At 38.4% G+C, this 65,178-nt stretch overlaps 1 protein-coding gene across 2 annotated transcripts; it reads right to left on the bottom strand.

The window, feature by feature from the left end:
* Positions 1–22,962: 22,962 nt before the first annotated feature.
* Positions 22,963–60,694, bottom strand: RDX (radixin). 2 transcript variants are annotated; one of them, XM_062567256.1, is made up of 14 exons: positions 60,610–60,694; positions 52,947–53,018; positions 43,685–43,768; positions 39,434–39,529; positions 37,349–37,623; positions 35,532–35,615; positions 34,896–35,042; positions 33,305–33,401; positions 32,490–32,653; positions 31,708–31,838; positions 28,367–28,527; positions 27,318–27,410; positions 26,222–26,464; positions 22,963–25,284 (listed from the first exon to the last, which is right to left on the bottom strand). In XM_062567256.1, the coding sequence occupies exons 2-14, from the start codon at positions 52,956–52,958 to the stop codon at positions 25,120–25,122; spliced, it is 1,752 nt and encodes a 583-aa protein (XP_062423240.1). In that variant the 5' UTR covers positions 52,959–53,018; positions 60,610–60,694; the 3' UTR covers positions 22,963–25,119. The 2 variants fall into 2 exon arrangements, with proteins under 2 accessions (XP_062423240.1, XP_062423241.1); XM_062567257.1 differs by lacking the exons at positions 37,349–37,623; positions 39,434–39,529; positions 52,947–53,018; positions 60,610–60,694 and having other exon boundaries at positions 43,685–43,743.
* Positions 60,695–65,178: the final 4,484 nt, after the last annotated feature.

The raw sequence follows: 65,178 nt of genomic DNA, 5'->3' as shown, positions 1-65,178 counted from the left end.
TTACACATTGTTGGGATTTTGGGTTGTTTTTTTTAACTTGCTGGATGTTTGTCCTTGGGCTGTGTGGCATTAAAACAACCTGCAGAAAAAGGATTTTGCTACTTCTGACAGACAATTTTCAAGCCAATTTTTTGAACTTTTTACAACAGCATAAATATGTTTTTTGTTTATTTGTTTTGTGGACTTTTTTGTGCTATAATCATCTATTTATAGAAAACAAAGATTTACTACAGCACTGACTTTATTTTTTAAACAAATTAAGTTACCAGTTAATGGTGAAATGGGTAACAATATATTAGTAATTTATAGTATGGCACTTTTCATTGCTCGTTTTGTTTTGTTTGGATAGTTACATGTTTTGTTATGCAGTTGATTAGTAAGATCAGATGCAATCAGAGGAAAAAAAAAATCTTTTTTGCTAATTTATGGATAAGGTGAGAGCCTTATTGCCTGATTTTCAAAGGTGCTGAGAATTTGCAGCTCCCATTGAACATAACAAACTGCAAGTGCTCAGAGCTTCCTAAAAAGCAGGCTACCTTGTTTCAATTCCCGTATGTTGTTATTCAGCTGCGTGTATTTCTGGTCAGTAGAAATGGGCCTGAAAGCTTAGGCTGCCATTTAGTTGTTTATGTCTTTTTCTTTGTATTGCTGCACAAGTATACTGGATAAAATATGCTTTTCATAAAATATTTACCTGTTTTTAAATAATTTAATTATCTCAATGCAAGTTTTGTATTTAAGATACTGTTCGATTTTCTTGCTATTTATCAAGGCTGGCCTGAAAAGGTTGTGTGTGTTGAGGATATGCAACATTTATTAACTGCACTATGGTAATGATATTGTAGCTGAAAATAATAACTTAAACCTTTTTTTTTCTTTCTGTTTTGGTTGGGGATGGGGGAGGAAGGGATTGGGGGGGAGATAAAATATTGTATATGTTCCTGAAGTTAGTTTTTGGCCTGTTGTATTAAGTAGGCCTAATTCTTGCCACAAATATTGTAGTTTTAGAAACAGACAAACCAGTCTGTTTTAGTACTAGTAAGGGATATTTCTGGTTTTAAGTCATGGGTTCTACTAGCACCTCGTAAGCTTTTTTTATATAATAGAAATAGATTTTGCTATTGATGACAGATGTATTTATGTGACATAGTCAGTTGCCTACAGTTTTAGGTTTCCATGCATTGTAATGTTGTTCAGTGTTAAAAATCACTAGTTTACAATGTTACTGCTGATAATTTTGGTACACTTGCTGGAATTTAAAGTAAGGCCCTGAAGAACCAGAAAGTACCTTTTACTGTTGATACAAATTGTATCTTTTAAACTGAGAACTATTTGATTTGTAGATCTAGTAGAAACACAAATGTATAACTACAATTAGTCTTTTGGGCAACATTTTATCCCTTATTTAAAAATTATAGAATTCAGACATAGAATAAGAGTTAGGAAATTAAAAGTAGTTATTTATTTAGGTGTCTGTCTCAATTTTACATGCTAAAAAGAAAAAGGAACTATTGGCATCTTCTTCCATCTAAAATCTTTGTAGTATAAACTCACTAAAATAAAGGTAAAATGCTGCCTGAAAATTATGTCCAAGCACCTTTGAATAGGAAAACATTTTCACTACTTGTGCGACACCATGTGTTGCAACAAGTAGGATTTGGGTATACAGTAAATGCTTCTAAAAAGCATTGTGCTTATAGACATATCCAATAATCTGAACCATGTTCAGCAAACTAATTCAGGAAGTAGTGTTCTATACAGCTTTTACTGTTGAGTTGATGTGGGATCTGCATTCATCTGTCCCTGTGACAATACAGGAGGTGCTGTGAATAATCTGTCTTGCGTCCTCTGGTTAGGGAGAGGACCTGTTCACTTGTGACAATAGTTTTCCCTTGATTTGGTTGGTCACTATCTGTAGAGCTTATTTTAATGTAGAGGCTGATACAGCACTGACGCTGAGGCTTTGAATGATAAATGGATCTCATCTGAGTTGTATGCGAAGACTTTTTTTGATTGAATTACACTTAAGTACTACACCATAGTGTAGATGCAGCTGTTTTGATAATGCAATTATGTTTGTGTTTTTAAAAGATGAGTTTCTACATTTATTTTTTATGTAGGAATTTACTTCTGCCAAAAGTTGAATTCCTTTAAACCTGAACAGAAATATATGTATGTAGTAGAGGCATTTTATTTTTTTCCCTATCACATTAGCATCAGAATGCTTCCTACTATATACATGTAGCAGTGTGGCTTAGAGTGTTCAATCAGCAGGCCTAGCTGATGCTGTTACAACTGTGAGAGGAGACGCGTGGGACTGCGCGCCGAAGTGCCCCGTTCTGAGTAATCGGTATTGGTTGTCTCCCTGTACGTTTCGTGCAGTATTGAATCCCTGCAAGTGTGTCGATGGCTAGAGGATTCTTAAAATACATTGAAGTTCCGTGCTTTGTACTAGAGCACTAAAAATGCTTTAGAAGTACCAGAACAGGAGTTATTTGGTGGTTTTAAATGTTGTGCAATGATGTGTTAGTTCCCCTTAAAATATGTTAGGTTGGGTAAAGCAAATTTACTGTGGACAAAATACTGATATTTCCTTTGTTGTTGTGAGTGATAGAGAGGATGATCAGTTGTTTGTGAGCTCTTCCAGGATGAAGAGACCAGTCTATGTATTTAACAGCCTATAAAGCAGACACCAGTAATGAACACAAAAGTGATAATACTGGTCAAATGTTAATTTGTTTTATGTAATTACATTGATGCAAATAACAGAACTATAACATTTTTCCTAAACAGAAGGTAATTCATTGATCTTGCCTTCACTCTAATCGAGTGCCAGAATTCCAGTTAAGAGTAAAGTACCTTAAAGCACTTTCCCCTGTCTTTGGTACTTGAGAATTGTTTTGATACTTACCAGAAACTCCATATTTTCAAATACAAACCCAAGCTATGATTAGCTACGTGAGTAATAGTATGTAGATATACAGTATTTTGAATGCACATTTGTATTAGGCATCTACTCACACTGTTCTGTATAACAGTGTGTTACCAATATTTAGAGTTATTAAATATGCCCAATGAATAGTTACTTTAATGAGCTAAATGTGCCCAGGCAACCTTTTTTCCCTAATGATTTCATTCTTTTGAACTGAATTACCCAGAACTAAACTCTTATTTTAGAGCAAAGCTGTGACAGTGTTAATCACTATAGTTTATATATATATAAAAATATGTATGTGTGTGTATGTATGTATATATACATACACACACCATGAACAAGCAACTTGCCAACTACTACTGATAGTCTAAGGTAAGATCATATCTTTTCAGATATCCTGTTTTATTTGGTATGTCTGAATTGTAACTCAGTCCTCCACTGCCAAATAGGTTTTGGGAGAGCCAAAAGTCTGATATATTTGTGTAATACTCCCAAGAGAAGTAGTGTCAATCTGGAGAAGCCTTTGATGGGGTCTTTTGCAGCCTTTGAGCAGTGGACTGTTGTTGAGTCATTGACGCTCTTCTGCTGTGAAGGTAATAGTGAATGGTAAATACTTTTCTAAAAAAGGCAAACCTGTTAGTATAAACCAGAGTACCTCACTTGGAACGGAAAGCTGGTGGCTTTTGCCCCAGCAAGGTGACAGATGGAGGAGTAAATGTCTTGCGTGAGAGATACCATAGTATCTTGCCACAGTAAGAGACTACCAAAACATGTATCAGTTTTATCAGTTGAAGGTTTAACCAAGATATTTTTGATGTGTAAAGCTTGAAAAAATGAGACACAATGCTTTCATGTTATCATCTAGAGCATTTAGAATGATACCCAACTGACTTTGCATTGCTACTGAAAAATAAAATACTGTGCAATTAAAGAGACCATTTTAATAAATATAATTTAGAAATTATTTATTTTGACTTACAATGTGACTCTTGCTTATTTATTCCTTCCATCATTAGGGTGTGGTGGAGTGTCATTTATATTTTTATTTAGTATAGGAATGAAAACCATCAATATAAAAAAACAATAGACTAAAGCTTAAAACAAAACAAAACCCTATGACCTTGTTTTGTTTTTTATATAAGGGCTATGATTTTATAAATGTCAAATCATGCATTTTATATGCTTTGTAAATTATAGATAAGTTCAGAAGCTAGAGTGTAGTTTAAGAAATTTGTTTGGATTAAAAATATATGTGCACATTGTTTAGATTGAACATATAACTAATCCTGAAATCATCTGTGTTAAATGATTGTTCCAGCTAACCTTTGGCTAGATAACACAGGGTATATTCAGATTTCATGTTTAGATGTTCTAAAATAATTTCATATATTTCATGTATCTCTTAAGAGTTCATCAGAAACTGGTGATCTAATCATCTAATCACACGTAATATGTCTGTACACATGTGAATTATACTACTGTATGTTTGGTTTTCTTTGCAGTGCATTTCAAGATAATACACGGGTATATGTGAAATATATAGTAGATATTTATAAAGGCACTATCAAATACAGTGTGTTAATAGTTGTAAGTATGCTTTAAATCATCTTCTAACTTCCATTTTCAGTTTTTAAGGGGTTGTCGTAATTTTTGTTTGAATTATTTAACCTCTCGAGTTTAAATCACTGTAATAGTCTCTTTGCCCTGTGAGTTCAACCTTGAGACATTTGGTTCCTCTCTTAGGTTTAGAGATAGCCATCTGAGGGCCCCATCGCTCAAGTGCTTATACTTATGTCTGACTTTAGCACAAGTACTTAGTTTGACTGATTTTAGTGGAATTAGAGAAAACATGAAAAAGTAGGCACATGTGTAAGTATTAGAGGAATCAGGGCCTTGAGTCTGCCTATATTTGCAGCACAACGGGGTAACAGTCTGTCTCCATAGAGGGGTAACATTTCAGTGGTGCTGACAAATCGTTTGGCACAGATTGCAACTTGTGATCGTTTGGAAACAGTTTAGAAACCGTATTTATTTAGGACTTCAAGCACATTGGTGTTCAGTGTTTCAAAAGTGTGATAATCTACCCTTCATCTGGTGAGACAAAAACCTCCTTTGTAAGACAATGTTCTTTTGGGTGCGTCTCAGATGAAGTCTAATTTAACAAGTTAGGTTGGTTGGTTGATTATTTTTTACTTATCTGAATGCCAATCTTAACAGAATTGATATATGAAAGATGTTTTACCAACGTATTACAGAACATCACGCAAGGAAATAGAAGTGCAGATACAGTAGCAATAATTGTGTTTTGTAGTTTTTCCCTTCATTACCTCTGTACCTTGTATTAAGTAGGTGAGATTTTAATGCTGTCCTGAAGTCCACTCTGGCAAAAACAATATTTAAAAATCATGTTTGGACTCCTTGATGAAGTAATTGTCAAACTCGCTCTTGATTCCTTCACTGGTCGTTCTGTATGATTTCTGTGATGTGACTATTCACATCTTAAAACCGCCTCTTAAACCATACAAAAAACTTGTACATGGATTCTGCTTTTAGAGAAAAGAAAATAAAGATTCATTTTCCTCATTGATGGGCTGGTTTTGTTTCATCAAAAAAAAAAAAACAATCTTGAGAGCAGCACAGTAGTTAGCCGCGATTTTATAGATAGCTTTGTGTTCGTGCCTGTGCAACGAAACTCACTGAGTCAATTTTATCAGCAGTACCAGAACCAAGGGCTTCAAATGTATGAAATTATTATAAACTATCAGTTCACTTTTAAATGCAGTAATTTGGCATTAACTTGCTGCAGGATCTTTTTGGAGACCCACAAGTCTCATGGCTTTCTCCTGGCTCTCTGAAGGGCGCGTTTAGCCTGTGCTTATACGCTGCTTGCAGAGAGGCTGCAGCCCATCCTCGCGTTTGCTGCAGAGAGGCCAGGAGCTTCATGGCAGCCGGATTTTTTTTCTTCCTGTAAGCGTAGATGTAAAAGAATTGAAGTAACTCAGAGCAGAGGCGCAGCAGGCTCAAGCTGAGAGGGCTCGAGCCTCCCCGGCAAGAACTCTGCTAAGGAAAAAAGGCTGAAATTTCCGAATGTTTCTTTCATTTCACACCAAAATAAAGGAGATCTTTTGACAGTTACGTTCTGGTGTAACTAGTACTGCAATGAAAAAGCCTGTAACAGAATGTTTCCTCCAGAGTTTCTCTCTTCTGCACATCCCAGGCTCACAGCCCTAGGACTAGCTGCGGTCAGGTCACCCGTCAAAGCACCCACCAGCTTGAAATCATAGCACAGACCAAGAGTTAATGCCTAGTTGAGGTGAGATAAGCCCTTGCCCTGCTGCAGAGTTGATGCTTTTTTTTTACCTCTTCTCCACAGTGTTTATTCAAAAAAAGAATGAAAGTTGATAGTTTTTTTCCTGTCTGCAGTTTTAATGCCGAAATTCTGTTTCGCAGAGGAGGGGAAATGACCTTTGTGGATGTCCTAACTTGCCAGCAACCTTCCCAAGGCTTTTGGGTTTTGCCCCCACACATACAAAAAATCCCACCTTCAGCTGGAATGGGGAAATTCCTACTTCACTGAGAACAGGGCCTAGAGGAAAGTTATTCCTGTTCTTCGGTGATTTCATTTCATGTATATGCACTAATAGTGTTTTTGTGGGACTGAGATGAGTCAGACTTGATTCTCACACTGCTTTTGGGATGCACTTTCTCATTCTGCAGTTTCTCTCTCATACATACATGAAATCTTTAACCATTCGGGGGTTTTCGCTTTCATTTCATTTTTCTGATCTGCTGCTGGACTCTGTGAATGCCTTTCTTTAACAACTGTCTGAAAAGCCTGGGATATGCTTGCACTATTGCTAGCCAGGGAATATATGTCACCTCTGAGCAAGAGTTAATCATCTACTGTTCTTTGCCAGTCACAGCTAAAATGTGAGACTTTGCACTGATTGCAGTTAATAAGTCATTTTTTCTGAAGCGCTATTTGAATTGACATAGCTACTTTTCTCTAAATTAATGCTAGCAGCTTGAGCAAAGTGTGTGTATTTGAACAGCTGGATTGGGGTTGAATGATCATGTCTGCAGTGGGAAGAGATCAATTTATGACCTGCAGTAAGGTTTGACAGTTATCTTGATTTATTTGGTCAGTTGTTTAAAGTTTTTCTCCAAAGCATTTGCCCTGTGTATCCAAGATAGATCCAGAAATGTGTTTATTTGCAGTAGATGAGATAGTATCCTCTAGACACTTTCCCTTACGCTTTTTGAAATAGTACTTCTACTGTATTTATCAGGCTGAACAAGACTTGTCTAAAAATAGGACAAACTTCTCCAAGGCCCTCATCCTGCTCTGTTCAACTTACAGCCCAAGGTGATTGCTATTTCCAACAAAACATTGCTCAATGAAGGCATTGCTTAAGTAAGGAAAAGCACGCTTCACTGCTTTCAGATGAAGAAACAAAGCAGAAGTGGGAGATGATACACTGGAGCTGAGCTGCTCTGAACTCGAGAGCCATAAAACTTGAGAGAGGAGTTGCAGAGGGCAGGGGGTGGCTTTGCCCTGCGCAGCGCCCAGGCACTGCTTTGCCAGCCCTGCTGTGGTGATGAGCTAGAGGTGATGCAGGTGATGATGAAGCCTGGAGCATGTCCTCGGTGGTTACCAGCCTTGGGCATTAAGAACAGTGCAAGGTCTGATTAGCAGCTTTTCACCGTTACACAGGCATTTATCCCACTGAGATGATTTTCATAAAATATTTGCAACCCTTGCTGCATTGCTCTCGTCTCTCCGTGGTGTAATTTTCCAGATCTTGCTCAGGAGCTGTGAGCAATGGTACCTGTCTAGGAGGACGGGCGCTACAGGGGGCTGGTGCACAAATATCACAGCTGTTCTCTTCCATGAGGTTGCCAACCACACCAAGAGTGCAGTTTCCAGCCAACTGGCACGTGCTTAGAGAGCTGCTTAATTACTGAAGATGGGCATCTTCCAGGAATTTATTATGTATGCTTATGGCTGTAATCCTGTATTTAGCACACAGCAAAGATCCATCCGGTCTGTTATATTATGCTCATCAGTGATAGTTTCCAGACACCGAGGAAATTGTAGTAGAAGTGCTGCAGCTGATCTTAACCAATGTACTGCTTTAAAAATCAATTTTCAAAGAATTAAGTAACTTTCAATAATTTCTGTTCCCAGATGTAACTCTTCTCTTCAGTGAGCCCTGACAGCCCCTACCAGAATCATGCCTCATTTTTATTTTGAGGTCACATACCTGGTTTATACTGGATAATTCAGAAGAGCTGCAAAGTCATGAGCTATCATTTGGCGTGTCATTGAACATGCTGGTTTCCTCACAGCTGCTGTACTGAGACATGCTGGATTTTGTTATACACGACCATGCAGAGAATGCCAAATCTAGGCTTTCTGGCTTGAGCCTGGTGCTGGTGGAGTTTGGTGTCTTAGGATGGTGGTTGCAGCCCTCCTGAGGGCTCCTCTGCCGCTCTGAAACCTTCGCTGTGTGATCCAGGGAAAGTGAGTTGGTTTCCAGAGCTCGGGTGGGTCTTTGTTACATTCCCCAGTGCCACCAGGATCTGCTCATCTGCATCAGTCAAGGCAGGCTTGGAAAGCCTGAGGTGGGGCTGTGTTATCGAGGCAATGTATCCGGTGGCAGCTTTAGAAAGAGCGCGCTTGAGCTGGACAGACCTCAGGGCAGCTTTGATACAGGTTGAAGTGTTGGAGATGAAGGGGATCTGCCACTCACCCTGAAGCTGAAATCCAAACTAGGCAGCCTGAGTGACTGTCAGTGGAGAGGCTGCTGTGGGATGACCCAGGGATCCTCTTCATGAGGCTGTCTAAGCAAGAGAAATTGATTTTGCAGCTGTGGAGAAGAACCCCTCCAGCCTCACAGGACTTTTGAGCTCATTTACCTCTGAAGAAATCAGTGCAATCTCTGTATCGTTTGCAGTTTGCTGTTACTGCAGAGAAAGACTTACAAGCAATTGGGCATGCCAGGACCTCCCGTTAAATGCCACCATCATCCTACTTCCTAGCATAACAGCAGTGAGAGAGCCCTCTTCATGAGGCTGTGTCTAAGTACGGCTGGGGTGCCAGGCTTTGTGCCCAAAACCCAGAATTGTATACAAACCCCAGAGGCTTCTCCAAGGAGAGCTTGGGAAAATCTCCAAGCCAGCCTGTGGGAAACAGACAAAGCTCGGTACAGCTCTACCCTCCACATCACGAGCCTTTCTGGAGCTCCGGAGGGCAGGACTAACAGTTTAGCTCAGGAGCAGGGAATGCCCATCGCTCACGGTGGCCAACACAGTGGTTTCATGCTAGGCAAATAAGTGTGAGCACCCAGTGACATCTGTGCAGACCATTTTCCCAGCAGCCAGCCATTTGTGGTGTGGAGGGCTTCCTGGAGAAAGGTGGGAGAGGTGGTAGCTCTATATTTAATAGCCTCCACAGACAGGTGAGTACCTTCCCCCTGCCCCCCCCCCCCCCCCCGGATGAATTTGTCAGGAGCAGCAGGTAGCTAGGAAGGAAATTAAACGCCACTATTAATTTACATGAGCTGGGTGAAGCATAAGCAACTGGAGAGTCAGGGATAAGAAGATGGTGATAGGCATTAGCCAAACAGGTTTCTTATGCCAGCCAGTTTCACATTACCAAGATCCCTCGATTGTGCTGCTGCAACCAGAACTGCTGCTGTATATTAAGTGACCTGGTAACTTGGATGTGAGTCACCTGAAAAAGTTAAAAATGCACCATGTTCTTGCCAGCAATGCTCGGGTTGTAGGGAGAGGAAAGTGCTGGGCTCCATTTTTTTCTGCAGCCTGTATCAAGTTTTTAGGCATGCAAACCCTGATTTAGTTTGTATTTTGTTAACTTCAAAAGTAAAAAATGATCTTTTTCTCAGAAAAAGAACAGAGTCAAAGCAGCAAACCTCCCCTTCCAGAGTTATGGTGTGTATTTTTATGTCTCCTAACCACGCTTCAAATGCCTTTGAAACCATTTCAGGAGCTCTTGCTGCTCTGACAGTTGTCAACCACTCTGCGAGGATCCACATGTTCCCAGATGGATTGTAAGGGTTAAACGGCTAGGACTTGGCCACAGTTAAATTTGGAGGGATGGACAAAGACTACCAACAGCTGTAATCAGCCCCAGGCGTTTCTCAGATTTTAGGATACCTCTTCCTGCATGTTTTTTTTTTCCACCAGCACTGACAGGGGCCCGTTTACCTTCCTTCTCTTGCCACTGTCTTTGCCTTGTTGCCTGGGGAGGACCTTGGTATCATCCGACCAGGTCAGCTCCCAGCTTCTATGGATGATCTTTGCCAGTCAGTTCACTCTATTTCTCTGCAAAACACATTTTATAAAGTGTTTCTGGAGGCTGATGAAAAGCCCCAGGCAAGAGGCTGTTGTCAGTACCATACTCTGGTGATCCTGCTCGCCCTGACCAATGGCCAAGACACGTCAGCTCCTGCTGCACAAGGGCGACACGCCAGTCCCATGCCACGGTCCACCTTGCACGGTCCTTGCACGGGAAGAACGAGTGACATGACAACTTGTCCACCTCTACCTGCTTGCTTTGGCTGTGGGTTATGGCCACATGACTGCAGCAAGCTTCATTTGGGGACAGCAAACTGGAAGAGCCAGCCCGTTGCTTGCGGTTTGGCCAACGTTGTGCTCGGCAGGATATGACCTGAGGAGAGGGATCACAAGACGTGGCAAAGAAAAGGCAGCCTGTGCAGCTGGACAGCCAGCGCAACGTGCATTAGTTAGTTAACCACGCAGTCATGCGCTGTGTTCACACTGGCCAAGCCCCTGCGTTTGACTCTTCACGCTCATTTTGTCTCAGCAGAGCCGGGTGCTCCGAGTCATGGAGCCGTGGCTGAGGGGTTTGCTTAACGGGAGGAAATGAGTTCCCCTTGGCGCTTAGCTGTAATGACATGATTTAATTAATGCTCAAACTTTCTGTCTACAGGACTGGCCAGAGCTGCTGTTGGTTGGCATTGGCTACATTTTTAGAAATGCTTTGGAGAAAGGAAAATATCAGCCTGGTAAAAATGGAAAGTATTAGTGAGTCACATGGTACAAGGAAATCGGATTGTTACCATATTCTAAACATGGATCAGGCTTTTAATGAAATTGGTCTTGTTCACTCCACCCTTTTCTTTTGACATTTAAAACCAGTTTGGTGGAATAACACTGCCCTGCTAGCTACTAGAAAGTGCTGTGGCAGGAATCTGGAGGGCAGGGGGGATACACAACGGCTTTCATTCAGTAATTTGCCAACACACAGTAAGTGTAGAAAGCAAAGCAGCACTGGAACTTCAGTTGTATCAATCAGAGAAGCTGAAAAAAAAAAGAAAAGAAAAAAAGTGTGTAGGTTTATGCTACCATCCTTCACATTTGGTGCCATGAAGCAGTGAGGCAACTGAGCTCTGAAATAACCTGCTGCCAAGAGCAGTCACCTCATCTCTGTGCTGGTCACTGGTCACCAGCCACCAGCATGGCCCTGGCCAGTTTCAGCCTGGCTGCTTTGCAATCCAGCCCCTGCTGCGGCCACATGCAAAGGCTGCTGGTGAAACAAGTGAGAAGACCCCTGCTGAACTGCCACGAGGACCAGGAGAAGACACTGAATTTGGGAGTCTGCTCCAGGCTTGCCACCCAGTGTGGGAATAGCCTGAAGTTGAGAGATGGGGAATACAGTGAAGCTAAATACCACTTCTGATAAAAGGTTGTTTTAAACCTTGTTGATCAGGCATTGTTGTTTCATGATAGTTAAGCATGTGTGTGATTGAATTTGTGGTTTCCCTGCAGGACAGCATTTTTATTATACAGCTCTCCAAAATTCCTCTACAAAGATACTTCAGCCAGACCTTTACTTATGAATAAGTCCTAATCTGCTATTTCAACAGTAATACAAACCTCACCAGAGTAAAATCCTGACCCTGCTGGAGTGACTGACAAACCCTCACTACAGGCAGGACTTTTTACCTCCATGGAAGAATATTTTTCAGCCAAAAGGGTTTACAAAATCATAGAATCACAGAATGGTTGAGGTTGGAAGGGACCTCTGGAGATCATCTAGTCCAACCTCCCTGCTCAAGCAGGGTCACCTAGAGCATGGTAGACAGGGTTGCATCCAGGCGGGCCTTGAAGATCTCCAGAGAAGGAGACTCCACAACCTCTCTGGGCAACCTGGTCCAGGGCTCCGTCACTCTCACAGGGAAGAAATTCCCCCTCACGGTCAGGTGGAACTTCTTGTGCTTCAGTTACTGCCCATTGCCTCTTGTCCTGTCACATGGGACAACTGAAAAGAGTTTGTCCCCATCCCCTTGACACCCTCCCTTCAGGTACTTGTACACATTGATCAGATCCCCCCTCAGTCTTCTCTTCCCCAGGCTGAAGAGGCCCAGCTCTCACAGCCGTTCCTCACAGGGCAGATGCTCCAGCACTCTGATCATCCTCGTAGCCCTACGCCGGACTCTCTGCAGTAGCTCCATGTCTCTTTCGTAGTGGGGAGCCCAGAGCTGGACACAGGACTCAAGATGAGGCCTCACCAGGGCTGAGGAGAGGGGCAGCATCACCTCCCTCCACCTGCTGGCAACACTTTTGCCAATGCACCTAAGGAGACCATTGGCCTTCTTGGCCACAAGGGCACATTGCTGGCTCATGGTCAACTTGTCATCCACCAGCACTCCCAGGTCCTTCTCTGCAGAGCCGCTCTCCAGAAGGTCAGCCCCCAGCTTGTACTGCTGCCTAGGGTTATTCCTCCCTAGGTGCAGGATTCTGCACTTGCACTTGTTGAACCTCAGGAGGTTCCTCTCCTCCCAACTCTCCAGCCTGTCCAGGTCTCTCTGAAAGGCAGCTCAGCCCTCAGGTGTGTCAGCCACTCCTCCCAGCTTGGGATCATCGGTAAACTTGCTGAGGAGGCGCTCTGTCCCCTCATGCAGGTCATTGATGAATAATTTGAACAGGATGGGACCCAGGACTGCACCCTGGGGGACGCCACCAGCCACAGACCTCCACCTAGACTCCACACTACTGAAGATGACCCTCTGGGCTCTGCCTTTCAGCCAGTTCTCAATCCACCTCACTGTCCACTCGTCTAACCCACACTTCCTGAGCTTCTCCAGGAGGCTGTTATGGGAGACAGTGTCAAAAGCCTTGTTGACGTCAAGGTGCACAACGTCCACTGCTCTCCCCTCATCTACCCAGCCATTCATTCCATCCTAGAAGGCTATCAGATTGGTTAAGCAACCAGCTACTGGCAGGAAGGAGGTGATTTTCCAGGGACAGACTCCCAACAACCTGCTGACATCTCTACACCTTTCCAGTCTACCGGTGGCCATCAGCAGTAGATGTGAACACACTCACTCTAGCCGCTGATCTGATCCATTATAGCTACTTCCGAGCTACTGCATTTTAAACAAAGCTATGATCAGCAGTAAGAAGCTTTCATTATGTTGAAATCTCTTTTGTTCAAGTTTCTTTTTTAAATAGGGTTGTTTTAAAATGTATTGTACTTCACTTTTAGTTCAGTTCCCACCCTGCATCTCAACTACCAGAGAACCTGAATACTGACAACAGAAGCCAAAAACCATTGGGGGCCCACATCAGCAGAGGCAACGTAACAGTAAATAAAATCCTTGGGAACATTTTACAGTTGTACTGAAGATATATTTGCATGAAAGTATCCTATCACCTTTTACTGCTTGAAGTTTGAAGTCAACAACTTCTTAGTGAAGGATACTTCAAGCCCCAGCTGTTGAAGAAATGCTGTGAACTCTGGTGAGAGATTCACAGGGAACAGAAAGCAGAGGTTCAACAAGAACCACCCACCACACCATGCCATGCATGTGCATTACCCCCCCCCCACACACACACATGTGCACCCTTCACTCCTTGCACACGCCTGTTGCTGGGGATCACATGCAGGAAAGAGAGCAGCAGCGGCCCAGAGTTGAGAAAATCAGGTACCACAGCAAATAAAAATTCAGACGTTACTGTGGATAGCACGGACTCAGCCTACGAGTGTAAAAGGGAAGGCCTGGAGAAACGAAGCTCTTCTAGTGGCAGAGCACTATGGAGGGCTGCAGCGGAGCAGCCGGGGGTAGCAGCCCTGAGCTCGGTTAGTGACACAAGAGTTGTTACACCTGGTTGCACTGTTGAGCAGTGCTCGCTCACGCAACACATTACCAGCTACGCACAAACACGCTACTGCTCTAGTACAGGTTTCACTGTCAAAGTGCCTCCCACCTTCTGGCCACCCCTTCCGACACAACCTGGGGATTGCACCTAGTCCCATGAGGCCTTTTGCCTTGGGCCCCACAAGAGTCCCTAAAACACAGGCATGGGGAAGGGGGGGGCTTCTCTTCAGGAAGAGAAACAAAACTCAAAACAACTTTCAGTTCTGAGCAAGGAAGGTCGCGAGCCCCTGTGCTGGCCTAACCCGAACCCCTGATTTCCCATTGCCCCAAGGTCCAGGGCCCGACCCACGTCCTCCCAGGGCTGAGCAGGGTCCTGCCGAAGCGGCCCCTGGGGCCCGAGCGCGGGTGGCCGCTGCCCGGAGCGGGGCTCCCTCTGCCCTGTAACCCCCAGGAACGCCACCTCGGCGGGGCAGCACTCCGGGTGTCCGTGTGTCTGTCCCCTCCGCTTCCAGCTCCATCCTTCCCTTCAAGAGCTATTTACCCTTCTCAGTTCCAGTCCCGTACTGCTTAGCTGATCACGGCGTAAGACACGGACATGGAAACACCACTTTTGTTTGGTACCACACAATGAATTGAAACTGTCAGAGAAACAGGAAAAAAAAATGGTACAGTCTAATGCTTGTCATCAAATAAACAGTGATTCTTTGGATTAACATTAAAATTGATTTATTTAGGCTTTTGTGCTTGGTGCACAATTCAATGCAATTATGTATACACAGTATGCACATTCTAATAGCATACAAAAAGGCAAGTAGCAATGGTTTCTTACACTGCAAATATCTATACAGACATATTAAACTGGTGGTTTTACATAGAAAAATTATCTGATACCATTCATATATCATCAAGGCTATTAGAAATTGTATATAAAACCAATAAAACTTGGAAAGTATGTTTTCTTATTTCCTCTAACCCAGGCTGGATATAGAGCCAAGCTTCCCAAAGAACAGCAGTTGCAGATAGAGCCTCAAAGATCCCTAAATATTTTGAAGGATCATGTTCATTCTAATACATTCCATTATACATTTTAAATTAAAATTAGGAATTCCTGGTTTTGGAAGGAGAACAGCAGCTTAAATAGTTCTAAAAGCTAATTTTCTCCTGGGAAAAGACAACAAAGAAAAGCTTTAGAGAGACCACAAGAGAACCAAACATTAAGGAAAAGAAATGTTCTAACAGCACTTTGATCCAGAAAGTTCTTGATGGACCAAGAAGCCCCTAGTTTAAAGCGCTGTAAACTGTCCAGACTGACAGAAGCACAAAAGCAGGCCTTGGTAGACCTCAGGTCTTCTGCTGATCTTTACCGTGTTTCTATCCTAAGGGCTGCAAGAGATCGTATTTTTGTAACCTGCACAAAAAGACACAGAAAAACCAAGGAGATTTAGCAAAAGATACTAAACAAACACAGTAATCAGAACTATGAAGCAAAGCCATACACAGAGCCGTAGTTCACTCCCTGTGGCTATTCTGAGGCATCAAACTCCCGAACGTGTTTTTTGATTGAACTGTTTCTAAAATGCCATCAGAGTGAGGTAGAGTCAGAAAAGAGCGTTTTAAAAAACAAGTGATTCTTGGAGCCAAGGATCCGACAGACGGCGGGAACTCGCCTTCCTCGAGCTTCAGCCAGGCTCGAAAACCAGGTCTAAAGCTGTGCAACAGCTCTTCTGGGCTCGAGGCAGATCATTTTTTCCACATACCAGTAGAGTTTTGATGGCAGATTTTAGCCTTGTAAAGTATCTAAAACCCACCTCGGGAATACTTTTAAAAGACCAATTTGCTAATGCAAATTCCACAAACCACGGCTGAGTGCAGCATAGATAAGATTGTGTTAAAAGTGCTTTCAAAGGTGGCTGAAATAGGACATATTGTGCATAAACACACTAAATATAGGACATATTTGAAGAACATTCAATCACAGCCAGTATTATTCCAGATGACTCTCCCTTTTAACTTAGCACGTGTGCTGTTTGCTGTACAAGCTCTTTGAGTTTTTTTCATTTCATTGCCCTGCACAAGCCCTTTGGAGAAAATTTTTAGTATTATTAAGGACAGCGTAACAGAATCTCTCTCAAAGTTACTTCTCTCCAAAACTTTTAAGTTCTCTGATGGAAATCTTTACAATGAGTCAAAATTTATTGTTTTCTGTTGCATTTTTGGAGGAAAGATATATTTGATTTAAAAATATATATCTTTAATTTTTAATTTTGTGAAAGTTCTTTGTTGAAACTGCTTTAAATTTGTTTTTTTTTCTTCTTTGTCAACATTGGTTTTCTTAAATATCTTATATACTGAATATGCAAAGAATAGGACTGCTGAATTTAAAATATTGATTAGAATGCTAACCTCTCATTCTGATAGTTATTAAGAAATGGTTCATCAGTAAGTATTAATAGAGCTTTAATAGATAATAGATTAATAGATTTTTAATAGATTTAATAGATTAATTTTTATTCGAAAGGAACCAGGAATAAGGCTATTTCAATTAACAAATTCTCTTCATCATTCAATAAATGTGGAGAAAAGGTTATTATTTAAATGTATGAAACCCTCAGTAGCACTTTTTCACATTTACTAGTACAGCCATAGGTTACAGCATGTAGGAATGTCGCATCAAAGTTTATACATCAGCCTGTTTTCCACGTAGATCATTCTTTGGCATAGAAAGTAAGTGGGAACTTCCAGGACTGGAGCGTAAGGAAATAAAAAGCAACAGTGCTGCTTTTATTCCAAATGATACAATGCTAATTCACACGAATTCTAAATGAAGGACTTAACACAAATCTGGTCAGGAAAAACACTGTCAAAATAAAATTCTGACTAGAAATGGAAGAAGCGTGAACTCTGTTCCCGGAATCGAGTCAGAAATGGGTGATTAAGACTTAGAAGTACTAAAACCACCGAAAAGAAAAGAAAAGAAAAGAAAAGAAAAGAAAAGAAAAGAAAAGAAAAGAAAAGAAAAGAAAAGAAAAGAAAAGAAAAGAAAAGAAACTTACAGGAATTCCTGGCAGGGAGGGGGAAGAAATTTCTGGCACTATTCCTCTGGAGCCAAGCGAGTGACACTGTAGATTATTAAGGTACTGCTGAAACCAGTAAAAAGTTTCCTGGCAGTAATAGATGCTCAGAAACAACTGAGTTTTGCAGAAGGGTTGGGGTGGGGAAGAGCAAAAAAATCTGAGGTAGACACATGTCATTTTGATATCGAGAATAAAATACACACTCTGCACGCTGCAATGTTTTTTAAAATATGAGGTAAGCATAGTTAGGAATAGCTCTAAAGAGCTCGACTTCTACTGCATATAATACTAAACTTATTGAAGACCAAAATTCATATAAAAAAGTAGCAACTTTTTTGTTTATCTCATCTTAATGCAGTCATTATAAGGCCTGATGCCCCATACTGTATTAGAAATCTCCACTTTATCCATGCCATGTATATTTGTATATATATAATGTGTGCATGTATATGTATATACACATACATATACATATATATACACACACATATATAAAAAATCAAGTTCAGCTAAACGTAAAGCAAATTACAATACATTCCCCTCAGAAAATACTTTCCTTTCATCCATTAGGCTCCAGACTACAAAACTAGTTTTTGTGTCATCAACAAATATAATTTTACAAAACCACTGGAGAAGGAAAAGATGTTTTTATCCTTAAATTGACTAAATAAGCCACATAACTAACGAAAGTAAGTATGATTAAATAAACAGAAAAACATGGTATTTTTTCCAATGCTCTTTAAGTAACCTAGTAAGTGACAAATAGAAAAAAAAAGAAAGAAAAAAAGACTGTTTAATTTTTTATTTTAATTTTATTTTAATTATATTTTAAATTTAGTTTGAGAAAACAAGGTCTGCCTTGCCATATGTAGCTGCTTGTCTCCAGTTATTTCGCATTAGCTGACAAAAACTACAACATATTTCTTCAAATCAGTCTTAAGGCTTAAACTTTTTTCTCTGCAGTTTGTTTTTAAACTAATAATTATGCAGCATCCTCCCTGTCTTAATTTCCATCCTCATACTAAAACAAAATTATTAAAGTGTATTAAAGCTACTGATGATCTAAACTGAAATTTTACTTCAGATGCAATAAATGGCATGATACACTAGCAAGAAAAAACCAGTAGAACTAGGTGAGAAGTGGGGATCAAAGCCTAGGGGAAGGTTGTATAAAAAGGGCCACCCAAAGTCTAGAGAATTTTTTCCCTTCATATTTATTACGGTTTCTTAAAGTTAGGATGGGCTAAAGAGCCATAGGGTAACTCCTTAAAGATACCAGCACTTAAGCCATAGAGGACTTCCACTTTTGCCAGGACAACCCGCAGAAGAGTTTCAAAGCCAGGCAGGAGCTTAACCATGACTCTTACAGAAGAGTTCACATGACAAAAAACCACCATGTCTTTTTAGTGTTATTACAGGCACGTAGGGCTGAAGTGCAAAGCCACTGCACCACGCAGGCCTGCCTGCCCTCCTCCTTGAGCAGGCATAACCATCCTGCCTGCACAGGCCAGCCATGCAGTTAGGCTATACAGCGAAATTGGGGAATTCTTCTCTCTCACGTGCTCCCTTGTATGCATGACTAGGGTTGGGCTCAAAGTTGAATCTCATGGGTATAAACACTGTGATTCATATCTTCCCCAGTTTTCTGCATTCATTAACTGACTTGTTTTCTGAACTTGCCTGATCTCATGAATGCTACTAGTAACTATTAACTAGCCAATATAGCTACCATCTCCTCTATATGCTGGCATATACCAGTTTACCATGCATGCTTCATAGGAAAACATGTAGCCAAAATTAATCCAGAGGTTGTTACAAGTAGCAGCAGTAATAGCCCTAAATTTAAATCTGAGTTAGTCTGTTTTGTTGAAAGCAACAATATAAGATCCCAAATTGGAGGGGGGGAGAAAGGAAGAGGAAGAGTTGTATATTTTCAAATGGTACAGAGAAGCAAAACAACTGCCCTGGGAGCAGCAAGAGATGCCTGCAAAACTGTTCACAAAAGAGCAGATCCAGTAACTCCAGATTGAAGAAAAACTATAAAGAATAGGAAACAGAGCATAAGTGCGAGTTCCTGATACAAAGAATGAATGACTTCCTACTGTTGGGGGGGGGTTTTTGTTTCTTTTTTTAGTATGAACAAGCTTGCTATCCCTTCTCAAATCCCTAAATTCTGAGTCGCATTCAAACATAAATTTGTGCTCAGTAATAAACAAGAAGGCAGGATTGACTGGTCTGCATGTTCCGGTTGTCACCTACACTTCGTAAACTTATTTTGTTGAAGGTTGAAGTGCACTTCACAAAAATTTTCAGCTTCAGCTCAGATGCAAATGAGCCTTTTTCTGGGAATACGACTGCAATTACCATATTCATGGAGATCATTCATTAATCAGAAGTGTCATTTAAATACAACAAAGCTAGACTCTTTCAACTCATCAAGATAACGTATTTCAAGAAAACATCTAACATAGTAGCCAACCATTTACATACTACCGGAAGCTCAGTTTAGTAGAAAATTGTAAAAATTACAGATTAAGAAGTTAAATAATGTATCAAACAAATATAACAAAGAAGAAATCAGGCATTAAGTGTGAAAGCTGAGGCCGCAGGGAGCTGTAGACTTGATACGAGATCCTGCAGAGTTCTGCATATGTGGTCACTGAGCCTGTCGTGAGATTACTGTTTCACATAGATACACACGAGTTTCACATTGCTCAAACAAGCAACGGAATAGCTAGAAATATGCACATACATCGCTTCTATCTTGCAAATGCAGCAATGCTCTTAGGCAAAGTCAGATTTCAGAAGGTGTATTTTGCTGAAATTCAACAAGCTATAGAATAGAGGTCAGTCTAGGTGCTCGTGACCTTAACCTTCAAGATCTTTTAGCATTAGGCAGCAAGCTTCCTAAAAGCCTACATCTAAAATTCAGATTATAGTAAGTTCTCTGGTGGCAATAGAAGAGCAAAAAATAGAAAATAAATAAAAATAAAATCACACACTCTAGTTGTCCTTCCTCTGAACTTGATCTCTTTTCATCTGATCAATTCATTGAGTGCAGAAAGAACACTAACCACTAACTCTTTTGCACACGTGCTTTAGAAACATTCACATCAACCAGGCCTCCTCTTTTGATGTAAATTTCTATTTCCCCTCATTTCTTCCATGGGCTACAACCTACTGCTGTGAACAGAAACACTCTAATATATTATTTACAAAAGCTAATAAATATCTAAAGGAATCCCAACAATTCAAAATACTCCATTTCCATTTGCTAACTTTGTCTTTCCTTATACCGAGAGCTATGCAGGCATAAATCTATCCCTTCCTGACTATCTAGAACATTGCTGGCACTGTCACAAACACCACAGACTCTTATTCTTATATCAAATGTAATGGTTTGAGGACTGGGGTGTGTGTGAGAGTCATCTTCACCCCCATTAAATGGTCTACATCTGGTACTTCAGCAATCTCTATTCAGGGAAGGGAGTAAAAGCAAAACAAGCAGTTGCTCTAACTTCACTCCAAAGAGCAATTTATCAGCTCAGATTATGCAAATAGCAGAACAAACGCAAGTGATGGAGTCCCTCAATCAAAACAAAATTCTGACAGCCGGTCCACATCCACAGATCAGGAGAAGTATTTCTGGGCTCAGCTCTATGAAATAAGAGTCCAGCTCTCTCTAACGAACCAGCTGCTGTTAAACATATAGCAAATTTACAGCTGTTGCATGAATTCACAGACAAGGGGTCCTCAGCGTAAGTGAACAAATGGGCCGAATAAGGAATCTAGCTTAAAAATGGTAATTCTTTTCTAATATTCCTCTACCATTACTCTCCATGATTATGCTCTCCTTTGCACCCGCTAGTTCCTGCTGCTGACTAGTTCCCCAAACGGGGAAAGCAATCGGCCATGTCAACCTTGCACACTTGCAAGCTAGGGAAAGAAGAAGAAGAAAAAAAAAAAAAAGATGCTTGGCCAGTGCGGGAGCAGGGCACAGCGCCTGGCAGGTGCTGAGAGCCACCAGCTGGAGACATCTCTGCTGTCTCTGTGGCAGCTGACCAGCCAGCATGGACATTTCGTCCAGAAGCAGGTACTCTCCACCTCAAAGCAGCAGAAACAGAATATGCTCTACAGGGTTAGAAGTTACCATAGTTTGCATGTTTATCCATTGAAAATTACTATGTCCAGGAAAATCTTACTACCTAGTGAGATACATTAAGCTATGGGACAATTTCTAATGACAAATAAGCTTTGTATTAGGCCCTTTTGCAAAACAAACAAACAAAAAAAACTTTCAGTTTTCTTCTGCAGAATGTATTCTTCATGAAGACTAGCATCAACAACCTCATTTCACTCAGTTTATCATCTTTGGTAAAATCCTCTACTCTTGAAACTAATCTGATGCCTAGGGAAGAACAAGACTTTTTTAAATCTCTATACTGCCTTTATTAAAAAGAACAAAAATCGAGGCACTTTCCGTGCAGAAGTTTAAAACATTTTATTTAGAAAAGACCTCATTTTTTCTCAGAAATGCAAAAGCAAGCAACTTGAACAGCCCTAGAGAACATACTCCAAGAAAAAGGGAAAAGCATAATAATGCTTTCCAAAGTGATTGGGCTTAAACAGGCAGTTATTTAGGCCACAGTCCAACATGAGTTTTGTTCCATTTTGGATAAACTAAGCAAAAGTATGTAAGAAGTGTACTTAAATAAGATACAACCAACAGAAAACGTAGGTTCTGATGTGCAGAGGACTGCTTTCAAAAAAACTGAATCTTCCTTCACACAAAGGCATTGTATAACTCTGGCCTACAAAGTACAGTACTATTTTCTATCCTTCTCTCTCCACCTCAACAGCATCTAAAAGAAAAAAAAAAAGAAAAAAAAGCACCCTTCAAAGTACTTACCTCCCCTTTCAAGCACAATATTCTGAAATCACATACATATGCAGACCCTCTCTAACAAATGAGACGCTGGAATCTAACACTTCAGCAGGAGGGGCTCCGAGAAGAGGAAAGAATAAACTAAGCACATGCATGCTAAAGATATCAAGCACACGTGTTTTAATTCATCTTAGGCAATTCTGCCATATGGAATAACAAAAAGAATGGTTATGTGCTTGCACTGAGTGCAACACCAAACAAACGTGAGGTAGAACGGCATGTCAACTGAGAGGAGATCTAATTTACGTGAAAGCTGCTTAGCAGATTAATTTGTATATCTATTTATATGGCACTGTTCCTGCCTTCTCTGAGTGCACTAGATAGGTGGAAAAGAAAAAAAAACTTGCTATTATATAAAACATATATCTGAAAGCATTATTCACTATAGTGTGTAGTATAAAAAAGTTAAAGGTTTCTTAATGTTTAAGACAAGCCAATGACCTACTGAACTAAACTTCACTTTTCCTAAGGCTATGCAATGTGTAGGCAGTGATTGAAAGTTCTTTCATTATCTATACAGCTCTTATGTAGCCAAACGACCCACTGTTCTCAAGAGAGCCAACTTGCTCTCATGGTTCATATCCTGTTTTGAATTGGCAATCACCAGTGCTTCCTCCCAACTGTATGTGGCAATTTCTTAGGCAGAGTACTATTCTCTAGGTAGGGGTGGGTGGGTGTGTGTGTGTGTGTGTGTGTGTGTGTGTATAATTTTTTTTAAATTTATTTCATTTTGACCACAGTGTGAAACAAAGACTGGTGATCAAGATTTCTTCACAACTCTGGAAAAAGGCTATTAAAATGCATTTGGCAGACCTGCCAGAGAAAAAGTGAATTAAATAACAACAAGGGACCTCAGAGAAATTAACTGTATCTCTTTATTGTTAACCAATGAATGTTATCCAAAATAGTAGATGTAATTGTAGCTTAATTGTACAACACAAAACATGATGCTAAAGGAAAAAGCATGTGGAAAATTACTTCACCAAGTAATCATTAAATGTTTTCTTAGTATTTCTGCACCAGTAATTGTTCCCAACTGCTGGTGACAGCAGCTATTACCACTTTGTTCATTGTGAAAATCCATATTACAAATGGTTGTTCCTGGTTGTTTAGAAAAAATCACACAGCTTTATAAATGGATCTAATCCATTTAGCCCTATTCTATATACTGTAGATTTATGAACAGCAAACTTTACTGGTATTTTTCCCCAACACTGAAACTGATATATCAATGTTAGTGCACACTTTCCAGGGAAAAAACTACGAACTCATTGGAAGCACAGTATTTCACCTGCTATGGCAAGCTGCTCAAATACTTCAGAAATTTGCTAATGCTTCGATGTATGAAGCCTGTGAAATAAACTGTTCTTACAATGCACTGCAAGTAGAAACACCAACTTCCACCAAGCAGCATTTTGAAGCGTGCACACCATTTGCACATCAGTCTTTAAGGTTTACCAGATATGTATAGTCCCACAGAACAAAAATATATTAATGTATCTTTATTTTCATGATGTCACCCCACACAGCCAACCTCAAACTCTCCCCCAAAAAACCAACACTAGTTGGACTGTTCATAAGAAATTTAAACCTGTTGTGCATGAAAAAATGCTTAATAAAATGGCAAATTTTAATAGATAAGTGTAAATTTATGAGTGCATAATATCAAACAGAAGAGAGCTGAACCATCCTCAGAGAAAGCAGGGCTCTTCCCTTACAAATATTTACCAAGGTACTACAAAAGAAGGAATAATTCCAGTCCACATGAACTGCAAAGTTATTTCCCAAAACTTAATTTCTAAACTGAGTCTTAAAAAAAATAATAATAATAATCAATATGGGAAGTACTTAATAACAATGATCTGACATCAAATACGACAAGTTACAATACTAGCCTCACTGTGAACTGAAGCTACAAATGCTTTTTCCTCCAATTACGTGAACTTTCATTTGGTATTTGGAAACCCCAAAAACAAGCTAACACACACGTTCCACACCCCTCCCAGAAGATAGTATACCAGTGACAGGTTACAGCTTTAACACACACAAGATGTTTTTACAATTTAAACTCAACAAAAAGGCAGTTAAACAGTAATTAGCACTATAAACCCATCCTGAAGTAAAACAAATCCCTAGGAGTAAGGACTCCTAGCTCTCTGTGATACCACTATGCAGTGATAACCAACTTAAATAGTTTTTTCATGGTGTTTGAAGGACCAGTCATCATGTATATAGAAGTGAGGTAGGATACTGTCCCCTCCCTGGGACTGATGTTTTCATATGCTCCCTTGCCAGAAAGATCCAGGTTTCCCTACTGCAAATAAAATAATTACAAGCAAACAGCATATAGAGCTTTGCATTTTTCTTCTTTGCTGAATTAGAACATTTTGTGCATCTAAAATAATCATCTATGAAAAGCAATATTTATTCAAGCCTATCAGCAGACATGCTGCCCACAGGTAGCGTTCCATTTAAGCAACATCTCCTGGAACTACCACCTGCCATCCAGACCTTTGTGAACAGGTAGGCAAAGAAAACCATCAATGATGACAGGACATGAAACACCAAAGAATTTCACTTGTGAGAACAGCCAACATAAAACCAACAAAAATCCCACTAAAAGTCAGTAATATCAAACTCCTAATAGTGTGGCTAATTTGAAAACTGTGAATTCATTTCAGCTCCATTACTCTATTTCTTAATGTTTACGTAGTATGTACACTTGTCAGTCATATACTTCACATCAGTTTTCAAAGAAAAAAAGAAACAATGAAAATGAAAACATAAGAGGGGAAAAAAATTGTCAACATTCTCCACACCCTCCCCCCATAAAGTCAGGGATGACAGACTGCCTTATTGTTGAATGGCTTTCCCAAATTTTTCTTTTAATCATTGCAGTCAAACTGGTACTAAGTGCTTTGGCAAAGTGGGGTGCAATCCATCAGATCTGCAAAGGCCTGCTTTTTTCTCTGTTGGTGGTTCAGCTTTACGAGGAACATATATGCAAAATAACAGCTCTCACATTGCTTCAAACTCATCAATACGTTGTTTTGTATTGCCTTGTCGGATTTGTCGAAGAGTCTTGTACTTATCACGGCCTGCTTTAACATTCTCAGCATGAAGGACATCATTTTGTGTTTTCTTGGTTTCATCTCTGGCTTGAGCCAACTCAGAACTTAAAGCCTGTTGAATAAAATATTTGTATTTAAGTGTTTTGACTACTCTTTCTGTGATTCTGGAATTTCTGATAACACATGTTCAGCAGCTCAAAAGACCTGGCTGTACTAAAGTTGTGAGTCTATCACAATGATCGCAGAGGGGAGGGAAGAGACTGTAGAATTCTTTCCTTCTAGAAGTACTGGCATCAACGTACCAAGAAAGGTCCCATATCACAATATCCAAGACCAGCAGGATAAAGCAGGAGAATGACCGTATTTCAATTTCTGCTCAACTAAATAAGTGTATCACACTTATCTCTCTGCTTCTGTTCAGTGACTGGCAAAGCAGAAGAGATGGATGTTACACATACACACTTACTACCAAGATATTGCTGCCAGAAAACTAAATGACATTCCATTTCTTTGATTTCTTTCCCAAATACACATTGTGTAACACAGTAAAACGCTACCACTAACATTAAATTATCATGCTCGGAGTGGTAAGGTCTTGGTGGACATAATCTGTTTCATGAAAGTAAAATTTCACCCTAAATTGGTATCTATTTTTGCATTTACAAAGTTTGCAAAATAACTACAAATAAACCCTAATACTATTAAACAATCATCTGTTTATACTATACACTTCAGTATTCAAAAAGGAAAGCATTCTGTTTCAGCATTCAGTATCCTGGACATCACACAATTACTAGATACGTTAACTGGCCAATATGACAACATACTAATGCTTTTTAATCTACAAAATATAACTTAACATCCAGTGTTTTTATTTATTTAGCTTCTAAAATACTCATTCACCAACCGATCTAATTCATGGTAATTGATCTAGTAAGTGATAAGAAAGTGATTCCTTAGCATACTATAATTTCATCAAGATTATTGAAAAATAAAGAATGAAAAACTAATGCCTTAATTATGTTGATAAAACTGTAAGTCTTTATTACCTGGAGCTGTTTCTTAACACGTTCATTTTTCTGTGTTTCTGTTACCCGTTCCTCCTCACTCCTGTGATTCATGACACCATCAGAAGACAGTTCTGCACTGGCTTCAGCATTGTTCTCATCATGTTCATCATGCTCATTCTCTGTTGGAGGAATAACTGGTGGAGGAGGAGGTGGAGGAGGAGCAGACATTACAGATTTCAATTCTTCTTTGGTCTTTTCCAAGTCCTCCTGCGCTGCAAAAGCCTAAATACAATAAACAATACTCAGCATTTTAAAAGTGATGTACCAATAATGAGGGAATTTGAAACAAACATTTGAGATGCTTTCAATGCAAGGTAACCATCCTCTCTATAAATGAATCAGGATTAGCTTAGAGGTTGAGAACTGTCAAATAGAAATACAGGGTAAAAGACCTATGAATGTAAGAACAGTCGTAGCACCTATCCATCTAATCCAGCTATTTCCAGCAGTAGCCAAGAACAACAACAGAACACAGCAATCAATGATTGTTCTCCAACTTATCTGTCCTCCAGAGATTTGAGGCTCAGGGACTTTCTGAACCAAAAGGTGATGTCTTTGGCTTTAATGTCCAATCAGGACTTTTCACTATGAATTTGTTCCATCATTTTTTGAATCTATGGAAAGAATTAGTATTCACATCCCACAAATAACTAGTTTCTGTGAAGAAATGTCCTTTTGCTTTAAACAATCATGTCTAGTTTCATTTGATGTGCCTCAGGTCCTGTTTCTCTCTTCACCAACACTCACGATTTTATGCATCTTTATCAGATCCCTCCTGAGGCATTTATTTTCCAGCATGAAGCTCCAATCTATTTCATCATTGTACACACAGAAGCCACTTTAGATTTTTACCATACTTTTGTGATGAGAATTTTATGTCAATTTATGACTTAGAAACAGATTAAGCAGATACAGTTTGGCATTAGAAGACTGGGGGACTAAAACATCTACAGAAGGTTTCTCTGAAGCCTAAGGGAAGAAGCTTCAAAGTCATGGAATTCCAATGGGATTTCTGCACTCATCTCCCTTAGCTTCTTTGAAGTTTGGAGGACTTCACACAACATGAACTCATTACTTTGTGCTGCCATTCTGAGGCTTCCTCTTCTTTCTTTTTCTTGGCCTCCTCTAGAAGTGCAATCTTGGCAGTGAATTCAGCAAGTTCTGCTGCCTGAAACAGAAAATGAAATAGAAATCTTAATTTGATACCATTTTGGCTCTGCAGTGAAAGAGAACAGAGCCTTTGCTGTGATCTGTCTTGGAAAAAGTCAGTTATCATCCATCATGTCTCTTCATTAAAACCAGAAGTTTAAAATAGGACAGAGAGGGGCCGAACAGTACTCTGCCTGATACAAATAAGTCAAGAGGAGGGGAAAAAAAATAAGTCTTCTGAACTTCCTGAGCTTGCTGTGAAAAGACAGCTGCAGATACAATTCAGCATTTGAGTTTTTTGATTTAATATAGCTTTAATAACTCAACCAACATGCTGATGATTCTGGACCATACTCTCAGTACTTCAAGACTAAATCTCACCTTCAGCACTGACTGTCATGCTGAGGTTGTAGAAGACCAGAAGTTGTTCTGTAGCCAAGAAACTCTTAGACAGTTATGTTGCCCTTCTCAGTATGTGTAAGTTTTTTACTAGAACTAATTTAGCATAGAATGCAAGAAAGCACTGTATATGTAGGAAATAGGGATGGAGGAGAAAAAAAAATCACAGTAATAGTCACCAACTCCCCTTCACCCCTGCCTCAAACATCTTCAAGCTTCAGAATGGAATTGCTTCAGCAGAGAATAGGCTGCCCAGAAGACTGCAGAAAGAAGCCTTTCTCATTCTCAACTGGACAAACTTGACAATATCACAAAAAGAGATTAACAGGTGTGGTCAACCCGAAACGTGTCCTTCATCATTTGTTTCCTGAATGTCTCAAGAGGGCTTTTTTTTTTTTTTTTTTTTGCACATAGTGGCAAATGTAATGATTTCTAATAAAGTGCCACAACAATCTGTAACACTTATACCTGTGTTTCAGCACACTTGTTCAGACAAAATAGATGTAACCAACCCCCAAGGCTATATTTTCAGCTGTATTTTTCAATTTGTTTCAAAACAAGATCAAGGCTTCTTACTAGTTGCTCCTGGTTCTTCATTTGATCTGCTGCCTGCTTGGCTAGAGCAGCTTTAGCTTCTTCAGCTGCTCGACGCTCCTTTTCCAAGCGCTCTGCTTCCTCCTTTGCACGCTTTCGTTCTTGATCCAGTTCTAGAGCTCTTCGAGTCTGTTCTTCTAGTTCTGCCCAAAGGAAAATTTGCAGACAAGATATTTTCTCACCAAAAAAACTAAGTACACAAATATACATACGTAGACATGCACATACACCCTCTCTTAACTATATATAAAATCTCCTTAGAAATCAGTCATGCTCTCTTACGGTAAAGAAGCCAAAAACTCTTATACTGTACTAAAGTGCCTGACAACTTAATTACAAATGACTCCTCAGACATGTACCACTAGCAAAATGACCTAAGACCCACTGAAAGGTTCACAAACTCTCTCCAGAGAGCAAAGCCAACTTTAAAGGATGCAAATATGACAACCTGAAATCAAGAGAGGAATAAGAGTTGTCTAGCTGCCTGGTTAGAAAAATATTGTTTCTTCCTATTTCACTCATCTGATTTCTGTCATGTGGATTGCAATAATTCACCAGTAAGGTAAGATCTGAATACACAAAATACTTCTTCGATGTGTAAAAAGGAAGCAACTATGACAAAGTCTTTCTGTAGCTTCTTCCTGGTTCTAATGAGAAATGTTTTTGTATGTTTTTGCTTAGGCATTAAGAGAAATATTTTTTCAGTTTTCATTTTACGGGAAGAAGGGAAACAAAGTGAATCATCATTTTAAAGTGTTCATAAAATTTGCTGGATACCTTATTCAGACGAGTAAGATGCACTATTAAACTATTAGCAGTGTCTCTTATAATTGCATAGACAAGGGAACTTGCAAATATAAGAGTATTTCTGTTCACAAAGTAAGTGGTTACCAGTTAGCAAAACTTACAAAGACACACCTGTGGAAGCAAAGAGTAAAAGTGTAAGTGAGAAGCAGAGCGCCTATCAGATCAAATTTGCCATTGTTCTCTGACTTAACATGTATGTGAACAGCATAGGACTGTATAACAAATAACATGATTTCTAAGTGTTAGACTCCAAGTAAAAAATTCTTAAGTTCTCTTGTTTACTAGGATTATTTCTGATAATCCAAATTTGAAGGACAAAAGCAGGGGCACATCATTACAGGTATATGGACTTACTTTTGGAAATGCAGTACTTATATATCATACATTTTGAGTGTTTGAATAGTGTTTTTTAAATATTTATGCATTCTAGTTTACTTATATAATCACTGTTTTAATATGTGAACAATAGAAGGCTACATGGGAACATATTATTTCACATATTGTGTCAGAAATTAGAGCTACTGGAAGACCAAGAGTTTGTTGGGAATTAAGCCCTTTTTTCTTTCCATTTTGCTAATTTGATGGTTTTATATTTTTCTTTCCATTAGAACAGATTTCTCAGAATATATGTAGTACATCAACTTTGTAAGAGTCATAACCAAGACTTCTATCACAAAGTAATTCATGCTTTAGAAAAAGACATTTCATTATGATATATGGATGTACTAAGGACAAGGTCAAAAAAGAACAAGGCACAGTTACTAGTTGTGTCAGCATACAGAACTTAAGAACACCAAACTAAAATATTTTTGAGAAATTATCAAGAATTATTTTATTTCTATAACATAGTTAACATTCATCCTGTTCCCTATCTTTAGGGATGCATCAATTGGAACCCTATCAACAAGTTAGGGTAGCTGTAGAGATGCTACTTATTTTTAAATTCCCTGACATCTCTGTATATTCAGTTGCTTATACTTTCACAAAAAGGTTTGAGACTGACTTTCTTCCCACTGAGTGTTCTGCCTTAGATTGCTTTTTTGTTCATTTATTTAAATTCTGGCCCAAACAACAGGAAATCCATTTGCCAGATTATTTAAAAAACCCAAAATACAACAACCCACAGAAGAAAAATGCTTTAATTGTTTCTAAGAAGCTCTAGCATATCATAGCTCCACGATTTTAAGCAAGGGCAGAAACCTGCAGAGAAACGTGTCAAGGAAGCATCTTTTCCACTGTTTGACAAAGTACTGCCCAAGTTCAGTCAAATTACAATCACATACACATCTTTCAAAGACTCATGTGAGATTGGGGGCTGAAGTAGCTCAGCTGGGAGAGTGTTAGACCGAAGACCTAGGAGTCCCTGGTTCAAGCCCGGGCTTCAGCTGGGGGAGGGGGGATCCTTGTTGCTGCAACCCTGTCTACCATGCTCTACATGACCCTGCTGGAGCAGGGGGGTTGCACTAGATGATCTCCAGAGGTCCCTTCCAACCTTACCAATTCCGTGATCTGTTAGTGATTCGCTTTTGCTTCCAGAAAATGCCTGCCCTAGCCCAAAGCTGGGGAAGCAGAGCCTTCCCTAACAGCAGCCTTAAGCAAGAAGATGCAGGAATGTGACAGTCGTAGGAACTGCTCACAGCGCTTTTGATGGCTACTTCTGTGGTATCATGTGAAACAGTGTCAGGAGAAGCTCCCAAACACTGGAGCTCCCTGTCCATACCATTAAACCTTTAGAAGCATGATGGCACTGCTTTGGCCTGGGCCAAATAGCTACCTCTCGCATAATTCCAAGGTTTGAGAGTCAGCTGCCTGGCTGCATTCAACCTATTACAGATGGCAAGATTTTAAAAGTATGGAGGTAGAGATAAAAATCTGTCTTAGGTATATGTAATTTATTAACGCAAATATAGTCCATGATTCTCTTTATCAAGCCCAAAGCCAAGAATTATGAGCAAAACAGGAACTGAACTTTCAAGAATGTGAACCAATACTCAAGTGAGAGAAAAAAAAATCCTGGACAGGAGGGACCGAATACAGCAGTAGAGGCTCAACAGGCTGGTCCAACAGAAAAACAGAACTGTATTTAGGAAACAGACAGGAGCCCATGGCCAAATTTGACAAGCAAGCAAAACGAAGGCAAAGAGACCAGGACAGGAACTTGCAACAGAAAAGCTAAATTCAGCCAAGATCCTACAGGAAGTACTTTGAATCCTTCTCTCAAACCCCAGGTTTTCAGCACTTCAAGCATTTCGTAATACTGAGTTAAACAGCAAACCCAATTTCCATTTTAATAAAGAAAATTAAAGCTCTTGCCATATTAGAATGTTAAAATATATATACACCATCTATTAACTCTTAAACACTACTTAAGATTATAAATACATAAATTTTTTCATTATTAGTTAAAAATCTTCCTCCTTGTCCCCCTAAAAACAAAAGAAAATTTATGAAACTGAACCAGCCATGTGAACAAACCATTGTCACCACATATAACACCAGGAACAGCAAGAACTCACCTTTCTGAGCTTTCATTGTTTGTTCTTCAATTTGTTTTAAGCGTTCCATTAATTCTTCCTTTTCACGCTCTATTCTTTCTTTTTCCTTTTCTGCTATCTCCCTTTTTTTCTTCTCATTTTCTAATTGTGCCCTAAAAATTAAAAAAAAAAATGTTTTTAGTTCTCAAGTGGGTCAAATTTTGCTCTCTCAGGATTCTGATAGTGCATTTCTTAGTTTACTTACTTAGTAGAGAAGCTAAACATTTAGTTTACAATGCAAACTGAAGAATTAAGTTTCCGTGTTTCAAAGTATTGCACAAAAAAAGAATTTATGAATGGAATTGTAACAGACAAGCAGCCTTGGCTATAGTTTAACCAAGTTAAATCCACAGCTACAGCTGCATTTCAGAAAAGGCTGACGTTTTATCTAGGCTAGAAAAAGCAACTATTTTTTAACATATAAAAGATAAATTATGTTATTCTTCACTGAACTTTTTTAAATGTTTTCAGGTAGATTGTACAAGTTTTTAGGAATTGGGCAACAGAGAATTAAGACTATTTAACAAAAACATCTTAATGAGAAACAACTGTACAGGTATCATTAGTATTACTGAAAGCTCAAAAAGGATACGGCTTTCTATTAAGACAGTTTAATCTCGCCATTCTACAAACCTGCTTACGTACTACAGAAAGAAAAGCAGACTTCTCTTTTCTAGAATACTAGAACATCTAATATACTATGATTTAATTTTCTCAAAGTGTAGAAGAATTTCATTCTGTTTCATGGGAAGTTTGTTATTTACCTTTCCAATTGTTTCTGATGTTTCTCCTCTCTAGCCTGGGCCTTCATCTGTTGCACTTCAATTGTATCAGGTTTTCTCCTCCTCATGTACAATTCATGATTTCCCATACACAGTGCCAAAATTCGCTTATTAATTCTCAGACGGGGTGCATAAAAAACAAAATCCTAGCAAAAATAATTGCAGCATATCCATTAATCTAAAAATAGTCGTGATAATACTCAGAAGTATTACTGCATGCTTGCATTTGTTAATTTTAATCTTACAAATATTTTAACCTTTTTCCTCTGACCAATCCAATACCACAAATCTGTAAATCCAGTTATTGGAAAGAACTTGCAGAACAAATTCAAAACCACATCTGGATTCCTCTGTATAGAAGTTAGCTATTCTGCACAAAGTAATTTACTTAATCTTCCAAAAACAGTGAGACTATACTCTATTTGAATATGTAAGCTAATTCAGTGCTTTGCCTAGAAAAACTCATGAAAGATGCTGTTGTAGTACAAGCAAAAAAAGAGAACAAAATAGAAAAATATTTAACATATTACACCATAGCTTTTCAACTCATCACAAAATATTAGCTGACTGTTTAAAATAATAAAAGAGGAAGAAAACTTAACAGTATCAGCCAGAATGAAAAGAGAAAAGTTGAACATACCATATTTGAAAATAAGTATTTGCTTTTGAATACTGGCTATTCTACCAATATGAAAAATCAGTGGCATAAAATATTTATTCGTGCCATAGCACAAGAACAAGTCCCTTCACGTTCAAAACTTTTCATACACAGGCCTACTATTCTACAGACTACTTACAGGGGCCTTTTTGTCAATTGGCTTTATAACAAATTTTTTGTCATTAAAAGAGATGTTTCTTATTTCACTCCAAGGAAAACCAATCTTGGGTGTCAACCTTCAAAGAGAAAGAGTTCTCATTAGAAGAAGCACAAGTGTGTATTTTAAGTCCAATAATCTATAAATCTATTAATTCTGTAGCATTTTCACAACTGCACATTAAAATTACATTTACTAAATGAGACAACAGTTCAAGAACATTTTAGTAGGCAACATTTACACATTATTACAGGCCCAGCAAATGAATAAACTACAGACTATGATGGCACTGCAACAGAAGGCATTTAGAAATTTCAGTTTGACTTACCTGCTCATTAAGTAATGCTAAACATTACAGTCACATACTGATTCTATAAAAGCAACTAATCATCTCAACTTTACTGAAAAGGATGGCTATTTCAATGAGTATATAATTGCAGAAAAGCCTGTCATTTGAAAGACTGAAATTAAATTAGCCTTCAGTAATGCTACAGTATGGTTTAACTTTACTTTAAGATACATATTCCTGCATTCCTAAAGTTCAAGTTAAATTTCATCCCCATTGCATTTTAAGCTAAATAAGATAATGTAAATAGAAAAAACTTGCTAGGCCTATGGAAAAAAAAATACTTAAAATTATGCATTTGGTGCAAAGTACTGTAACTATTTCTGCTCTTAATTTAAGTACAAGATTAGAAAAACAGTTTAAGTACTTGATTGCTAACCATCAGAAATGAAAGAATATCCAAAAACAGCAGCTCTTTCAATTGATTCTCTGAATATTTCCTCCATCTTTCAGGAGTTACATTGCCATCTAATGGCAATTAAGGCTTACAGAATTTTGTTAGGGAGTATAAACATTAGTAGAGAGCATGAAATTTCAGTTCAGTTAGTTACAGCTATCAGGAGTTTGACTTGTGGTTAACTTCACTGTGAAAATACCGTTAACATCAAATACTAGTAGCAGAGGTGTCTGGAAAGAAACAAAACAGTGAGTCTGTTCATCTGTTTTTATGATTCTTCAAATTTTGTACATTTCAGCTTTATCACTTTTCAAGTAGGACAGACTCTTTGATCTTCTTACCAGGACTCAAGAAACACTGATTGTCTTTGATGTCTAAAAGTTTTTAGTTACCAAAGCTTTTCTTGCTCTAACAGCTATAATTCTAATTGCTGCTCTTAAAATACATTTCTTATCAAATATGCTGCCCAGCTTCTCAATGTCCTTTTCATCCTGACTGAAGTGGAGGTCTTGAGGGAGTGAAAAAGTACAAAAAGAAACCACGTAAGAAATGGTTTAGCTATCAAATATCCATATTTAGCAATGCAAATTTAAATTCATACAGAATTTGAAGAATGCTCTTCCATTCCCCTACTTTGCATCCCTATGTAATCTTTAAAATTCAAATATTCTAGTAGATAACTTCTATCATTTTGTCTTTTACATAGATTAGAAGGTCTTTGAGAACTCATTTTGCTAGATGTTATAGAAACATGCAGTAAGGTAGGTTTTATACAAATCTTGGATAGGATCTCCTAGGTCAAAATTCCAACAGAAATATTAGCCACTTACTTATCATCATGCTCATAAATATTCAGACCCAAAGCATCAACTCCTAGCCACAATTCAGTTCCTTTTTTATTCTTTATTTCAAAATAGTTGACTCCATACATCTCCAGATCTTGTGCAATCTTAAGGTATTCCATCATAGAATCTTCCCTGATGAAAGAAAATAGTACAATTAAGTTAAATCAAAAATAAATTGTATGAGTAAGGCAATCACAGAATAATTATTTGACACAATCTAGATAGGAATGTAACTTCTTTAAAATTCATGTGCACATTGATTCAGATACTTATATAGCTCATTACATTAATACCCAAGTACAGTTCAATCATTACATTTTCTTTTCATTCTGAGAGCTAAAGAAATAGTAAATATATTTTAGAGGTTGATAGGCAAACATGAAAAAAGGTAGATGACAAGCTTGCCTAAAAATGATATAGGTAGCCAATAACTGAACTGGAAAGCCATCAACCCTAACCTTTGGTTTCACAGAAGACTAGTAACTGTCTGCCCTGGTCTGAATAAAAGAAGAAAGTATTTCCCAAACAAAAATAACCCCTCCTCCCAAAATTCCTACTAAACCCAAAAAACTACAAAACCCAAAACACTTAAAGATCATGAAATGTTTTCTTCACAATTACCTTAACATTCCCCTATGCTCCTCATGCCAGTTCTGTATTCTTTCTTCCCACTGTTCCTTTGTCAGTTTGTGCTGTTCTAACACACTGTTAACAGAATAAGTTACTCTTAAATGAAAATAACCAGAAATTTAATTTCCTGAAGTTATAAAAATAAGTTTGGTATGCAGCATTGTTTTAGTGGGAGAAGTTTAAACATGACTTCCAATAAACTGCTCATCTTTTTAACTCAGACACAGTAAAAACTTTGAATTTCAACAAATGTACATTTCAGAACACCATGAAACCATTTCTTTTGTCATGGATGTGTTCCTTTAGTATAGTAAAAGTCATGCCACGTCATATCTCAACTTTCAGTAAAGTCATAAAATGTAATGTTTGAAAACACCTAAAAATGGAGGCCTGTAAAGTCCTCATACAAAAGTGTTGGAAATGAATCTCTTATCTCCAGTTACTTTCAAGTTTTCTATTTGCTGTAATTTGGAAGAAAATATAACACATTAAGACAAGCTAGCAGAATATGTTTTTCCCCAAACTCCCCCCTTTTTTAAAATCAGTAATTAAGCAGTTTAAGAAAACTGATTTGAGTTTACTTAGACAGGACTGCAATGATGGACATGTTTTTGACCTCTTTAGAACTACCAATGTATTACAGAAGTTAAAGGAATCAGATGCATAAGATAAATGCGTGGAAAAAAGCATAATGAAGTTTCCATTTCAAGCATTCCTAGAGAAGCCATTTTAAAGGGCTACTAATCAAAGGTAAGACTGTGAGAGGAAGTTATACTGGCTCAGATGCTATTCTTTTTTTCCTCTTTACTCAAGAAAGAGAACATTTTTCATTCAGCCTAGTGTTTTTGCTGCTTTTTATCTGCAATAATTTTCATTACGAATTTGAGGAAGTTATTATCATCTACCCAAAGCGTATGTCTCAAAAACTGAAGAAAAAGAGCAAGTATTAAGGAAATTTACTGACTTAAAAGATTTTAATTCAGCAGAGGCAAAACTACAAAAATATCAGATAGTTTTATGTATTTTGTAATGCAGAATCATAGAATCAGTAAGGTTGAAAGGGACCTTTGGAGATCATCTAGTCCAACCTCCCTGCTCAGCAGGGTCACCTAGAGCAACGTAGACAGAGTTGCATCCAGGCGGGCCTTGAAGATCTCCAGAGAAGGAGACTCTACCACCTCTCTGGGCAACCTGTGCCAGTGCTCCGTCACTCTCACAGGGAACAAATTCCCCCTCACGTTCAGGCGGAACTTCCTGTGCTTCAGTTTCTGCCCACTGCCTCTTGTCCTGTCACACTGGGCACCACTGAGAAGAGTCCGGCCCCATCCCCTTGACACCTTCCCTTCAGGTACTTGTACACATTGAGAAGATCGCCCCTCAGTCTTCTCTTCCCCACAGCTCTCACAACCCTTCCTCATAGGGCAGATGCTCCAGCCCTCTGATCACCCTCATAGCCCTACGCCGGACTCTCTCCAGTAGCTCCATGTCTCTCTCGTCCTGGGGAGCCCAGAACTGGACACAGGACTCGAGATGAGGCCTCACTAGGGCTAAGGAGAGGGGCAGGATCACCTCCCTTGACCTACTGGCAACAGTCTTCCTAATGCACCCCAGGAGGCCATTGGCCTTCTTGGCCACAAGGGCACATTGCGGGCTCATGGTCAATTTGTCATCCACCAGCACTCCCAGCATTCTTTTGAGAAAGCTACCATTAAATGCACATTAGCACTTAATACTTTAATTACAAGAAGTGTGCTGCAATCAAGTTTATATATAGTAGATGATGCAAAAGCATGCATAGTCTCACTCACCGTTGAGGCAGAAGTCTGTCATTGGCTAGGTAGCCTAGTTTATGTATCTCTTTATTGTAATCTCCATACTTGGATTGGACAGCATAAGAAGCCAGAAGAACTGCAGTTTCTGGTGGACAATATATTTCATCATTTAGTATAGCTTCTTTTACTTGCAGGAAGAAAAGTCTCTGAGTTATTTCCTGAATTAATTCCTCTGATACATCCTCTGGAAAAAACTTGGCCCTGAACTTAAACTGTAAAGGATTTTCTTTCCTTACATCTTGCTGTGTTACCTGAGGGAGAGCAATATAGAAATAAAAATTAAAAGGAGCATTAAATAGTATATTAAATGCAGTTAGTTTAGGAGTAATAATCTCTTCATCTGCTGTGCACTGAAATCCAAAGCTCCCTGAGAAGCCCCCTTCAAAACTGACTCATGATTCACATGGTACCGAATCAAGTACACTAATTTAGATAAATCAGACAATTTTGCAATCCTACTCAAAGACCCATTTAAGTTCCCTGTAGGCTTGTGTGAATTTGAATTTAGCACAGTAAAATCTGGAAAAAAAGTTGTGACACAAACAAAAAAAAAAGCTATAATTAATGATGAATTAGAGGAAGTAAAAAAAAATCAGAGATTTTAAAAGGTTTCTTTAGCAGAACCTATTGCTTTAACATAGCTGAGAAGTGGATTCTTTTCAAAATCTTTGAACTGTTGCATTAAATACATGTGCTTTGTTCTTGTGTAAAAGTTAACTTAGTTCTAGTAATCATATTTTTCTATAAAGGATAAGCATAATCATCAACATTTCTGTGTAAATTTTCTGATATAATGTGGTCATTTGGCAAGTTTTAAACAGCTGTCTACTCAGACTTTCAATAAAAGTTTATTTCACTTGGCTCAACTTTCAGCCCTGATTATGTCTGCAAATAGAAACATTCAAAAATTAAACTAATTTTAACATCAAATAATAGCAATTGGCAGAAGGTATATTTAGAGTAACTAACCACTCTCACAGACGACAATTCCACAAGCATTTTTGTGTACAATTTTGATTTTATGTGCATGAACAGTCTCTCTAGAATTTCAAGTGCTGCATGAGTCATGCATCTGTTTGCTTGCCTTGTAAGAAGTATCAAAAACTACAATATAGTGTAACCATTTAATCTTGTATTTAATCATGCAGCATGGTTATTATATTCAACATTTCCAGTGTGAATTTTAATATATATTTACTCACTGTCATTACTGTCCACCTGCTTCTGATCTATATATTCCATATGTCACTTTAATCTCACCACTGAGCCAGTGAAATGGTTCAGATTTTTTTTTGAATGATGATTTGTATTCTTGCCATAATAAAGCTGTATTTTCCATATCTATTCTATGATTTAATCAATCCTATCTGCATTTGATACAAATGTTTAAATAGTAACTTAAAAGTTAAATCCAGTTTATGTTGGTTTTTTGATTAAGAATCATTGTTACCTTAAAACCTCTTTTGAAACAAATGAACAAGTGTTTTCTGGATATCAAGAATTGCCTTGATCAAAGTTAAGGAAATCAGCATATACATGCTGGTCCCTCAACTCTATAAGCAACTTAATTTGCTAAAGGCTTTATAAAGCAACTTTCATATATTTCTGCTAATTGATCTACCCAATTCTGTATTCAGAAGTCCTACAAACTACCTACTACATACATAAACAAAAGGTTAGGACCCTGTTTATAGATGCCTTGTTCAAAAATCTGTGGCTATACACAGGCAAATTTTTGAACCTCTGCATTTTTTCTTTTTTGAAACTTCTATTATATTTTACTACATGAAAATAGGATATGAATTGAAGTTTTCATAATGCACAGGTTACCACAGTATTGGAAATACAGAATCTGTATCTCTTCCTCAGTCAAATTAAACACTGATTATGCCTCTTCACAGTTAACCAAGCTGAAGAGTGTATTTTGTCATTTGAAATAGACAATAAGAAGCAACTTTTCAGCTGAATTTGAAATCAGATATAACTCGCCTCTAACATTAAAGGAGCAAGCCTTATGTATTTTTAAAAGATACACTTTTACAGATGTAATGGAATCATTACCTTTTTATTTAGCTTTAGCCAAGTTGAGTAGCCTTTGCTGTCCACATACTGCAGCCCAAAAAACCAGACTTCACGAAGACCAACAGTTTTTACCACCTAAAAATAAACAACCCACAATTAAATGTAATCACTACAACAGAATCTTTTGTGATAGTTAACTTACAAAAAACATCTCCAACTGAAATAAGAATAATGTTTTAGAACAAAAAAAATATATAAAATAGTAACAAAACATCAGGTCCAGGGGAGAATTCACCTAAAAGTTCTAAATAAACTCAAACACGTTACCAAACTTTCAACAGGATTGTTTAACTTACTGCATAAAACAAACTGAGCGCCTGAAGAATACAAGGTAAGAAGCATGATGCTGATCTTTTAAAATTAGGTCTGCAAACTGTCTGAAGACCTACAGACAAGTAAGTCCACTTTAACAAAAAACAATCAGTAAAGCTAAAATAAAGGATAATATTTGCGGACTTGTAGATAAATAGGATGTAATAAGGAAGAATCAGGTCCCTTTAAATATTTCAGACTTCTAAGAGTTGGTGATAAAAAAGGATAAGGATGATCCAATTGACAAATTGTACAAAAATTTCCTACAGATTACTGGTCAGGTCTATCACCAAAGGCTTTTAATGAAACAAAATTGTCCTTGAATAGAGGAAGACTCTTTTTATGGATAAACCATTTAAAAAGCAAGAAAATAGGAACACATTTCTCACAACTAAGCGGTTACTTTCAGTGTAACCACTAGTGAAGTCCCACAGGACTTCATAAATGCTCTGGAAAAAAGGATGAAATCGATCTGCTGTAGAAAACCTTTCAGCAAGATCTCTGAATGAACTATAAGAAGGAAGATGAGCTTCAATGAAAGAGGAAATTTACTAAAACTAAATACTAAAAATAATAATAAAAAAAATCTTAATTATGTAAACAGGAAGATCTTTTAGTAGAGGAAAAAGATAACAATGCTGTTGTATTACTGTACAAATCTATGTATTCCCAGGCCTCTAATACTACACACAGACTGGCCATATCAGCTAAAAAGGATGCTGTAGCACTGGAAGCAGCTGAGAAATGTTGAAAAGAATGATCAGCAATATGGAACATCTTCTGAATAGATAAGACCAGAACTAACGCTACTGACAGAAATGAAGAGGGAAAAATATGATATAGATCTATAAAACCGCACGTCATATTCAAGGAAAATAGAGAATGATTATTCATTATTTCTCATAATGTAAGTATTAAGAGAATCAACCGAAATCATTAGACAGCAAGTTCAAAACAAAGAAGCACTTTTACTACACAAAGGATAATGAAACTGTGGAACTATCTCATAAGACTTTTGCATAGTAAAAGTACATGTGGATTCAATAAGCAATTAATCAGAATCCAACAATGATTATTAAATAATTGTAAATTTTGGCTCTGAAAGATCCAGTATGGCAGTACTTACGTATGGGCTCAGGTTGAACCATGCTGGCAAGCTGGTTATTCGGCTGCATGTGAGGTAAATAAAATTTTACACATAGATCCTCCTCCACTTTAAAGTAGTACTATTGGGTTGCAAAATTAAGATTTTGAAAATTAGAAAATATCACAATTAAGGAAGCTCTGCAAACTTATTTCTGATCCCTTGCATATGTCTTAATCACATAGGCATGTCTTTTTCTCCTCCTCTCCCTTTCACTTACAGCTTTAGTAGCCGATTCTGAGAATGTTCTTTACTTTGTGGCTCTACAAGTTGAGCCCTGGTACTTAATCAGCACTCTGAGCTGAAGTCAGTTAGAAATGCAGATTCTCAACTGCTCTGTACATAAGGCGTAACTTGAAATACAGGAGACAACCCTCACATTTTTCCTGAAGGAGAAATGCACCAAACCAGGAGTTCTGAAGCTCAGTGCTAAGAACTTGTCAAAAAACAAACAATCCCCCCCCCCCCACACACACACACACACCCCACCACCACCAAATTGCGGTAAATACCCATCACAGGATTCTTTCCCTCCTAGGAAAGAGCTATAGATGAGAAACTGGCTGACTAAATGAGCACAGATCCCCACTCACACATTCTGATCAACAACAGGATGGACCAAGGAGACTAGTGACAAATATGTTAAGACACTCTCTAAAATAACAGGAGTCATAAAAAAAAAAAAAAGTGGCTTTGTGCAATAAACAAGAACTTTACCAAGTTTCACAAAGGAAGAGAAAACTAAGCCACAAACATCAGAAGTATGTCTTGTCTGCCAGCAGATGAAGAGGATGAAATCACACTGACCAGGAAACAAATCAACTTCAGAAAGTATCAGTTAAAAGCTGTAAACAACCATTGACTGAGAAAAGGAAGAACTGTTCACAAAGTGGTAGAAAACACCAGATAACACCTAAAATAGCAGATAGGTTATTTTCTGTAAAAAATAACTTACAAGGTTACTGTCATGTCCACCTTCTCTGCACTAACCATAAAGACCAATCCAGTCAGTAACAGTGCTATTGAATTTTCTTACCATAGAGAAATAGTACAACTTTTGTCCAAAAATTTCATGCTGGTTTTGCAAAACAGTTCAGCTCTTGCTGTTATTCCATGGAACTCGCACACAGATTTAAGGTCAGGCTGAAAATGCTTCTTCCCTCACACACAACTATGCTGACTGATTTTGTCTCACCTACTAATTTTTTAATTTAAATTTTTCAGAAGTTGATTACAAGAGCCGGTAAGATGTCAAAACCCACAGAGTGAATTCATGAACGTAGGTGAAGAGAACTGGAACACGCCAGGATAGAAAAAGAATTCAAAATGGTATCTTTATTCCCTGTTTGTGAAAGCTCCAGTATGGATGAAACCGATTACTTGGGCACAAGACATTACACTGCACAATGTCACCCCACCCAAGACTGCATGGCTGAAGATAGCAAAGATTGGCAAGAGAGAAGTAACAGCTCAAGGCTTTGGTGCCACAGAATACCATGCTTTTTACCTGATGGTACCATTGGTTAGACAAAAAGCAGGACAGTTGCCCTGTTCCCCAAAATTGTCCATGTTATTACACTTAAAACGTCTACTTCCCTTCCATCAAGGAGTCTTTGTAGTAGGCCTGAAGGATCAATAGATCACCATGCATCCACCTGCAAGTGATAGCCATAGAGGCGGAAGACATTTTGCTACTGACTGAGGATGACAGGGGTACAAATCAGACAGTCAATTCAAAAAAAAAAAAAAAAAAAAAAAAAAAAGAGAGAGATTTCTTTCAGCTTACATACTAAAGGCATTTAAATGATCCATTAAAGTCTCTTTAAGCGTGTCATCTTCTTTAAGCATTACACATTTTGAGCATCTAATTTACAGTGGAGTGGACAGAAACGACAGTTCTATAGTTAAACTGGGTTTGAAGAGTATTTTGGAATATTTCCACATTTTTAACTAAATACATCTCAGACTTAGATAATATTAAGTAATCATTAGTTAACTTGAGGGAAAAAAAAAAGAAATGGCACATTGACAAGCCTTCACCCTTTACATTTTTTACAACATTGTACAACTTGGATCAAATAAATTATTTCAAGATTTTTATTTCTAATATCACATGGAATTAATATGAAAACAATCTTTTACAAGAAATAACATGTTCATCTTGTTTAAGTCAAGTAAGATGAAGACACTGATAAATGAGACCATGTAGCTCTGATGCGTCTGAAATCTGTAAGTTAAAATTCAAAATTTTCACTTTTACCCTCTGAAATTCAACTAAAATGATCCTAGGACAACATTATTTTTCAAGTATTTAGAAACAGAAGTATTATGTGTCATTTCTATTCTTAGACAAAGATAGCAGCTCCCTTCACCGAATTTTCTGCCTTACATTTGTTATTTGACAATATTAAAGGCTACAGCAATTTCTCATCTGTGCACTTCTTACAGTTATGTTGCAGTTATAAGTACACTGTGATTAGACATTAAAAAAAAATTTACTTTCAAAGCAGCTCCACACACGATTCAACCGAAATCTCACTGTTCATCTTTCTACATAGGGCTGTCATCAAGTTTAATGCATTCCATTAGAATTAATGATGAAGCTCAAACAAAATGACTGCAGACTCAGATAATGTAATGGAAACAACAGAAATTAAACATGAGAACCCTTCTACTTTGTCAAACTATGTCTTAATGTTCATAATAGGTTTCTGTGTGTATATACATAAATATACACATATATAAAAACTATATTGCACATGCACACAAGTTACCTGATCAAAGAGCTGCTTGCCTGTTGTATTGGGTTGGATGGCAAATTCCAACTCTGCATCCATTGTGGTAACTCTCACATTGATCTACAGAAAATAAAGAAATATTTAGATCATACTGTGACAGTGTAATCATTTCATATACTGTGATTATCTTGTAAGAAACAATATATGATAGGTAACGTCAACAACCATGATAGTCTTGTACATGTACAGAAGGCAACAAATGTAAAGAAAATGTGAATCTAAAAAAACATTTTCCTTCTGTTCAGTAGTATAAAAGTATATTCAGTATAACATTTAACATTAGTTTTGAAAGTTAAGCCATGAAACAAAGCTTATAATTGATTTAATGGGATGACTAATACAACTATTGAAGACATCAAGGTGGCACTATACTACCGGGCACTATAGCTGGATGTGCTTCCCAAACCTGTGTAAAAGCAAGCTGAAGTAACAGGCATTATCATTTCAAGGTATTTACCTGGCAATAAAAAGAAAGCCAAACAGCCTGCTGCCCTGGCATTTCCAAAATTTAGAGGTCCAGCTCTCTTGAAGGAAACAAGAGAGAGCTTATAGAACTCAGGACAGACTAACAGCAGGTTTTCACCACTGGTGCGCCTACAGAAGTTAGCTCCACTCATGCTGATCTCATTCAATCCATTTACTAAAAGGCTGGAATGTCACTGTCATTCAACAGACTTACCCACTCTTGTAAAACAAAGAATCATTTTCCAGATGATTCCCAATAGTCATGGTTTCTGTTTGTCCCAAAATAAGCACTCAGATGTTCCAAGTGGTATCTGGAGGTCTACCTTACTGCTCTAAAATCACTTGAATTAGTACATGCAGAAGGATGAAAGAAAAACAAGTACTAAATACATAATACTGCCTTCTCACTTCTAGAATGGTCCCTCATTCCTGCTGCTGGGGTATCATACTTTATTTATCTTTAGTGAAGAAGAATATAAAGTATTAAACATCAAGATTAATTTGCTGTAAATGCAAAATTAGAAACATGAAATTTAATCAAATTTTAGACACAGACAAATATATTGAGCCTTCTGTGTACCATAAAATATGGAACAGGAATAAATTAGGACTTAGATTAAAAGTACTTCTACCACTTCACCTGCTTCTCTATACACCATTTCCACTAACCATTCCCTAATTTTGCTAGTTGGTGAAACACCTTGAGAAGCAAGCCTGGAAAAGTCTCAGTGAAATAGAATACAGATCAAAAGAGTGAAAGAGAAAACTAGATGGAAGTTTGTCCCTGTATAACAGTTAAAGCTTGTTCACTCCTTTCTTTAGTGTCAAGGTAAACAGCTTTGGGCATGAGCTGGATATATAAGACAAGAGTAGCAGGAGCTGGAGGACCTCTAGGTTATAGACCTGCAAACAAGGACGATAGTGGGGGTTTAGCAAACTGGTTTTGTGTGCAAATACTGATAAAGAATAAGAGTTGAAGGCTTTGGAGGAAAAGATAGTGAACTTTTATTGAAAAAAAATGTAAAGGGTGGGTGTTGGGAAGAGGGAAAGGCACTGTGTTCTTTAGATTCGCCCCCTTCTCTTTCAAAGGAGAAAATTGCTTATTCTCTAATGCAACAGCTCATTTAAAATTTTACGTGCAACTCATTGAGCTGGACTAGTTTAGAGCGTGGTTGACCTTTAATTACATATTTTTAAGTAGTTTTTCAATATATAACTTTATTTTTTTAAAGTCTGTTTTACAACAGCTACAGATAAGTTAAAAGGAATAAGGCTAAAATGTAATTTTACTAAATGCCAAAGTACTGTTACGTAACAACAGCATTGCCAAAACACAGAAGTGCCACAGGGGCACTACAAAGTACAGCAAGTTAATCTAGTAGCAACAGACTTTAAATGTCGCAGCAGAAATTTTACATAGAAAATCTAATTGCAAATGTCACCTTCTAGAAACGGACCAAGAACTAAAATACTTGAATGAATAATAAAACAACAGATGTAACTGGAGACAAAACTAAATACGGCCTGTAGATTCTGTAAGCTTCTGGATGTTACCAGTTCAAATACAGGCAGTGCTCTAACAGCTAGAACTGGGACAGATACAAACCCACATGTTAGGAGTATCTGGTCACTCACATGCATTACAGTAACTGCTAAAGACTACAGCCATTTCCTTTACCTTTGAACTTCTGAAAATGTAAATGCTAGTTAGTAGTGGAGTATTAATCAAGTTTCCTAGGAAAGTCTCAAATAAAGGGATAACATTAAAATGTTACCCCTTGTAATATGACTTTTTTAAGAAAAGACTCAAAAAGGTAGTACTGCTCTTGATTAATGTATATCATTTTTCTCCTGAAGATGTTTGGACAGATTTAGATTCTGCCATACAAATACTGAGCTTTTATAGCTTTATAACCTATTGTTACAAAGCTCCAGTTATTCCTGGGCACGGAAAATAAGAAAGTTACTTTTGACAGAACCTGGGATTGAACCCAGAAGGTTTACTTATCTAACCCAAATCTGGCTCACAGAGCTCTCAATCAAACCTATGTTCTCAGTTACACTGTTGCAAAACAAAGCTAACAAGGTGCTTTACGGAAAGTCATGGGGGGGGGGATGCACAGACTTGTCTAGAAAACAGTTACACAAGGAACTCCCACACAGTAAATAAGGCAGGGAATTGAGAAAGACGGTCCACATGGGCAGCGGGCTGAAACTAGTGTAATCTGCTCCTGGGCATCCCGCTGCTTTGAACCACCCTTCTAAAACAGTACTGGTGGCAGGGAGAAGTCATCTGAACCAGAAATTAAGACGACAGACACTAACCTGGACCTGCTTGCTCTATACTAACTTTACCACATAAATATGGAAACAGGAAGGATCTCTCTTATAATGGTGACAAAACAAATCTATGAATGTTTCTTCTGGCAAAGAGTGGAAGGTTACCACCACTCATACCACAAGACTCATTTTATGTCAACTTTTCAATCTTACTCTTTCTTCAGTCTTCAGAAGTTACCACAAAACATTAAATAAGGCTTAGTCAACTACTGCAGCTCCTGAGCCTCCTGACAAATCCAGCTCAGCCGCACACAGGCTCAGGGCAAAAGCTTCAACAAGGCTCATCTGGTACATTCATACATAACTGTGCTCAGCTAATCAACTTTCTAGGAGGTTCTACAAATTCCTGAGTATGTCTGAGAAAATACTGCTTTTTCAAAGATAAAAACTGACCATATTCAAATGCTATTTTTGGTTCCACAATCTAATAATTTGTTGTATTTATTACTGATCTAGAGATCAGTGTCATGGTGGTCGTGCCTGGGGAATATCTAGAAACACTATAGGTTTAGAAACTGGGCAACTTTGACCTTGCCAGAGGATTCACAGGGACCACATGGTGAGAAACCCCCTCCACCACCTCAGGTCAGGCAATGTCATACTTGAATTACAGCTCAGCAACAGACAGAATTGGGACTTGGCAATACAAAGCCTAGCCCTTGCATCTCGAACATAGTGCCCCATAGTAACCTGGGTCCCTTTCTTAACAGGGTAAAGAAAATTCCAGTGCCATCAAAAACCTATGCAGTTATATATAGTTTTAATGCAAGGATAAGAGAGCATCTTGGCTCTCACTTTAGACGTACAGCTAGACTGATCTTCATCGCGTACAGTCAGAGTAAGAACTGCAGTCTTGTGCTAAAGATGGGCTGGCATAAATCAAACAAACCAAACAAAAACGAAGACAAACGAAAAGCCGCCACACGCCAACCATAGGCAATATGTCAGCTTCTTTCAGGGTTTATCTCTTTTTGGCAGAATTTTATCCCAGATGTACTGCCTCTATGTAATTATATGTGAAATTATATGAACAAATCATTTAGAAAAAGCACAGGCTGCATCAAAAGACCATAATGAAGAAGATACAAGGGCAAGTAAATGAGTCATTCTACACAACTTTAAAAAATTCTGCATTCTAACAGAAAGAAAATTCCTTACACTGTATGTTTTCTTTAGTTGGCTACTTTTAAGAGTCAATTTTATAAACAAGGATATCGTAAGAACGTATAAAGTATACAACAAAGCTCAGTATAGCACAAATTCTGCTAGACACTTAGGAAAATGATACTGCAAAGCTCTGTTAGAACACTAAATCTATTTAGTTCATGGTTCTTAAAGTAGCAATTAGCTCGGCTCCTTTGCCTATCCTTGGCAACAACACTGCATTAAAAAGTGATGAGGGGCAAGAACCTCCCCCTTCAGAAGCACAAGAATTTTTGAAGAACAGCTACAGCAAGTAATTTAGCCTTATTCTGAGAAGACTGCTTTGTCCCAATTTCTTGATTTTTTTAAAAAAATCTATTTATTACAAACTCCTCCCAAATAACAGTGCTTTACTTTCAAATGCATTAAATCCTTGCCCGGTAGTTATATTTTGCCTCTTAAGCAACAAAAATGGTGAACTGAGTTTACCTTTGTTCTACCAAACTTGCTTGAGAACGATTAAACATCGTGAAGTGGAAGGAGAGAACACGCATATACATTTATGTTGATTATCCTCTGTGAAGGAAGCAACCGATGTTCTGACGACAGAGGCTGATGGGATATAAGGAGGTTCACCACAGCTCACAAAACATTTAATCTGAATATCTATAAAAAGGAACCCATCTAGTAATTTATCTATAACAGAATGTGTCTGTTCAGGTTGATGAACATACCTGGAAGAGTAACTTTCATATGCATATACTAAAGTGTACCTTTATAAAGCAATTATATTTTTGTTGTATATTTTCAGTACTTGGAGGTCTTTAAAAATTTCCACACTTCCTTGCGGTATCTAACTTCAACCTTGCACAATTTAATAGTACATTACACATTCATCATATTAACATTGGGGCCTCTCCTCAGTCTTAGATATGTTCCTTAGAATATGCACAAAAACACTGTTTAATTTAATAGTCTAATATTAAACATCTTCATACTATTAAAGAGAAACAGGTTACTGTAGTTTACCCACCTCATTAATTGCAATACCTCATTAGGAAGCCCAAACTGAGTATTTTTAGGTTTTTTAATATTTAAGAAAAAAATAAAAAAGTGTTTCAGTGGTTTTGCTTTGTTTTTATTACTCACTTCTAAAAGCCACAGGAACTAGTCCAATTCTAACTTATAATAAAACTGCATATAGCAAAAAAACTATCTTCCAAGAGCTTCTTCACACTAGTTAGCTGATTACTGCCTATATCATGCTTGCATATTAAACTATTTGTGTTAAGCAGTAGCAGTATATTGCTCTCACTGCTCTACATACTGTACAAACATGCAGAGTACACTCTGCACTAACCTCAGAGCACACATGCAAAGAGATGCAAGAAAAAAAAAAAGAACAAACAAGATAAGGTAAAAAGGTAAGGATCAAACAGCATTAGGAACAGGCTACAGAAGTAACAGCACTAGTAGTAAAGTCAAAAGAAAACAGTCCTCAAAACTGGTACCAGTTTTCCATTTATACTGTAGATATAAATCATATATTCAAACTGCAACTGAAACACTGTACTGCATCTCTCAAAGATCTTCCTGTAGAACAGTTACATTCCAGTGAATTTACAATATATACAATTTTACTTTTACTGCTTTACAAAAGTTAATTTTGTAAATAATTTTGATGTCCATATTGTTCTAAAACTACTCTTTCCGGATACACAGTATCCTAAAAAATGCTGACAACAACAAAGATTTTTTTTTTTTTTTTGATCTCAGTTACTTTGACATTTAGCCCTGTTTGCTACCTACCATAAAGGTTTCTCCTTCATGCTTTTAAGCATGGTATGAAAACACTTCAAAATATCAGCAAAAATAGCTGATAATTTTAACTCCTGTTACGCCCCGTAAATGCAACTAATATTTCAGTCAATTAAACCTAATCTTCTTAGCTTATGAAATGATTAACAGTTATGTAACTAATGATGTCTAATTTTAGCTTCCATGTTTCTATTTTTAGTGATGATCTGAGAGAACAGTATACATTCGAGAAGCATTTTGTACCAATTCATTTAGGAAAAAAGCCTTGAAAATAAGATTCACCAAACATTCTGTTCTTCAATGAGCAGAGAACTAAACACTTCCAAAAAAATCCTACGTATTAGCACCTACAGCTTTGATTACAGCAATAAAGACCTAATGAAAGACTTTATTTTTATTTTTTTAAAAAGAAGGCTCAACAGAAGCTAAAATGAAACTTAATTTTGTACTGCCAGGCAGAACAGAGAATTATAAAATCCCAGGACTATTTTCTAAAAGTATGAAAAATCGAGTAAATTGGTCAAGAATGGAAAGTCAGTTTGTTCTTAATACAGCGAAAACAGACTTTTCTATTGAAACAATCAAACTAGAAGACACTTCAATAACAGATTTTTTTCTGACATGTTTATTATTACATTAATGTCTCAAGACAATATATTAAAGTCACTTTGACCCTTTTGAAAACAGCCTTCACTCAAGCTATGTAACCTAATAGCCTGTAAGAGACAAAATCCTGAACATAAATCCTTATTTCAGGAGATTTATCTTCTGAGAAATACAAAATACCAAACTCAGTATGGTAAGATCCTTCACCAGTCGCTATTTATTTAGTTTTTACCTGGAATACTACACAAAGTTTCAAAGTAAAAATAGTCAAACTAAAATCTATCCAACTGGTTTAAACTGACACTAAGTCACAGGAAAAAAAAATCAATCTGATTTCATTATTTGTTATGCATATTAAAATAAAGTTTTATTCTAAAACGTGGAGAGATTACTTACAGCTACATGGCTCAGGTTCACATATTTAGAAGAACAACAGAATTTCAAGAAAACATCAATAGGATCATTTCAACAGGATTTGGAAAAAATACTTAAATAGGTCACAGTAATACAAGGGAAGAGAGTGATAAAGTAAGTGCCAAAATTCTGAATTACGTTAATTTTCTCATTTATATATGATACAACTGCATATCCATGATTCTGTAGTTACTTTTTAGGTTAAAAGAAGATCTCTAGAACTACAGAACACATGCAGTTTTATTGCACAGCTGTCAGAAAAAAAGGGGGGGAGGGTTGAAATGCAAAGTTTCTAGAGCTGAAATACATTTGGCTGTTATAGATTGCCTTTAAGGACAATTAGCAAGAGCTGAAATGACTGCCAGATTAAGAGACGTTCTGTGGCTCAGTACTATCAAACTCTAGCAGAACAGGAAGGCCTGAAGAACAGTATCAGATTCATTAAACATAACCAATGACTAGGCTCTTACTGTCATCAAGAAAATGAGAAAAGCTTCAAGACAATCTACCATTTAAAGAGCAACCACAGCAAAATCTGACTTTTGATTTCATAAGTAAGGTTAATGAATCATTTGGCCTGCATGCTACTACTTCATTCACCAATTGCAACAACTTGGAGTTTACAGGAAAAAATGCATGACATTTTCAAAAAAAAAAAAAAAAAAAAAAAAAAAAAAAAAAAAGAAAGCCCCACAATTTAATTCCATTTCTTAATGGCTTTCACCTAGTTTTCTTCCGAATCTCACACATCGCTAGATCACCAGAAATAAAAGCTCAATGCTTACATAAAGCCCCTCATAAAAGAAACAACGTTCTCTCACCTTTGGCATGCAGTCGCCTTCTTTCCTGAGGTCTGGTAGCCAATTTCCATTCTTAGGGTAGACTGTGACCACCTCGAACACTTTCTGCAATCTCAATTCTGGGGATACTGCTTCTCTTCTGAGCCATTCTAGAACTACATTTTCTATGATTCTCTCAGGTGCCTAAAGTAGAGGGAACCCTGCCTAAGATTTCACAAGCTTTTGACCCCACAGTCTAAGAAGAGGGAGCTAGCCTACGGCTCCCTTTTCTTCTAGTGATCAATTCTGTGATTTCATCAGTCTGCATATGCAGGGGTGGTTTCCGGGATCTCAGAACTACATGGCCTCCTAGTGACTTTCTTCCCTTATTCTTAAAATACGGTTTTCTTGTTGGGAAGCTCTACTAAAATCAATTAACACAGCCAGGACGCAAAAAGGTCAGAAAATAGTAGGCTGCTAATTCATTTCTGTACCTTTAAGAGTCCAGCTTTCTTTAGGAAGTAGGTAGGATATGAATAACTAGTTCTAATTTCATGAAATGCTATTATATTGCCCCCATTGCCAAGGAAAAAAATTAAATCACAGAAAAAGCAATATGATATAGTCAGTGTCAGCCAAACAGACGAAAAGAACTTAGTACTCGCACAGTCCAAAACCCACATTATTCATTAAGCTGCACCATTTCCAAATATGGCCTATTTACACTGGTAATTTTTGATAAATAGCAGAAATCTTTCATATGTCTGTGTCCATACTGTTATGTGTACACAAAAACACACACATTTATGATTAGGAACAACACAGATCTATTACTAAGTCACAAACTCAGTGAAACACCAGTAAATAACAAAAGCTTGACGGCTACTCCATAAATTGAACTGTATAGAAATCACCTCCACTGACGATTCAGTTCCCCCCTTTCACATCCTTCAATCACTGGAATTAGGGGGAAGAGACACCAAAAGTCATTTAACACATGCCCGATGAAATCCTAAGTTTCCTATATTATACCAACAGCAAAAGAATCAAGCAACAGAATAATAATCTCCTTAAAGAATTCTATAACAAGAAGTCATAGAATTAATTATCTTTTGGGACAGAAAGTGGATAAACCCTTATCTCAGCTGACAGATGAATAAGAGATGATAAAATTTGCTTGTTCCCTCCCTTCTGCACCTACCCTCTACGTTATACCTTCCAACACAGTTAAACTACCATCTAAATTGGCCCTGTTATTATCATTAGCTCATTACACATGTGCTGCCTTTCCCTGCCAAATCCTACAGCAAATCCTTCCATTGACTCTACCAGACCTTGAGTTAGGATCAAAGTATGCCTCCATTACCCACTGTATGTCATTGCATCTCAAAGTCAACAGCTCCTGAAAAGCCGTTCTTCCTGCCAAACAGTGACCACCATGGTCAGTAAGCACTGCTCGCATCTCCAAGTGCGCTGCACACAATTCACTGCAGTACCAATAATTTTTGATCTTTTCTTCCCATGTTGGTATTAAACTACTTGAACTCCAGACACATGGACTTAGCCTATCTTATGAAATCTACTCATGACAGACCGAAAATTATTAGAGCTCATCACCTCTAAAGGGTGGAAATCCTGCTAAATTCTAGATAAGTAAGAAGACAGCTACTTACTGGTTTCGGCATTTTTTGTTTTCTTTACAGTCTCTCGTCCAATTAAGCCTTCTACAAACTCTTGGTCCCCTTCTGTCAAAAAAACATAAAAGGTTTGTTTTTAAATCAACTGTAACAGAGCTTGTGTACATCACAGCAAACAGTACAAACTCCAAAGCAGATAAACAAGTGCTCTACATGTAAAAAATACACTCCTCAGCAGATAACATCAATAAAAAACTGAGTAATCCAGTACCAGAAGCTACAGGTGTCTATAAAGTACCAACCTTTCTAGTATTCCTATAATATACCAATCCACTAACGTTAGAATAAAGAGACAAGTTCCCAAAATGCTACACATTCCTTTAAAAACTTTCATATCAGACATCTTAAAATAATAAAATGTATTACCATCACTTGAAAGAAAGTAAAATTTGCACAAAGAACTACAAAGGTGCAATTTAATGCTAACTCTGCTCAAACCTGAAACACCATGAAAATGAAGAAATAACCTAACATGATCTTTAAAACCTAAACTGTATTTCATGCCTATTAAAAGCATCCTTTGTACTCAGTGAATGAACAACACGCTAATTTTTCCCAAAGAGAAGAGAAATGCAGGTGCACCATTACAGTATTTTTTTTTTCTTAATATATGCACAAAAGGCTACAACCTCTGGCTGCATGGTAACATAAGTATGTACTGATGTATTCTTGAAGTTCAAAGTAGTTTTTATACCTTCAAAAAAGAAATGTTTGCATTTTTGTTGGTAGACAGCATCCTCCCTCTGTGCAATTCACTCTGAGAAAGAATAAGCAGCTAATCACCTTCTTAGGCACTTTTAAAGTAATGATTTTTATGATTCAGACTTGCTGCTGGTCTGCAAAGAGTACCAGAGGTGGCACTATCTACAAAAATAATATTGACCAGAAAGGGTTACACTAGCAAAAATGAGAAAAAGTCATCATAATTTGAGAGTCCAACATTCTCTCTCCAAGATGGAATTATAAAGTTTTCTGAAATGTTGAAGGAAAGCTTAAGGAATCAAAAAAAAAAAAAAAAAAACACTGGAGTAATTCACACAAAAAATTGATTTTTGATAAGTGCATGATTTTTTCACTCTTAAAGAAAGAAGTAAGTACATTGTTAGATTTGAAAAAAAAATTTTCTCTTTACTTCTAGGCAATAAAAAAATATGCTAAATATCAGAAAGATCTGCACAGCAGCCTACAGTGTAATAGCAAGGGTTTTTATTTTTTTCTCATCTGTAGCATTACATTTGAAAAGAGGGACTGGAGAAAATAGATGAGAAGGGAATTTAGAAAAATATCAATGTTGCTGGCTGGTAAAGAAAAAATGAATGTTAAGACACTAAAAAAACATATAAAGAAAGATCTAATGTTGTAATGCAGACATAGAACAAATTATTTAAGGAAAAAACAGCCTGAAAATTAACACAATGTCCATAAGGTATATTAATTATGACAAAATTAACACAGTACATTTATAAAGGTATAATTCTAAGGTTAGCTAGTGTAAGGACAATTACATTCCTGTACATTTTGAAACAATTTTTAGTTACAAAAAGATATTCTGAAGTATTGGGAAGTATCAGCAAGACTTCACTATTTAAAGACACAGTTCAATATATATCCTTGAAAATTACAAACTTCTTTGACACTTTTCCGTAACTTATTTTCAAAACATTTCTATTTTACTAACACACGTTTCAGGAGAAAAAAAGGTCCGAAAAACATTTTTCTATAACGTCTTCTGGATCCTTATAAAACCATCCTTTGCAAAAATTCAACAGTATATTTTCACTTCACAGAATAGACTCCTCCTTGCTTTTCTCTCCACTTTCTCTATCGTACTCCTCAGAAAATTTCTAGAGACTAATAAAACGCAAAACAACCTTGGCTCTAACTTTTACTATCGGTAAGTAGGATTCTGATCTGTAGTAATCCCCATGTTCACCTTTTTGCCAAGAGTCTCACTGCTAGTAAAACTAAAGGAAGATTGAAGCCCTAGAGTTAAACTCAGTTAATTAACAACGCAAAACCTAAAATAGATTCTCATTCACCATTTTATAAGTGTGCCAACTCTACAGCACTAAAAGGAATAAAAAGTAACATAACTATTTTCAATGCAAATATTAACTACAGACACACAAAATGGAAGAGATACAGTAAGGTAAATCCTTCCCTTTAAATGCAAGGTTAATATTTCTCACTAGAAATTCTCTGAAACCTTTAGTAAGACCATCACCTATTCTTTAATACAGTAGCAAAAGAGATTAAACAGTCTCTCCAACAGTAAGTATCTTTTCATGCTATTGCTCCAACTTTATATTTTCTCAATTTAATGAAATGATCCCAAGTAACTTGACATACAAATCAGTTAACTTATTATACTGTATTATAATCACGCACAAACATAATACAACGGAGGAGACTTCAGTGGGATCCATGCAAAACAAAGACAAAAAGAAAGTTAAGACTTCTAGTATTAGGCTAATTAACTAACCGTTTTTTCCAGGGAACAAATAGTAGTATAAAGCACAAAGATGAGATCTGTGTTACCAACCACTTGCTTTCTGAAGTCTTTAAGGAGAACATGTCTATCAGTTTCTGAAATTACTGTCAGCCCCTCATACATTTTTATCAATGTAGGTTCTTCTACAAACACGTCCCAATTTTTTGCTTTTGGTTTTACCCAAATGTTTTGTTAGACTACCAGCCAATTCTAAATTACTTATTTGAAAATGTAAAGCTTCAATGCAATATTGTTTTAATCAGAAATGTGACTACAAAATTTTATAGGATAATTCTAAGTCATCAAATCATAATTAGTAGACATATAATTTAAAAAAGTTTACAGAATTAATATTTATCATTTATATGCAGCAAAACAAAGCACTAGCTAAAATAAGAATCTTCTGTGCAAAACCCAATACAAATAAATAACATCACTGCCAGCCCCACGATCTTATGAGTCTGGTTAATTGTAACAGTATACAAGCAACAGAAGAAATCTATCAATCAAATTATAGTTCAGACACTTTTCTTTGAAGTGTTTGCTGTAATATCTTTCAAAAAAGGGTAAAAAAGACAACTGTCATTTAATTTCTTTTAAAAAATAAAATTCTTAAGTTTAGTCAACTATGCTGCAACTCATTTCTTTTTCAGATCATAAAGACCTTGTGCTATATTATGAGAAGAATCAAACTAAACATAATTCAGATGCTAGTATAAATCATTAAATGAAAATTTACCCATCATTAGGTGGAAATAATGGTCTGGACATAGCACAACAGCCTGAGTCTACATGTTTTCAAATGTTATGCAATTTCAAAACAGTATATTCGCATAAAGACACTGCAACTAAGTATTACCTCCATATAAAATTAAGAATTTTGCAGACCTTAAGACTGTGCAAAAATTGAAATCAAATAAGCAGTGAATAGAAAAACAATACCTATCTTTCTCAATTATCGGCACCAGTTAACATTCAAATAAAGTAAATACCGGGAAAATATCTGGCCAAAAGAAACTAAAAATCATTGCCAGGCAAAACACTTTGCATCTCCGCTGTTATTACTGCAGTGGGAGTTCACTTCTGCCATCTATGTGTTTCAACTGAATTTACATTTAGTGGATGCAAGCAATTCAATTTTACCAACCGTTAAGCTCTGAAACGATTACTTACATATACTTCCTTTTATCTTAATACCAATGTCAAACTGCACTGCAAATAGAAGAAAAAAATGGCCAGCCAGGATTGGGAACTATCTCCATATCACTTCCCACATTCTGAAAATAGCTCATGACCTACTGTACACAAAGGCTCATCACTTTGGCATTTCTGCTCCTAAAGGTGCCTCTTCCAAGTCAGGATTTAGCAGAGTTCTGACTCTGCAGAGGTCCTACTGCTACGGCACTCCAGTCCTCGCAACCTTTGTAGGATATGCTAGTGATTCAGACTCTAAGCCAAACTGCCAAAATATGACCTGGCTCCACATGACATGCCAAGGGAAAAGAAAAAAAAATCTTTTAAAATGCAGAATTGTGATTTTAATTGATTTCATAAGTTGGTTATATTTTCAAATCATTATCATTCATGTTTCTAGTTATGTCACGGAAACCAACAAATACAGCGATTGTTGAAAGATGACAAAGAAAGCTTTCTTGATGGTGCATAATATGCTTGATGCCAAAATTCTGTCAAATAGTTTGTACAGCAGCTGTTTTCAAAAGAAACATTCATACACAGACACGGGTCTGAGGTCAGGTGAGAAAGGGATAGGAGGCAGAAGGCTCGAGTTAGATGTCTGCCTGGCAGAGAATGAATCCCCAAAAGCAGGATCTCCATCTGACAGTTTAGGAGCTCCTCCAAGAAGCAGTCTCCTCAGTACTGCTATAAAAAGGAAGTTCATCGTCTGTTTTTCTACACACAGATAGCGGGAATAACAGGGCTTTGGGTGTAGCAATATAACCCTCTCATCCATTTATTTACAGGAACTTATTTAAAATAAATATACTTATTCTCCCCTCAGATTCTTATGCCATTCCAATTTCTGTGATACCTAAAAGTTTTAGATTTTGAGGGCAGGCAGCAACAGAAAACTTGCAGGTTCACTGTACCTGACAGACTGGTCTCAGCTTTCTGCAAAAAAAGCCTCTACTCCAAAGTAGCCTTTGAGTACCTGCAGGGCAATTATCTTTTCCGCTACTCTTAACAGCTCCCTAGTGACAAAATTTCTGAAGTCCAAAAGAGAAGTTCATGTGCCACAGACTTTAGGTCTGCATACATCTCTCAGACAGATGAGGGAAGGTGTTTTACACAAATGTCTGAAAGAGAAATGAACCATGGAAGAAAACAAAATAAGTTATCTCATTAAAAAGGGGGAAAAAGCTGAGTTCTATAACTAACCAATAATAACTAAGATGTGACTGGTGCTGGATATCTTTTTACAGAGTTTTACATACCCATCTTTTTTGAGTTCTGTATCTCTGCCTTCTTAAAACCACTATTTCCCCCAATTATCCCCCCTCAGGAATACCTGAGGGGATTGCCATCTCTGAAAAATAATTACAGTATAACTAGTACAATTATTATGTATGAAACGTATTTCAGTAGCTACATAACTAAATATATGGTGAAGTATATATGAAGACTGATGCAAGTACTCTGTTTCAATGAAAAACATTGAACCTCAAAAAAACCCTCAAAAAAACAGTTGGAAAAAAATGATGACATAACCAAAATCCTGGATATATCTCATTTGAGAACCAAGTATTTTATTTTATGAATGATCTGTTTAAGTCTTAGAGTTAAATTCACAACATAAATACATGAATGCAAACTTGCCACCCATATTAGTCTCCAAACACATTAGTTAAGAGTTCTTAAATCAAAATATTCTATTGTGAAGATTATGAACTCTTTTGGGGCAAATGAAATACTTTTGTTCCTTATATCATATGACTTGACAGTTTGACTTCATAGAGATTAATAAATGCCTAAAGATGAAAGGAAAAAAAGCTTCTGAATTTGAAGCATGATTACGAATTAGCCTCCTGGTAAAGTTACCTTGAGGATGTAGCCTTTCGCTGTTGAAAAAGTTTACCTAGGACTTTCTGGTCTAATACTCTATTCTAGACTAAACTCGCTAAGCATGCAAGATATATTAAAACAGCACTGAATGCATCAAAATCTTTCAACAATCAGAACTTTCTTCATAAGTTTGCATAAAGCTTTGTTTACATTTATAGACTTGAAAATCCTCCCTTTCCTGTATTCCCACACAGTTCTAGTGCAATACAAAGTGATATTACAGCTTTGATGTATTTAACACATCCAATACAAAGTGATGCCTCGAACAACTCCCCTTTCAACCTCTGCCAACAGAAGTTCCCCTTTCTTAAAAACCTGTGCAACAGTTAAAGACTGTAGAAGAAAAAAAATCCATATATCTATTTGGACCACGGTTTAAGTAACTTGCTTGCTTTATTTACCAGGAACTGTCTTTTGTTGTCATAACCTGCTAGATTTCTCACCCCACTGACCCCGCATCTTATAGATGGACCCATACTCTCACTCTTTATGGCTTTGCCTAATTTCTTGTGAATCAATTTTATTCAGACAGCTCTGAACACTACCAAGCTCTGCAGTTTTCTCTACTGAATGTCAGAAGTAGTCACTGACCAAAACTCTGTGCCCTCCCTACAGTCACTTTTACAACATTTCTCACAGTCAGCACTCAGAGAAAACTCTCTGGACAGCTCCTGCCATGTCACTCTGTTTCCGTGTTTGTGTTTTTAAACTGTTTATTGTACTTTTGCTCTCCAGGTTCCCAACCTGACAGAAGAGCTGTTTCATTTTGGCACAAAACCTGGAAACATGCCACTGACTTGCAACTGCCATTTGCTGGGGGAGGGGGATGCTTACCCGGGAATATTACATTGTCTTACAGTTTACTTTTCTCATGGCGTCTCTTATGCTAAACCAATAAACTCATAAAGTCTTAAAACCCAATAAACTGTTACTAGTTTTCTCTCATCCTTAAGAATGGCAAAATCACCTCACCACTGCAGCTCTAGTACTACTGCATATCAAAGCCACGTCTTCCCTTTCAGTGCACATTGCCCAGCAACACTGTGCCAACGCACTACATAAGAACTGATGGCAACAATGATATTTCTAGGGTCTTCTCTATATGTGAAGTGCTGCGCCAGCAGATGCATCCCCAAAACATTTGCGACAAACAGGACGACAAACACCTCTGATGAGAACTTGATGCAGTAAGATGTAGAGACTTGTCTGAGGCCTGACACAAACCACTCCCAAAGAATTAAAACTCTAAACTGCAACTCCCATAATTTAATCAAATAAATGCTTTTTAAAAGCACCAGAATTAGGAACGTGAGATACTTCTCTGGGTCATCACACAGACTGGGAAAGACAGCTTCATGGCACCGCACGACTGATAAAATCAGTTGCCTTGGCACAGAGTCCAAAGCGAAATTTTTCCGTGCTCAAATTAAAAAAAAAAAAAAAAAAAAAAAAAAAAAGACTATCAAAATCAAATGCCTTCTACAAAGTTTAATAAACTCAGGCTCCTTATCTTCGCTAGTCTTTAAGCGGCAAGGTTAATTACGAGTGCCCACGACTTGCGCAAAACATTAGTCCATTCAAACACAACGCACAATGGCTCATTCAGGGCCGCTGCGCCCCGCGCCTCGGCCAGCGCTTAAGGACCCTAGAACGTGCATTTGCGGAAAACAATAGACGGCAACAGATGCTCCGCAGCGCTTGTTTACGGAGCGATTCCTCGCTGCTCCGCCGCCGCGCCCCGCCCCGGTGCGCGGCCGCGCCGGCTGCCACATGTCCGCGCCGCCGCCGCCGCGGGCCGCGCAGCCCAGCGCGTGAATAACGCGGGCGCCGCGCCGCGCTCCGCGGCCCCCCGCGCCCGCCCCGCGGCCCGGCCCGGCCCGGCCCGGCGCGGCGCGGCCGCCGTTTCGTCTCGCCCACGCGGCGCCTGACGCCGCCGCAACAAGTCGGCGCCGCGAGCGCCGCTGCCGCCGCGGGAAGCGCCGACCCCCGGCCCGCGGCCGCCCCCCGCCCCGCACACACACACACACACCCCGCGGGGCCCGCGCGGCCCGGCCGCGCCCCCCGCACCTGAGGCTCCGCGGCTCCGGGGGGAGGGAGGGAGGGAGGGGACGGCCGCACGACGCCGCGGGGGGCTCCTGGGCGCGCCGCGCCGCGCCGGCCAGGGCGGTCCCCGCGCCGCCGCCGCCGCCGCGCAGCTGCCCCCACGCACCGGGGCAGGCGGCGCTGCGGGGCCGCCCGCGCTGCTCGCGGCGCCGCCGGCGAAGAGGCGCAAAGCGCGGGTGCCGCTGACAGCTCCGCAATATGGCGGCGGCGCCGCCGTTCACATCCCCCCGCCTCGGAGGCGGCTCCGCGCTCGCGCCGCGCATGCGCGTGAGGCGGGGCGAGGCCGCTGCGCGGAGCGGCGGCTCCGGCGGTGGCCGTGGAGGGCGGCGGCGGCGGCGGGGCCCCGGCGGCTGCCGCTGAAGGCCGGGGGCGGCGGGCCCTCCCTTCCTCCCCCCCCTGCGGGGCGTCCGGAGGCCCGCGGGGCGCCGGGCCCGCGGCTGCCGCGGCGCCGCCCTGCAGCGCCGCTCGCGCGTAGCGGCCTCTCCGGCGGCCCCGGCGGGTGGCGCGGGCCGCGCCGCGAGTGCGCGGGTTCGCCAGCGGGAGCCGCTGGGCGGCGGGGCGGTGGTGGAGGGGCTCGGAGGGCTCCTCGCCCCCGTTAACGAGGAGAAGGCGAGCTCCGGAAAGCTCTTCGGCCAGCCCCGGTGAAATACTCCCGCTGAGGAGTGAGTTTTAAGGGCACGTGGGAAAAGAAGATGTCGGTGCTGCCGGCGGCGGGGTGCAGGCGGTGGGGGGCGCTGGCGCTCGGGCCTGTGCCCCCTGGCAGAGAGGAGCGGAGCTGCCACCCTCACTGCTGTTCCACCTCCGTGTGGGGGAAGGAAAGCAGAGAGCGGGCTGGGACCGCGCGTTTCATAGGCATATCTTTGTATATATTCATTTTCTCATACACAGTGTGGCTGGAGAAGAAAACAGCAGTAAGGAGAACTTGTCCGAGGCAGCGCCAGCCGCCTGTGCGTTTTTGCACTTTATTTCTGGTTGCAAGACACAAAGGTGCTGCCTGCTCGGGGACAGCAGAGCCCCGTGCGAAGGGATCCACTTGAGCTACCAGCTCTGAGTCACGCCGCTGCTATTAATACACCTCGCCCTCCGGCTGGCTGATAAAGAAGGAAAGGTTGGGGGAAGAACGGGAAGAAATTTCCCATTAAAGCTGCTTCAAAAAGAGTAATAAGAACATTTTAGGATGAATCAGGGGTGGGGAGAGGGGGAAGACAAGGAGTTGCCTGGCAAACCACAAGGAATAATCTAGGGAATCTATGGGAGCCTCATCGAGTAATTATTTTTAAGGTTGAACAAAATACAAAAAATGCTCCCAGAAACAAGATGCACTGCAATATGCAATCTATGACAGAAGTTATACTGAGTTATTTAACCTGAGTTTAGTTGTCTCTTCTAGAGGCATTAATGAGTTTAATCAGTGATGATTTTATGCATTTTATTTTACATTTCAAACAGGCATTAATCTCTCAGTCATCACCACAGAACATGAACCTCTCAGTCTGTTAAAGTACATTCACTTTCCTTCTACGGTCTAAAATTTCCTTTACAGCCTTTTTTTAATGCAATTTTGTAACAATGAAGAAGTTAACGAGTGGTTCGTTTTTCCATGTCTGTGCTGTCATTCCTCACTTTTAAGATCATCCCAGTTTAAACTAGAATGTTTTGCAGTACATTGAACTTCTAAAGTGTCTTACAGCTTGTGCAGATACACAGTTCCACTGGCCTGCCGTCATTAGCACAAAACATACTGTTTGCCATTCTGATGGCTTTTTCCTGAAGGGCAAAGCAAGACCTAAGGGGAACGAAGAAACACACTTCCAAAGATAACCATACCGTACTGCATTCAAGGATCTAAAGGGAAGAACTTCGAATCAGACAAAACACCGTCTGTGATTCAGTGCAGAGCACAGATTTTTACCTTAGTTGACCGAATTAAGAGACTGGCTCTTTCCAAAATAGTCAGCTGCAAACTGGCATTAGTATAGAATTGTTGCACTAGGTAATGGTTTCTTTACAAGTGTTGACAGTAAAGTTGAAGAAAGTTCTTTTTCATTTGTTAACTACTATCATCCTAAGATATGCCTTATCTCTTATCCTGTTACATGGAGAATAATATTCCTCAAAAAAGTCAAGGTAAATAATAGTCTTATCTACCTTATCAACAGTATAATATGTTTTTCTTCTCACTTTGCTTCCTTAACAAGGTGCAAGATTGCAGTTTTTCTGATAAAATGGGCAGTAAAAACAAAAGTGCACTTAGAGATTAGCAATGAAACTGAAACTACAGAAGGAATTACAGCTGATAAAGAAAGCTTCCAGGTATGCATATCAATTTAAATTACAGAGTGCTTTAAGAAGTAGGTTATAAAACTGAAGATAAGAATGCCGTTCTGAAAGATATAAAAGTTTATCTTCCAACAGGAATGCCAAAATACAATTCTTCATTTAAAAAAGTATATTTTGAACCTTCTTTACCCTATTCGAGGAATGAATCCTAGAATCACATCTAATTGAAAAATTTTAGGCCAAGGCATTGCTTTTTTCAGTGTGCCTGCATTGACAAAACATTGGTAAGGGAAGAGGTAGTTGTGTGTTACAGTCCACTTTTATTAAAGCTAAATGTATTCAGGTGTAATCCAAGGGGTATTTAATAGACAAGGCATTTTGGAAAGAAGTGAAAAAAATCACTTGGAGGAATTTACCTCCCCTCCTTTTTTTGTGGGGGGGGGGAGGGAGCTGTTAAATATTATGCATCACACCTTTATCCTGTAATTTAATTAAGATTTATGCCATTAGCTAGGACGGAAGTGCAGTTCCGCCTATACTCTGCCACTAACATGAAAAGTTATAATGGACTTGGTCTTTGCGAGCCTGAAACCTAGCCAATCTTTCTGGGAATATTTATCGACATGACTCAATATATGCATGTTCATTTAGTAATATGTTTACAGAAGCAGACCTTACATCATCTAAAGTTATTGCAGGATAATTTTAGGCTCTTACTAATTGTATGGTCGAAACTCAAATTGTTTATTCTTTCATTGGTATTTGAATAACAATCATAAAATGTTACCTTAAAGGACATTAATCTTATTTCTGTTTCCAACAAGGATGGTAGATTGCCTTTAAAAGACTTTGCTAGAAACAAATGGAATTGAAAGAATCTTGTGGTCATTAGATGAACCCAGTTCATAGATATTTCACATATTTGCTGAAATTACAATAAATGTTTTAGTTAATAGTTCATTTTTATGTTGGTTGTCAAATTTGTTTTTAGTTTTATATTAAATGTATTTCTGAATGTAATTCCAAAAAGTATTTTCAGGCATTATTAAAATACCAGATTTCAGTGAAAATATAAGAGTTCCAGTAGCAACACCAACCATTCCAAGTTGCATTTTTTGAGTGCATATATATGGTCTCAGTGTTGAGCAAATTCAAAAAGGAAAAATATAATACGACTCTGGGAAGGATTAGTCCGTTTCCTTTTTGGAATATCATAGTTGTGTGAAGCTCACTTTGATGTTCTTCATTTCAATAAACTGCACCTCCACAAACCTTCATTACTCTTTGCCTCGGCTCCCAGAATGTTGTTAGGGAGTCAAATTCAAGGTTTCTTCAGCTGGATATCCTCCTGCATGAGCAGTGCAACCAGGGAGGGCAGCCCCAACCTGCAGAAAACTGGGGGGAAAAATGATTCTCCCTCCTCTTGAGGAAGAAATTGAAAATAGAAAGGATAAATGAGGATCCCAAAGTATGATCAAGGAGTCTAAAAAACAGCAGTCAGGATAATCTACTGCTGAACTGCTGTGTTGGCAGCTGGCTAGGTGTCAGGCAGTTTTCTTTGGTTTTAACCTAGCTAAAGAGGCTCAGTTGTTAACATTCACATTGAAACTTGGCTGGCCAGCAGCCACCTTCATAGCTGAAGATCTGCAAGGTTGTTTACAGCAAAGTTTTGTTTTATGGCCAAGTGAAGCCATGCTGAAAGTGAGAGATTTAAGGAAAATATTGGTTCTCTTGTTCGTATCAGGAGCAGAAACATTATACTGGCTTAGGCCTGGGAGAGGGGGTAGCAATCTGAGACATGGGGTAGATCTAAGGTTTTACCACTGCCCCTTCTCTCACATCTGATTACTCTTCCAAAGGCATGTCTTTATTCTTCTCCTAAGTATTTAGTTTCTGCTGCTACAGGAGCTGTCCCAGACTGGTGTCAGTCTGTCTCAGGGTCAAATTTGGATACATCTTCTGCTCAAGACTGAAAGCAGTAGAATCATTTGTGCAGGAGTGTTTATTTAATGAAACGTCAAATATGGATCCTATTTCATTTTAAATGAATCTCAATACAACATCTCTGTGATAATAATTTACTAATAACTGCATTTTGACACACAAAATATGGATTACCCAATCTTTATATTCACCTATTACTTCTTCTGTTGTTATCATTTTATGGTTGTTTTTGTTGGTAATTGCACAAAAGGCAAGTTAACAAATTAAGCTGCTTTGCAGTTAAGGTTGTGGCAGCTGTCTGATTTCCTG

The sequence above is a fragment of the Rhea pennata genome, chromosome 1 (genome assembly GCF_028389875.1).
Source record: "Rhea pennata isolate bPtePen1 chromosome 1, bPtePen1.pri, whole genome shotgun sequence".
Lineage (NCBI taxonomy): Eukaryota > Metazoa > Chordata > Aves > Rheiformes > Rheidae > Rhea > Rhea pennata.
The sequence above is the reverse complement of the archived record's forward strand: the minus strand, read 5'-3'. Positions and strand labels throughout refer to the sequence as shown.

Bases quoted from the DNA above. Each gene is read 5' to 3' on its own strand.
- RDX (XM_062567256.1), bottom strand. The intron at 31,839-32,489 runs GTAAATAACAAA...TTTAATTTTTAG, and splicing joins CATCAGAAACAATTGGAAAG to GGCACAATTAGAAAATGAGA. The intron at 28,528-31,707 runs GTGAGTTCTTGC...TCCTTTGGGCAG, and splicing joins AACAATGAAAGCTCAGAAAG to AACTAGAAGAACAGACTCGA.